The following is a 63,895-nucleotide window of genomic DNA, read 5'->3' as shown; positions in this document are numbered from 1 at the left end:
GTCGAACCCCTCGGAGTAGTGCGCCGCCGACCATGCTCGAGCCATGGTAATGCCAACACGGCGAGGAGGAGCGGCGAAGCCGGTCAACGACGGCCGGGATGTTGGACACGGCCACGAAGACGGACGGCGTGTCCCGCGGAATAACCTCCCGCGGACTCGAGTACCGGAGCGCAGCCGATATCTCCCCGCGCGAGCAATGATGCGCGCGGTCGCGGTCGACGAGGCATTCCCGCGGAGTCGCCGTCTCCGTGAAGTCGCTCGTACCTACAACCAACAACACAAGGAAGAGAAATAAGAACTCGCCATCGACTCGCCATGCTCGGGGACTCACCCCCGAAGTCGACTCACCAGGCTTGGGGACTGGCCCCCAACGCCGACTCGCCATACTCGGGGACTGACCCCCGAAGCCGCCTCGCCATGCTCGGGGCCGGCCCCGAAGTCGACTCGCCAGGCTTGGGGACTAGCCCCTAACGCCGACTCGCCATACTCGGGGACTGACCCTCGAAGCCGCCTCGCCATGCTCGGGGACTGGCCCCCGAAGTCGACTCGCCAGGATTGGGGACTGGCCCCTAACGCCGACTCGCCACGCCCGGGGACTCGAAGCCTCGGCAATCAAACAGCAAGGGAGAAGGCAAGAACTTACCGAGAAGCTGCCGCGACATCTCACGGACGAAAGCCTCGAAGTTGGTCTTCTCGGCCTCGCACCGCCGGGACGATGCCTTCGGACGCCTCCTTTTCCGCAGCCAACTCCTTGGCGTGCCTGCTCGCTTCAAGGCCGCAACCTCTTCCCGCGAGCCGCGGCGGCCCCACGCGCGGAATCCCGCGCATCGCTTGCGGCCTCCGGCTTCACCTTGTACTCGGCGATGACATCTTCCGGCTTCCGGCCCTATACGCTCCAAGACCTTCGTCAATTCCGCCACCTCCGCTTTCGCCCTTTTCCGGGCCTCTTCGGCTCGTCTGCGCCCGGAACTCGGCTCGCGGTAGAAGGATTCCTTGACAAACCCTTCCCGCGCCTCGGCAAGAGCCTTCGCTCGCGCCTCCGCTACAAAAAAAGAGGGCGGTGAGAACGAAGTACAATCAAGGCCAGCGCGACTGAGTGAGGAAGGCGAGCGGGCATGACTTACTGCCCAGAGCAATAAGCCTCCGGTTCTTTTGCGCCGCCTCCTCCACGAGCGCGGTCAATCGCTTAACCTCCGCCTGCACAAAGTCAAAAACAATGCCAAGGTCGATAAAAGCAGTCCAGATAGGCAAAGGAGACTCGACTCGCCCTTTCAGGCCAAGTCGACCCTCGGGGACTGGGGGTGACTGGACTGCGAGTACAGAAATACTCACCACGTGTGCTTCACCAAGCGCCGTGTGGAGCTCAGTGAAAGTCAAGGTAGAGGGCGGTGGATGGCGCGACTCGGCCACCTCCCCCGCCTGCATCACCGCTTCAGTCGACGGCACCTCGCCTGTCCGCGTATAGGCGTCGCTAGGTGGGGCTCGGTCCCTAGCAGCCTTGGACCGGCGCTCCTTCAGCGGCTCCGAGAGGCCGCCCTCCTCGACGATGTTTTCTTCGGCTTCAGGCGCCTTCTGGCCCTCGGTCGACCGGACGCCCGCCAACTCCTCCTCCACCACGGGTGGAACGGCGCCCGGTCCCATCGTTGCACTCGCCGTGCCCCCGCGAACCATGCTGGGCAGGGGGAAGACTTCGGCGGTGGGCTCGGCGTGGCTGGCGCCCGTCCTCTCAGCCTGGCTCGCGGTGACAGGCTCCTCCGGAGCCGACCCCGCGCCCCCGAGGTCGGAAGGCGCCGCTTTCTTCTCCGCGGCCTTCTTCTTCGCCTCGGCCGCCCTCGTGGCCCCCGCCCCGGTTGTGGCCGGTCTTGCCAAGATCTTCTTCTTGGACCCGCAGGGGAGCAAGGTGACTCGACGTCCAATCCCGCCATAAAGAGAAAAGGTTTGACGGGGAGCACTTACTTCACCGTGGGGATTGCCTTTACGCCCGGACCGGCCCGAGCTCCCGCGTCGATTGCGTCCTTCAGGGGGCGCTGGAGCTTCATGGAACTGATACGTCTCCGACGTATCGATAATTTCTTATGTTCTATGCCATATTATTGATGATACCTACATGTTTTATGCACACTTTATGTCATATTCGTGCATTTTCTGGAACTAACCTATTAACAAGATGCCGAAGTGCCGGTTCCTGTTTTCGCTGTTTTTGGTTTCGGAAATCCTAGTAACAAAATATTCTCGGAATTGGACGAAACGAAGACCCGGGTTCCTATTTTCACCGGAAGCATCCGGAACACCCGGAAGGACCGGAGGGGGGCACTGGGCCCCCAGACCATAGGCCGGCGCGGCCCAGGCCCTGGCCGCGCCGCCATATGGTGTGGCCACCCCTTCGACCCTCCTGCGCCGCCTCTTCGCCTATATAAAGCCTCCGTCGCGAAAAACCACGATACGGAAAACCTTCCAGAGCCGCCGCCATCGCGAAGCCAAGATCTGGGGGACAGGAGTCTCTGTTCCGGCACCCTGCCGGAGCGGGGAAGTGCCCCCGGAAGGCTTCTCCATCGACACCGCTGCCATCTCCACCGCCATCTTCATCACCGCTGCTGCTCCCATGAGGAGGGAGTAGTTCTCCATCGAGGCTCGGGGCTGTACCGGTAGCTATGTGGTTCATCTCTCTCCTATGTGCTTCAATACAATAATCTCATGAGCTGCCTTACATGATTGAGATTCATATGATGATGCTTGTAATCTAGATGTCATTATGCTAGTCAAGTGAGTTTTACTTATGTGATCTCCGGAGACTCCTTGTCCCACGTGTGTAAAGGTGACGAGTGTGTGCACCGTATGGGTCTCTTAGGCTATATTTCACGTAATACTTATTCACCTGTTGAATGGCATAGTGAGGTGCTTATTTATATCTCTTTATGATTGCAATGTGTTTGTATCACAATTTATCTATGTGCTACTCTAGCAATGTTATTAAAGTAGTTTTATTCCTCCCGCACGTGTGCAAAGGTGACAAGTGTGTGCACCGTGTTAGTACTTGGTTTATGCTATGATCATGATCTCTTGTAGATTGCGAAGTTAACTATTGCTATGATAATATTGATGTGATCTATTCCTCCTACATATGCATGAAGGTGACGAGTGTGCATGCTATGCTAGTACTTGGTTTAGTCTTTTGATCTATCTTACACTAAAGGTTACTAAAATATGAGCATTATTGTGGAGCTTGTTAACTCCGGCATTGAGGGTTCGTTTAATCCTACGCAATGTGTTCATCATCCAACAAAAGTGTAGAGTATGCATTTATCTGTTCTGTTATGTGATCAATGTTGAGAGTGTCCACTAGTGAAAGTGTAATCCCTAGGCCTTGTTCCTAAATATCGCTATCGCTGCTTGTTTACTTGTTTTACTTGCGTTACTACTTCGCTGCGTTACTACTGCTTGTTTATCGTTGCGGGCAAAGCACTTTTCGGGTGCCGTTGCCACTACTTATTCATACCACCTGTATTTCACTATCTCTTCGCCGAACTAGTGCACCTATTAGGTGTGTTGGGGACACAAGAGACTTCTTGCTTTGTGGTTGCGGGGTTGCATGAGAGGGATATCTTTGACCTCTTCCTCCCCGAGATCGATAAACCTTGGGTGATCCACTTAAGGGAAACTTGTTGTCTGTTCTACAAACCTCTCGCTCTTGGAGGCCCAACACCGTCTACAAGAATAGAAGCTCCCGTAGACATCAAGCACTTTTCCGGCGCCGTTGTCGGGAGGAAAGGTAAAAAGGCACTCATACTCCGGTTCCGTGTAACGATACTTTTACGGCGCCATTGTGTTTGTGCTCGAAGCTATTTCCTTTAGATCATGCAATTGCATCTTTTTGTTTCTTGTTTACACTAGTTTGGCATAATGGACAACAATGAGCTTCTTATTCTATTTCCCGATTTAAAACATGGATTGTTTGATGCGAAAATTAAAAAACCTATGAAATCTTATTTGCATCGTCGGTAGTAATATTAGTATGAACGCTTTGAACACCATTGTTGATAATAATATAGAAAGTTCTAAGCTTGGGGAAGCTGGTTTTCATGATCTTTTTAGTCCCCCAAGCATTGAGGAGAAAATTTTCTTTGATGATACTTTGCCTCCTATTTATGATGATTATAATAGTGATCTTTTGGTACAACCTACTATGGAGGATAAAGCTTGTTATGATTATATTATGCCTCCTATATTTGATGATGAGAATAATAATGATGGCTACTTTGTTGAATTTGCTCCCACTACAACTAATAAAATTGATTATGCCTATGTGGAGAGTAATAATTTTATGCATGAGACTCATGATAAGAATGCTTTATGTGATAGTTATATTGTTGAGTTTGCTCATGTTGCTACTGAAAGTTATTATGAGAGAGGAAAATATGGTTGTAGAAATTTTCATGTTACTAAAATGCCTCTCTATGTGCTGAAATTTTTGAAGCTACACTTGTTTTATCTTCCTATGCTTGTCACTTTGTTCTTCGTGAATTCATTTGTGTACAAGATGCCTCTTCATAGGAAGCATGTTAGACTTAAATGTGTTTTGAATTTGCCTCTTGATGCTCTCTTTTGCTTCAAATACTATCTCTTGCGAGTGCATCATTAAAACTGCTGAGCCCATCTTAATGGCTATAAAGAAAAGAACTTCTTGGGAGATAACCCATGTGTTTATTTTTCTACAGTACTTTGTTTTATATTTGTGTCTTGGAAGTTGTTTACTACTGTAGCAACCTCTCCTTATCTTAGTTTTATGTTTTGTTGTGCCAAGTAAAGTCTTTGATAGTAAAGTAAATACTAGATTTGGATTATCTGCGCAGTTCCGCATTTCTTTGTCTGTCACGAATCCGGGTCTAATTCTCTGTAGGTAACTCAGAAAATTATGCCAATTTATGTGAGTGATCCTCGGATATGTACGCAACTTTCATTCAATTTTGGCATTTTCATTTGAGCAAGTCTGGTGCCCTTTTAAAATTCGTCTTTACGGACTGTTCTGTTTTGACAGATTCTGCCTTTTATTTCGCATTGCTTCTTTCGTTGTGTTGGGTGGATTTCTTTGTTCCATTACCTTCCAAGTAGCTTTGAGCAATGTCCGAAGTGTTAAGAATGATTGTGTCACCTCTCGAACATGTGAGTTTTTGATTATGCACTAACCCTCTAATGAGTTTGTTTCGAGTTTGGTGTGGAGGAAGTTTTCAAGGGTCAAGAGAGTAGGATGATATACTATGATCAAGGAGAGTGAAAACTCTAAGCTTGGGGATGCCCCGGTGGTTCACCCCTGCATATTCTAAGAAGACTCAAGCGTCTAAGCTTGGGGATGCCCAAGGCATCCCCTTCTTCATCGACAAATTATTAGGTTCCTTCTCTTGAAACTATATTTTTATTCGGCCACATCTTATGTACTTTACTTGGAGCGTCTGTGTGCTTTTGTTTTTGTTTTTGTTTGAATAAATGCTTGTGTGGGAGAGAGACACGCTCCGCTGGTTCATATGAACACATGTGTTCTTAATTAGCTTTTAATTTTCATGGCGAAGTTTCTTCTTCGTTAATTTGTTATATGGTTGGAATTGGAAAATGATACATGTAGTAAATTGCTATAATGTCTTGGATAATGTGATACTTGGCAATTGTTGTGCTCATGTTTAAGCTCTTGCATCATATACTTTGCACCCATTAATGAAGAAACACTTAGAGCTTGCTAATTTGGTTTGCATATTTGGTTTCTCTAGAGTCTAGATAATATCTAGTATTGAGTTTTGAACAACAAGGAAGACGGTGTAGAGTCTTATAATGTTTACAATATGTCTTTTATGTGAGTTTTGCTGCACCGGTTCATCCTTGTGTTTGTTTCAAATAACCTTGCTAGCCTAAGCCTTGTATCGAGAGGGAATACTTCTCATGCATCCAAAATCCTTGAGCCAACTACTATGCCATTTGTGTCCACCATACCTACCTACTACATGGTATTTCTCCGCCATTCCAAAGTAAATTGCTTGAGTGCTACCTTTAAATAATTCAAAATTTATCACCTCCGATTTGTGTCAACGTTTTATAGCTCATGAGGAAGTATGTGGTGTTTTATCTTTCGATCTTGTCATTTACTTCGACGGACTTTCACAATGGACTAGTGGCACATCCGCTTATCCAATAATTTTGCAAAAAGAGCTGGCAATGGGGTTCCCGACCTCGATTAATTAACTTGCATTAATAATTCTCTTCACATGTTTTGCTCCGATTCATCGGTAAGCAACTTAATTTTGCAAATAGACACTCCTTCATGGTATGTGATTGTTGGAAGGCACCCGAGGATTCGGTTAGCCATGGCTTGTGTAAGCAAAAGGTTGGGAGGAGTGTCATCCATAAATAATGAAACTAAAGTACATGTGTAAACAAAAGAGAAGAGGGATGATCTACCTTGCTGGTAGAGATAACGTCCTTCATGGGAGCCGCTCTTGAAAGTCTGGTTGATGAGGTAGTTAGAGTGCCCACTACCATTCGTTGACAACAACAAACACCTCTCAAATTTTTACTTTTATGCTCTCTATATGTTTTCAAAATAAAAGCTCTAGCACAAATATAGCAATCGATGCTTTCCTCTTTGAAGGACCTTTCTTTTACTTTTATGTTGAGTCAGTTCACCTATCTCTCTCCACCTCAAGAAGCAAACACTTGTGTGAACTGTGCATTGATTCCTACATATTTGCATATTGTACTTGTTATATTACTCTATGTTGACAATTATCCATGAGATATACATGTTACAAGTTGAAAGCAACCGCTGAAACTTAATCTTCCTTTGTGTTGCTTCAATACCTTTACTTTGATTTATTGCTTTATGAGTTAACTCTTATGCAAGACTTATTGATGCTTGTCTTGAAGTACTATTCATGAAAAGTCTTTGCTTTATGATTCACTTGTTTACTCATGTCATTACCATTGTTTTGATCGCTGCATTCATTACATATGTTTACAAATAGTATGATCAAGGTTATGATGGCATATCACTTCAGAAATTATCTTTGTTATCGTTTTACCTCGCTCGGGACGAGCGTAACTAAGCTTGGGGATGCTTGATACGTCTCCGACGTATCGATAATTTCTTATGTTCTATGCCATATTATTGATGATACCTACATGTTTTATGCACACTTTATGTCATATTCGTGCATTTTCTGGAACTAACCTATTAACAAGATGCCGAAGTGCCGGTTCGTTTTCTCGCTGTTTTTGGTTTCGAAATCCTAGTAACGAAATATTCTCGGAATTGGACGAAACGAAGACCCGGGTTCCTATTTTCACCGGAAGCATCCGTAACACCCGGGAAGGACCGGAGGGGGGCACCGGGCCCCCGGACCATAGGCCGGCGCGGCCCAGGCCCCGGCCGCGCCGCCATATGGTGTGGCCACCCCTTCGACCCTCTCGCGCCGCCTCTTCGCCTATATAAAGCCTCCGTCGCGAAAAACCACGATACGGAAAACCTTCCGGAGCCGCCGCCATCGCGAAGCCAAGATCCGGGGGACAGAGTCTACGTTCCGGCACCTCGCCGGAGCGGGGAAGTGCCCCGGAAGGCTTCTCCATCGACACCGCTGCCATCTCCACCGCCATCTTCATCACCGCTGCTTGCTCCCATGAGGAGGGAGTAGTTCTCCATCGAGGCTCGGGGCTGTACCGGTAGCTATGTGGTTCATCTCTCTCCTATGTGCTTCAATACAATAATCTCATGAGCTGCCTTACATGATTGAGATTCATATGATGATGCTTGTAATCTAGATGTCATTATGCTAGTCAAGTGAGTTTTACTTATGTGATCTCCGGAGAATCCTTGTCCCACGTGTGTAAAGGTGACGAGTGTGTGCACCGTGTGGGTCTCTTAGGCTATATTTCACGTAATACTTATTCACTCTGTTGAATGGCATAGTGAGGTGCTTATTTATATCTCTTTATGATTGCAATGTGTTTGTATCACAATTTATCTATGTGCTACTCTAGCAATGTTATTAAAGTAGTTTTATTCCTCCCGCACGTGTGCAAAGGTGACAATGTGTGCACCGTGTTAGTACTTGGTTTATGCTATGATCATGATCTCTTGTAAATTGCGAAGTTAACTATTGCTATGATAATATTGATGTGATCTATTCCTCCTACATATGCATGAAGGTGACGAGTGTGCATGCTATGCTAGTACTTGGTTTAGTCTTTTGATCTATCTTACACTAAAGGTTACTAAAATATGAGCATTATTGTGGAGCTTGTTAACTCCGGCATTGAGGGTTCGTGTAATCCTACGCAATGTGTTCATCATCCAACAAAAGTGTAGAGTATGCATTTATCTATTCTGTTATGTGATCAATGTTGAGAGTGTCCACTAGTGAAAGTGTAATCCCTAGGCCTTGTTCCTAAATATCGCTATCGCTGCTTGTTTACTCGTTTTACTCGCGTTACTACTCGCTGCGTTACTACCGCTTGTTTACTCGTTCCGGGCAAAGCACTTTTCCGGTGCCGTTGCCACTACTTATTCATACCACCCGTATTTCACTATCTCTTCGCCGAACTAGTGCACCTATTAGGTGTGTTGGGGACACAAGAGACTTCTTGCTTTGTGGTTGCAGGGTTGCATGAGAGGGATATCTTTGACCTCTTCCTCCCTGAGATCGATAAACCTTGGGTGATCCACTTAAGGGAAACTTGCTGCTGTTCTACAAACCTCTGCTCTTGGAGGCCCAACACTGTCTACAAGAATAGAAGCTCCCGTAGACATCAGGAACCTTCCAGGATAGTCGGGCGCAGTCGCTTCGACGGCAACTCGGCCCCTTCCTTGGAGGGCTCCGCCTCTCCCTCCGGGTGAGAGGTCGCCTCCTCATCAACTGCGCCCTGAGACGAGGATCCGGTGCCCCTCTTCGACCCGCGCGGGAGTCGGATGAAGTCCCGCGCCTCGGAGTCCGACTCGGTGCGCTCCTCCTCGTCGTCGACCTCTTCTTCTTCGCCTTCGGTCATTTCCGGAGGCTCCTTCCCGGCGAGGGGGGGGAGATGGTCAGCAATTTTCCGCCACCGCTACGTTCGAATCAAGGAAACAAGTCAGAAAAGAGAGACATTGCCAAGGCGTTTGGAGTCACTGCACGAGGCGTTACCTGAGGCGCCGGGGTATCTTCGGAGTAGGGCTGCAGGCCGTCCTCGAAGGAGGAAAAGGTGGCCGTGGTGATCTTGGCGAGTGCCTTCCGATACTCGCCCTCGTCCCACTCGGTCGCCGTCGACCGGGTGCAGTCGTTTTGCCCCGGTACTCCCACATGGGATGAGCTCGGCACCGCAGGGGGATCAGCCGGCGGCCAAGCCAGCGAGTTGTACATGTTGGCCGCCGTCGGGCCATTGTCCTTTAGCGCCCGGATCGCCCGGCGCATCTCCTTCACCACTTCCTCTTGCTCGCGCGGCAGCCGACCGGACATTGAGACGTCGCGGGACGCTGGGCTCGGGGTTGAACTGGGGAATGCAAACCTCGCCGGGGGGAGTGTACTCCTTGGCGTAGAACCAGAAGCGGCGCCACTGCGATTGCGCCTTCTTGGGGAGCGCCATGTCGATGAAGCTCTCCCCGGACTTCACCTGGAAGGTGATTCCGCCGTTCGGGATAAGCGCCTCGCTGCTCTTGTTAGCCCGAGTCGCCCGCCCGTGGAAGATTGATACCCACAGTGGGAAGTATGGCGGGCAACCCAGGTAGCACTCGCACAGTGCTACGAACAGGGAGATCTGCTGTACACTGTGCGGATGAAGTCGGAGGACGGGAGCGCGAATCCGCGATCCAGGAAGCTGAGGAAAATCACGAATTCGCCCGGCCTCGGGAGCGGCTCTACCTCGTTCGCCGGCGGAACTCGCCAGCGCTCCTGTTTGAACTCGGGGATGACCCCGGAGGCGACGTACGGAAGGAGGGACTCGCGCGTGACCTTGGACTTGCCCCAGGCTCTCGCCGCCATGGTTGCGCTCGGGAGCTCTTGGCGAAAAGAGAAGAGAATGAAGGAAGAATGTGGCGGAGTGATAAGCCCTAACCCCCGGGTTCGGCCTTTTATATCGTTGCACTCGCCCCAGATAAGCACCAAATCCACCCGTTGATTCGCCGCGAGATCGCCGCCCCGTGATTAACGGTCAGGATCGGCGGCGGGATCAGCGGAACGGGCGTTAAGACTAGCTGTTAACGGTCACATCAGGCCCAACGGTCAACTCCATGCAAACGGCCTGCACCTCGGTCAACGTGAAATCTAGCCGTTGCCTCTTCCACGTGTCCACGCACGAGACTTACGCCGACTGACCTGCGGCGACTGGCATGCGCCGACTGCCATACGACGACTGGCACAACGCCGACTGTCCTGCGTCGAATGGCTCATCAAGTTCAGGCGAGTGAAGACTAGCGATCCGCTGGAGTTTACTTCGGGAGCCCGGCGGCGATTCACCTCAATCCGCCTTCGTGCCTCTCCGCGACCCGTGCCGGATCTACACTTCGTCACCACCGCGCTCGGGGACTACTGATGGGGGTATGCCCATAGGGGGTGGGTCGCCAGTCCCACTCGCCATGAGGATGAAGGCCCAGGGAGGACCACCAGTCGCCCAACCGATTGGGCCCGAAGGCGACTGGGCCGAAGTCCTAAGGAGAAGATCTGCTCGGTTCAAGATAGAGATTACTTGAAGAAGGGTGCGGTATCCCGGATTTGTAGTAACTGATACGATTCGGTGTTATCCCTTTGTAACCCTAGGCCGGGGGTGGAAATATAAACCCCCGGGATAAACCCTAGAAGGGACATGATCTGAGATCCAATCTCCTCATTGTAAGCTCTTGGCTTCTCGCCGACTGAGCCCCCCCATTGTAATTCTCCACTGAGCAATAAAGATCTAGCAGGACGTAGGCCTTTTACTCTCCGGAGGGGCTGAACCTGGGTAAAACCCTTGCGTCTCTTGCACCTCGACCCGTAGATGGCGATGTTCCCTTACCCTCGCATCAATGAAGTGCTACCCCTGTAGCATCTGCCGTGGTCACATCCACGACAATGTTTCTGAGCAATATGACAGGGCAACTGATTTTGAGCTTCAACAAATGTGGGGGCAGTCCATTAGGGGTCAATGTGTTAAGAAAATCAGGTGGGTAGTAGTTATGAGGGTCGTCCACCGCACAATCAAAGCTACGGTACACCATCTCTTTTCCCTGGAATTGATTGATCATCTTCAAATTAATCCTATCCACGCAATCATTTCGGGTCGACAGTATTGCTCTGGAGGTGATGTAGTTTGGGTCAGACATGTTAGCACCAAGACTGGGAAATATATTGTCTATTAGTGTATCAAGGTCGGCATCCTTCTTCCTAGTACACGGGACACAAACTAGAAGTCCGATCACCTCGAATCGACGGAAGCAAGGTCCAACGGTGCCCCACAAACGGATTGCAGACCGCATCCCGCGGACATGTCCTTCTAGGTGCATTCCTGGCCGAAAATTAGGGTGGGTTTGCGATGGCTTGGATGGGCCATGCATCCTCCCATGGCCCGCAAGTCAGTGAAATAAATGCCATTGCATTAATATTTTGGGTGGCTACATGCTTCCATTATATTTGAACATAACTAAATTAAAATAAATACATTTTGGCCTATCCAGCATCGGCGTAGCTGGCCTACACCTCGATCCCTTAGCGCTCTCTAGCCACCACGCCTCCGGCCTCGTCCCCGGAGCTTTCTTAGCCCTTATCGCCCCTTGACTACCACGTGTGCATGGCTTCGTTGGCCTGGCGCATCCTCTTGCCGGCGGCCAACCTCTGCATGGCCTGGGTGTAAGTCACGGCGTGCCGTTGCTACGCCACCCTCGTGAGCGGCTGTGATCGCTGTCGCTTCCGCATCGGCGAATGCCCCAATTTTGGCAGCCATGGCCCCTTGCTATTGCATCCTCTCGGAGCCGCTCTGATGCCACATGCATGACAATGAAGGTAGCATGCCTAGGGGCCGCCTCTTCCGCCTCCAGCCAGGCATGGAGGGAGGCATGCTGGCATGTGGCATCTGTCGCCACCTGCTCGGTGATATCTTCAATCACTTGGTTGGAGTCCAGCTCCGGCTAGGTGTGGCGCTTTGGCGGTGATATCTTCAATCACTTGGTTGGAGTCCAGCTCCGGCTAGGTGTGGCGCTTTGGCGCCATGAACTGGTGGTGCGCTCCTCCAAGGTCGCCGTCTAGAGGGACAACTCGACTATGTTGAGTCGTCCAAGGCTTCAATGGATCGTTTTCGCGCTCTTTAGAAGGACCCAAGGAGGACACGCTACTCCGCGAGGTGGTCAGCGTGTGCATGTCGTCCATGCAGACGGCGGTGTGGCAACAATCCTCCTCAGTGCTCATCGTGGGGCTAGGAGGATACCTTTCCAGCGTGGTCTCGCTAATTTGGGCTCAAATAGTGTGCATGTGTGTGGGGGTGGTGGGGTGGGGAGCTATGGTGGCTTGCGCAGAAAAATGTGCGGCGGGGCGAGAGAACACGGCGGGAAACGGCGCGAGGGGGTAATTAATGGGGCGCACAATGGAAAATGACGGCTGGGGGAACAATGGTACCGCCATTAATGTCCAGTTAGCAGCAGTGGCTTCCATTACCCACTATTTTATACTGCAACGCGGACATCTGACTCCACCATTGCAGGATGTTGTTGGAGCCTCTGCGGCCGGCAAACAAACATGGGCCGCTGTTATATCTGTGAACCGACGTAAACGAATATAAGTGCTTATAAAATAGGGTGACCCACTAAATAAGGCCTCAGCATGTTTTGTTTTGCTCGTTCCGTTGTGTGTTGCGTGGCATTGCAACCACATCTCCACAACAAACCCAAAGAAGGAAGAAGCAGAGCGTGTCCCCACTCCCCAGCAAGGGTACAAGCCTGCAAAGCTACTCGCTGGGTGCAACACGCATGCATGTGGCGGAATGCGTTCGCGGTGGAGATCGCAGATGGATGCACAAAGAAACAAACAAACCAACAGCCAGGTAGGTAGGTCCAGTACAAGTACAAATGTACAGTCATCATCAGTTCCTTCGCTGCTGCCACGCCGCTCCTCTGACAGCTGGTCCCACGGACGCCCCTGCCCTCGGACTCGGAGCTCGCCGTTTCCGTTTTACCGCAGGTGCTTTTTCCAGAACCAACGGAGTAACAACGACACCGACAGGTGGGCCCGCGTAGGGTAGGGCCAAGGCGTCAGCGAGCACGCAACCTGCGTCTGGGGCTCTGGGTGTGTTGCCGTAGCTGGAGACCGGACGGGCAAACGGCTGGCCAGCCAACCCCAACCCGTGCGCAGCCGGCTGTTTCCTTTCCTTGGTGCTCCGCGCGGGTCGCGGCAAGGCCAACCCAGCACGCCAAGGCCGTCCGTCCGTCCGTTCGTGTGCCACGCCTCTCTCCCTCGTGCCGCCGCCGCCGTCGTCGTCGTCCCCGCCACCACCCCTCGTGCTCATTTCATCGGCCCAGCCCCGTACTTTACCCACACACAAACCACTCCACTCCACTCCACTCCGCTGCTGCATTTTACTCCACTGCCACCGCGTCCCCGTCTGCTGCGCTCTGGGGCGGACCAACATACCACCCGCGCGCATCGTACCCCGATCCAGGCCCGGGCCGCCATGTCGTCGGCGGTCTCGTCCCCGGCCTCCTTCCTCGCGCTCGCGTCCGCGTCCCCGGGCAGACGCAGGCGGGCGAGGGTGGGCGCCCCGCCGCCGCTCCACGCCAACCGGTGGCTGGCGCTGCACTGGCCGCCGTCGACGCGGGATGGAGCGGTGGCGGTGCGCGCCGAGGCCGGGAAGAAGGGCGCCAGGGGCGACGACGCCGCGGGGGCGCCCCGCGCGAGACGCGCCGGCGCCGCGGGCAAGGTTAGTTACGATTTACGAACGAGTCGCACACCTCGAGATCCTCGCCTTTCCGCAGCTTACGCTATTGTTAACTTTTACAAATCACAACCGCGCGCGCGTGCGTGTGCCGTGCAGGTCGCCAAACGGAGGGATCCGGCCGTCCTCACGGTCGATCGCTACGGCGCCGGCGACGCCGCCAAAGGTGGCGCCGACTCCCCACCCGCGCCGACTACTCAGAACGCCGTGCTGCCCAACGGTGAAAACGTGCCTGTCCGCGGGCTGTCCCCGCCAGCACCGAGGCAGGAGGCGCCACGTCTCCCAACCCAGAACGCCGTGCCGGTGAACGGCGAGAACAAATCTACCGTCGCCGCGCCGCTGCCGAGCGCAGCGAAGGTCGTGCTTCCGGGTTCCGTGCCGATCCTCCCCGCCAGGAACAAGGCGCCGATCCTCCCAGCCGAGAAGACGCCGCCCTCGTCCCGGCCAAATCTAGTGTCTGCTCCTCCAAGTCCCAGCACCGTCGGCGATGTGGCATCCGCAGAGAAGATGATCGCGGACATCGTGGAAAAGGCTTCCAAGCCAAAGACCCTCTCACCCGCTGCACCCGCCGTACAGGAGCTGTGGGACTTCAAGAAATACATTGGGTTCGAGGAGCCGGTGGAGGCCAAGGATGATGGCCGGGCTGCCGCGGACGCTGCAGGCTCCTTTGAGAACCACCAGAATCACGATTCCGGGCCTTTGGCCGGGGAGAATGTCATGAACGTGATCCTCGTTTCTGCTGAATGTTCTCCCTGGTGCAAAACAGGCATCTGCGTTATAACTCTTCAGTCTCTCCACTTTGTTCATACAAGCTTTCTTGAATTATTATTTACTCATAAAAATATCCATTGTGTTGCATAGGTGGTCTTGGAGATGTTGCTGGTGCTTTGCCAAAGGCTTTGGCAAGGAGAGGACATCGTGTTATGGTAAAACACGGCTTTATGACGAGTCCATATGTTCCCATACAAATATTTGGGTGAAATGCAAGATAGAGGATTTTTTGTGTGTATAAACGTGATGGTCTCACTGAACAGAGCCCTACTTAATATTATTAGGTGCAACAGAAATTAAAGTGCTTTCCGCTACAGACTAATCCAATTTGAGTTATATGAACCTCCTCGAAATAGGCTTTCGCACCGCTTTATAAATAAAGCCACAGTTATATGAGCCTCCACCATTCTCCTCTTGCCTTATACTAAATCTAATAGATAGAAATGCAGGTACTCTTATGGCGAAGAAATACTGTAGCACTAGTTAGCAATTCCATTTCTTAACCCTACATAGTATTTGAGAGTTTGTATCATGTCAAATTCTCAAGTGCTAATCTCATTCGGATTAAGTTAATTCTTACCACTATAACTGTATTTGGACCGGCATGAGGGATCATTTTCATTCGTTTTCTGACTGATGTAGGATTTATTTTTGTTATTGATATGGACATTTCTTCTCTCAAAATTAAGGTGCTGTCTTGAATCATACATGTCGTTTATATCGGTATAATAAGAGCTTATATGATGCAAAGAAACATCATCTCATAATGTGAAATGCTTATGATTGAAAGAGAGACATTTCATTTTTGCCATATTAACGGTTAAAAGATGAACATTTCCTATCTGCCATAGTATTGGAAATATTTGCATGTCATGAATCTGGCTCCGAATAGAGAATTACCAAAGCCAAGATGTTATATGAGATGTTTGCCACTCTGTGGTGATCGTGCGCAATCAGTTTTGCATGTCGCTTTTGTCCACTGTATTAGCAGATGTTTAGCTTCTACGGGATCTTTGTTCGTCTCTTTTGACTCAAAGAAGGGTAGTCAACCAATTGTTCTCTAGAAATTAATAGAGAAATTATGATAAAAATCACACATACCACATATTATTCAAAATCTAGGATCAGGGGCTCTTGGTTATAGACTTCGATGACCTAACTTTTGTTACTTGATGATAATTGACAAATGGTCCTTTCTATGTTAGGTTGTCGTGCCAAGGTATGGGGACTATGAAGAAGCCTACGATCTTGGAATCCGAAAATACTATAAGGCTGCTGGACAGGTACGCATAAAAAATCAGAAGGGAGCTAAGATTTGAATGCTTGATAATGTCATACTAATTCTATTTTAAGTGATTTTTGTCTTGCTCTGCAGGATTTGGAAGTGAATTATTTCCATGCATATATCGATGGAGTCGATTTTGTGTTTATTGACGCTCCTCTCTTCCGACACCGTCAGCATGACATTTATGGGGGCAGCAGACAGGTGATTCTTCTACATGTTTAGTTTTGATTGCAATGATAAACTAAGAACAGGGTATGGCTTACTGACAGACATATCCCTTGCCTATATTCTTTCAGGAAATTATGAAGCGCATGATTTTGTTCTGCAAGGTTGCTGTTGAGGTATTTATATATCCAATTACATTGACAACCAAATATTACTATACATTCACGTGCATGGTATTTCACACAGATTCATAATATCTTGTAAATTGCATACTAATAAAATCTGGACACGCTAAATGCACATTTGGTCAGAGTTTGTGCTTTAACTTTTGAGCTAATCCTTTAACAATGTTGATTAAAAATGTTGATAATCCTGGTTACTCTACTACATGCTTCTTTAGAAGGTCCTTTTTCACATTGATAATGTTCTGTTAAATATGTTACTATTCACTCTTCTATGATACTGGAAATAGCATTTCCACCTACCATAGACGGAAATACCTGGTCATTTACTCCTAAGTTTACCCAATGTATAATTTTCGCATTTGGCATATCATACATTGGATAAACTTACGAGTGAATGACCAAATATTCCCTATATATGCAACCATAAATTACAGGTTCCTTGGCATGTTCCATGCGGCGGTGCCCCTTATGGTGATGGGAATCTGGTGTTCATTGCAAATGATTGGCACACGGCACTCCTGCCCGTCTATCTGAAAGCATATTACAGAGACCATGGCTTGATGCAGTATGCTCGCTCGGTTCTGGTGATACATAACATCGCTCACCAGGTTCTTTTTTCCTCCTCTTGATTTTTCTCTACTACTACATTGTTCGAGAAACTGTAATTACATATGGTTCTCATTTTCAATGAAGTTGCAACGAAATTTCAGAGAAATGAGTCATTTCACTAGATACTGGAATAATCACCCTTGGGTCAAAATGTTTCAGCCATTATAGTCCTCTAGTACACACAAATCGAAACAGATTTAAAACAAAATTATCATGATGCTGATTTCATTAATGAAACTGGGACCATGCTCCTTTCATTGAGAAACATAAAGTTGTCAAAAATTTGAATGTTTTTGCTGGATTTCTACCGAATTTATGTGAATATTTTGTCCTTTGGCTGAAAATAAAACCAAAATCACTGCATAAAATTGTCATGCAGCTGGTTTTATTAGTGAAGCTGAGACTATGCGCCTTTCATCGAAAAAAAAAGTTGTAAAAAATATCAAAATATTTGGTTAGATTTCTATCGTATTCAGATGAAAATTTTGTTAGTTTTGCTGAAACAAAACCAAAATCACTGAAATTAAAATTAATTGAAATTCAGTGAATTTATCTATGACCGAAATACTTCTAAAACAAAAATTCAAAACCATATACAATGGCTTACAAAGGTTTTGTAGCATTGACCTGCTAAATTACGTATTAGTTTTCACTTTCCTTCATAATTCCTATTCTAGGCTAATTTTTGTTTCTTGATGCTGTATGTAGGGCCGTGGCCCTGTATCCGAATTCCCCTACACCGATTTGCTTGAGCACTACCTGGAACACTGCAAAATGTTTCAGCCATTATAGTAATACACACAACTGAAACATATTTTGACAAAATTCGATGCTGGTTTCATTAATAAAACTGGGACTATGTTCCTTTCATCGAAAAAAATAAAATTGTCAAAATTTTGAATATTTGGCTAGATTTTTCACAAATTCAAGTAAACATTGCTGTCCTCTGGCTGAAAGGAACACGAAAATCACTGATATTAAAACAAGTAAAATTCAGTGATTTAGCTATGGCCGAAGTACTTCTGAAACTAAAATTCAAAACCATACACGATGCTTATGAACGTTATGTAGTAGTGGCATGCTAAATTCTTTACTCCCGTTAATTTTGGGTTTCCTTCATTGCATTTCATAACTCTGGGCTAACTTTCGTTTCTTGATGTTGTATGTAGGGCCGTGGCCCTGTAGCTGAATTCCCGTACACTGACTTGCCTGAGCACTACCTGGAACACTTCAAACTGTACGACCCAGTGGGTGGTGAACACGCCAACTACTTCGCCGCCGGTGTGAAGATGGCAGACCAGGTTGTCGCAGTCAGCCGTGGATACCTGTGGGAGCTGAAGACGGTGGAGGGCGGCTGGGGGCTTCACGACATCATACGGCAGAATGACTCGAAGATACACGGCATCGTGAACGGCATCGACAACGAGGAATGGAACCCCGAAGTGGACATGCACCTGCAGTCGAACGGCTACACCAACTACACCCTGAGGACTCTGGATGCTGGCAAGCGGCAGTGCAAGGAGGCCCTGCAGCGCGAGTTGGGCCTAGAGGTCCGCGGCGACGTGCCGCTGATCGGCTTCATCGGGCGGCTGGACGGGCAGAAGGGCGTGGAGATCATCGCGGACGCGATGCCGTGGATCGTGAGCCAGGACGTGCAGCTGGTGATGCTGGGCACCGGGCGCGATGACCTGGAGCGCATGCTGCGGCACTTCGAGTGGCAGCACAATGACAAGGTGCGCGGGTGGGTCGGGTTCTCCGTGCCATTGGCGCACCGGATCACAGCAGGCGCGGATGTGCTCGTCATGCCCTCCAGGTTCGAGCCGTGCGGGCTGAACCAGCTGTACGCCATGGCCTACGGCACCATCCCCGTCGTGCACGCCGTCGGCGGCCTGCGGGACACGGTGTCGCCGTTCGACCCCTTCGGTGACTCGGGGCTTGGGTGGACGTTCGACCGCGCCGAGGCGCAGAAGCTGATTGAGGCGCTCGGGCACTGCCTGAACACGTACCGGAACTACAGGGAGAGCTGGAGGGGGATCCAGGAGCGCGGCATGTCGCAGAACTTCAGCTGGGAACACGCCGCGAAGCTCTACGAGGATGTCCTTGTCAAGGCCAAGTACCAGTGGTGAACTCTGCTAGCTGATCGGACCCTGCCTGCGCGCATGAGAGCATGGGAATGCGCATCGCGCACTTGACAGGCTTTGGCGCAGGGACTTGCCGATCTCCTGCCATCTTTGACGATTGAAGCGCAGCCATCCGCGAGGTGTAGGTGACCTGAGGTGTGTGGTTGATACTCTGTCCCGATTTGGTTCGTAGCTGAGTAGGGTGGAGGTAGAGAAAGCGTTTCACTGATGCAGGTGTATGGGATGTCAACTTGATATTGTAATTTGCTATGTTGTGTTCTGTTACAATGTTGTTCTTATTAAGAGGCTGAGACCGAGAGCCAGTACTTGCATTTGAGATCAGTGGGCAACTGTGAAAAACTTGGTAGTAGATGCAATTCATTTGCAAGATGAACAAGATAGAGTGGAATGGAAGATTGGTTCCTGAGGTTTTACTGTCAAAGGCTTGTACTTGCACTTGAGATCTAATAGTGCTTTGCCATATAGACTTTGGAAAATCAAAATTATCTTATAATTCAGAAATTTTGTGTGTTTGATGCTCAGAAATAACATCCTTCAAAAGAGAATTTGATTAGGAATGATCAATGTCACTTCAGTGGTAAGGAGATAGTGGATCATTTTGTTTCAGTGCTCTTTGGCAAGTGGTCATCTAAGACTGGTCAGGCCTCCCGAGAATGCAGATGATTTGGCTGGAGCTTTGGTAGATTCCTTCCCGTGATCCCAAAGGATGCTTCATGCTTGTGCTTAGTTGTGGCACAGCTGTGTGGTTGGACGATCTGAAAGACTAGAAGTAACGCATGTTTTGAAAGAAAGTTTCTTGCTAATCCATCCGTGTGATTTTTAGGGTTTGTACCTCTGTTTAAAATAGCCGGCTATAGCCGGTTATAGCCCGGCTATAGCCTTTCGCGAGGCCTGCGGCTATAGCTAGAGACTTTAGAGGCTAAAATAGAAATAGCCGCTAATAGCCCGGCTAAGGCTATTTAGCATTAATTTAGCCTCATAGCCGCTAACTTCTCGCTCAATGGGCCTAAAATTTTGGACCAAAAATTTCAGTCGACCGGCCCATTTGCTTGGCGAAATAGCCACCAAACTCTAGTAATGTAATTATGGGCATAACTATGTCCTAAACTACGTAATGATGTTGTAATATTTGGACAAAACTGTGTATTTAACTATGTGTGAACTATTATGTGTATCTCCTATGTGAAGATGTTATTATGTTATTGTGAATTATTGATATATATATGACTATATGATGCCCAATTTTTTTCAATATCTAGCGAATCCGCTATATAGCTATAGCCCGCTATAGCCCGGCTATAGCCTTTCATAGCTTCAAAAAATTCGTGGCTATCGGCTATAGCCGCTAACAAAGACACAATAATAACCTTGTGAAAATCACAATTTCACTGGAAATCTATTTGCTACGGGTTAGGCTAGAGAACCTTAGGCTGGAAAAGGCCATGCCCTAGTATGGATAAACCAGACGGGAGAGAGAGCTTTGTTTTTGTGGCACAAGGAGAGAGCGAGCATTGCTTGTCCAATAGCGCAACACGAGCAACACGACGGGATGCATCCAACTGGGAGCACCAAAAGCTCTCGTCGTGCTTGTGCGGGCGCAACCACCCCGTCCGTGCTTGGCCGCCTGTACTGGTGGCCGGTGCCGGCGGCCACCACCGTCCACCAGCCACAACGGCGAAACAACCAAGAAATTAAACGCCGACCTCGACGTCCACGCCCACCTCGTTTTGTCATCTTTCCCTCGGCTACGAGTGCGACCTCCATACTGGCGCGCGGCGATCCGAGTACAAAGTTTGCTGCTGCGGACATCTCTCACTGACTAACGGACCGAGAGAGCCAAGACCCCACATGTCATAGTGATAGACTGGGACGTCGTACGTAACCGTACCCTCCTCTGCTCGGGAACTCCGCACAAAAGCGCCGGTTCCGAGCCGACGCGCGCAAAAGGGAGCCTCGAAAAGCCAAAAAGGAGGCGTCGCAGCACAGGAAAAGCCGAGGCGCCAGTGGGCATGGCCGGCGAGGGGCCCGCCTCTGCAGCGGCGGGGGAGCTGCTCGACCGGTCTCTGCTTCTGCTGCTGCGGCGGTGGACCGCGTCGGCCGGCGCTCTTACCGAGCTGCTGGGCGCGTGGGACGCGGTGCGCGCCGGGATCGTGGCGCCAGCGCTCGCGGCGGCATCGGGGGCGTGCCTCGCCATGTCAGCCATGCTGCTCGCCGAGGCCCTGTTCATGGCCGCCGCCAGCCTCGCGCGGCGCCGGCCCGAGCGCCGGTACCGGGCGGAACCGCTCGGCGCCAAGGACGGCGAGGACGAGGAGAGCGGCCTCCTCGGCTACCCCATGGTGCTCGTCCAAATCCCCATGTACAACGAGAGGGAGGTACGACGAGCGCATTTTGCGCATGTTATTTTCAGTAATTCCCATGTAATTATTAAACTGCATGTTTATGTCTGTATACTGTATGTACGTGTGCGTATATTCGTTACATCTTGATTTTTCATAGCTTGACGCATCCCTCGATTTGCCTCCGTTGAGGTGCAGGTGTACAAGCTCTCGATTGGGGCAGCGTGCGGGCTGTCCTGGCCGTCGGATAGGATCATCGTACAGGTTCTGGACGATTCCACGGATCCAACGGTCAAGGTAACTATTAAATGAGCGCTGCTATACACACGACGTTTTACGTCCGATATGCGTACGATCTGGGCGACCATGTGTGTCTACTCGAAAATACAGGCCAGGACAAATCGAAACCTCATAGCCCAAGACAAAATCCATCTTCCTCATCTGCATTTTTCCTTCGTTTGACTCCGAGGGCATCTCCAGCAGTTCAACGTATTTCAGATGCATCTCCACCGGTGGTTTCTAAATAGGCGCCGGAAGGGGCGCCGACACTGCTGTATGGAGGCGCCAGCAGAGTACACTCTATTTGGAGGTGCTGCTCCCACACCGGTGCCCCCAAATCGGCGGTCCCGATAGATTTAGAAAGTTAAATTAAATTCTGAACACGATATTCATACTAAGTTCGAACGAAATTTATACAAATTTAACGCGAATTTAAACTTAAAAACTAAAAAAACATCTAGCGGCGTTGGGAGTTGAAGGCGCTAAAGTCCAGGTCGTCGCCGTCGTCGTTGGATGCCCCGCAGGACCAGCTGTCGTCCTCGTCGGCCTTCTCCTCCTTTGGCGTCGGCAGCTCGGAAGGCCCGTCGAGATCGACGAAGTTGTGCGCCATCGTTGGTGGGTGCGTGGGAGGTTTGCGCAGCGATTGGACGGTGGCGGCTAGGGTTGGAAGGCGGGGAACAGAGAGAAGTGCGCGTCGGTGTGGTTTTAAGGGAGGCGGCGTACGCGCATTGAAGGCGCGTGGGTAAGGAAGGTGGACGCCGCGTGGCCAGTCGCCGCCCTCGTCGCCGCTTGGGTTTCGCGCGGGAGGCCATTAACGCGGACAACCAACCTCCCCGCGTCATTTTCGATGCGAACCGCCGCGTCCTCTCGCTGACAAGGCGCCCCCACCCGCGAAAACCGCCGTGTCGCGAGGTGCCGGCGTGCCCGATTCGCGCCCTTCACCAAGGAGCCATCACGGGGTTGTCGACGCTTCTGTTGGGCTCGAAAACTAGCCGACGCCTTTTATGGCGCACCGGTGTGAGTCCATTTTCGCTCAAAACGCTATCGGGGCCGCTATGGGGCGCGTCGGCGGAGATGCTTTAAAAATGACCACGCGTGTCCGTTTGCATTCGATAGTATACGCGGAAATAGTCTCCGCCGCCACAGCCGCAACCCTGGGCGCCTCCTCCACCGCCGCCACAACCATACCCCTGGGCGCCTCCGCCGCCGCCACAGCCGCAACTCTGGGCGCCTCCACCGCCGCAGCCCTGGGCGCCTCCTCCACCTCCAGCACCGCCGGCGCGCCCGGCGTACGCTCCCCCGGATGGCAACTGGGCGTGGGTGATACCGGAGCTCATCGTGCTCGACAGTAACAAAGAGCAGCAGTATTAGGTTTTTTTTCATGTTTTAACTATGTAAATTATGTTTCATGTATTAAAAAAATGATCCGGCCCAAAAAAATGCGTCGTGCCGCTGGGCCACCCCGATGCAAACGGACGCGCGGTCGATTTCGACCATTTCGACTGACGCAAACTGACGCGCGCGGACGCTAAAATGTGTCGCGCTGCTGGAGATACCCTTATCAGCCTTGATAGATCTATTGATGCTGAAGAAGGTGGTGGTGGACCCAATGAAAAATTAGCACTGTGAAAAACCATTGTCGGACAAAGATCGTACGTGCATTGTCGTGTGTGGAGCAATTCCGCTATTAAATTGCCCATCTCGCTTAGCACTCAAGTTACATGACAATACTTTTGGCATTACCATATCACAACGTTGCGTGTTGTCAAAAAAAAAAGGTTGCAGCATTTATTTAGCTGTTTTCTCTCCCTGATATTCAGTAGACTAGTGCAAAATCAGTCTGATAAAGTGCCGGAAATGTTCAGTATTTGCTCAAGTTGTTCAGGGGTGTCATCTGTAACTTCTGAAAAGATTTAAGCGTTTGGCAACTAGTAGAGTAGAATTGATCGAATAGTGTGTTGTCAGTTTAGATAGTGCTATTCCTGGGCAAAAATGAAACTAAACAACGGTGGCATCAGTAACTTAAGTTACATCATGGCCGGAACCGAAAGTGAACAAGATAATGACAAGAGGGGGCTTACATAAGGGTTGATGTCGCGGGTTTTTTTGGGTCCTGGTTTAGTGTAATAATTGTTCAGAGTTCAGACCTAGTATTGAGTTAAGCCGTTGAGAATCATTTATGTGCTATGCTTTGACTAGGATCTCGTGGAGCTGGAATGCGAGCTTTGGACTAAGAAAGGCAAGAATGTAAAGTATGAGGTGAGAAACAATCGCAAAGGATACAAGGCTGGTGCATTGAAAGAGGGGATGCTGCATGCTTATGTCCAACAATGTGATTTCCTCGCTGTATTTGATGCCGATTTCCAACCAGAAGCCGACTTCCTCATCAGAACCATCCCATATCTTGCGCGCAATCCACAAATTGCTCTTGTTCAAGCACGCTGGGAATTCGGTAAGCCTAAAAAGCAGTTAGGTTTACATGGTTATGAATTCATTTTGTTAGTTTACTATTCTCTGATATGCTAACCTACTAGCATGTATTTATTCTGAACTGTGTAGCTACTTGAGGCGCTGAGCTGTTGGTCTAAGTTCAGTGTCATGGTACCCCTCCTGTGGGTGGTAGTTTCCAGTTAAAAACTCTAGTTGATGCTCTTTGTTTTTACTTGGATGATCTGAACTCTGTGGTTTCGTTTATTCTATAAATGGAACCGGGGAGATGTCAACCTGTGAATCTAAAGATCAGGGGACCCCACTTGCTTAATAAAAACTAGCAAATTAGTCAGCTACTTAAGTGCCTACTTGTAGCAATTGAGATAGCATCAATCTTATCTGATTAAAGAAAAATTAGAGCAAAGGAGTGAACACCACGACCTAATGAGCATGTTATGTAAGACCAACAACGAGAACCGCCGAACTGGAGGACAACAGATAGCGTTATATATCTTCTCTTTTCTTGGAAGGGAACTGTAAAAACTAGTTCAATTAAGCATGTTCATGGTGCGCAAAAAGTTTACCACCGCTCAACTTAGTAGGCTTTATCGGTCTGATGCATCTGTTGTTCGAATTGACAGGAACTTGCTGACTGGCATTTCGGGACGGTTTTGCAGTTAATCCTAATGAATGCCTGATGACAAGGATACAAAAGATGACACTAGATTATCACTTTAAAGTAGAGCAGGAAGCAGGCTCATCGACCTTTGCCTTCTTTGGTTTTAATGGTATGACAGACACATCTCTCTTTGAGAGTCAACCCATTCATAGCCCTGAATTAACCTATTTAACTTCAGGAACTGCTGGTGTCTGGAGAATTTCTGCCATCAAGGAAGCTGGGGGCTGGGATGATCGAACCACAGTTGAAGACATGGATTTGGCAGTCAGAGCAGGCCTGAAAGGATGGAAATTTGTCTATGTTGGCGATGTTAAGGTAGGATGGATATGGCACCAATGTACTCATATGGATTGAGTTATTTTGTTACAACTACATTGTTTTTGAGTTTCTACATTAAGGAAGTACTTAACAATTTATACGAACAATTTGTAACCGTAAGAGGAGAATGGTGGTTTCCTTACTGGGATTCAAATTGTCAAAAATGATACCTCCTTTTTTTAGCAGTTGAAAATCTATTTTTTTCCGTCAACCAGCCTCATTGACAATCTTATTTTTGCAAGTGATGTAACCCGCAAGGAAATTATTACTGGACAGGTAAAAAGTGAACTACCAAGCAGTCTTAAGGCATATCGTCGCCAACAACACCGTTGGACATGTGGGGCATCAAATTTGTTCCGCAAGACGGGAAAAGAAATATTGCTTACTAAGGTAACTCTGCTATTACAGTCTAGTAGTCTTTGCATGAATGAGAAAGGTAGTAATGATATGCGTTTGATGGTAGGTAATATTTTTTGCTCTCATATGCATTTTTGGACAATTAAAGTTTTTCATTACCCCTGGTCTCTGCATCATCGATGCATACAGCCATAATCTTATTACAAGCTCACCTCGCATATGCATGAGCATTAGTTGTATTTCTTCAAATGATTCATGCACTGGTTTGTGTGCATAATATGATCATATGCTTCATTACTGTTTGTTTCTTGTGTGATGTTTATCTGACAACCTCTAAATCCTGGAGCAGGAAGTGTCATTTTGGAGGAAGCTTTATTTGCTATACAGCTTCTTCTTTGTGAGGAAGGTTGTTGCTCATGTGGTACCTTTCATGCTGTACTGTGTAGTGATCCCACTATCGGTGCTAATTCCTGAGGTCACAATTCCTGCATGGGGGGTGGTCTATATTCCAACAACAATAACCCTTCTATACGCCATTAGAAATCCAAGGTATTCATTAATTAGTACAACAAATTAGTGGCAGATATGATATGCTGGTTCCTAACTACTGCTGTCCTTGCAGTTCTATCCACTTCATACCATTCTGGATCCTCTATGAGAATGTCATGTCATTTCACCGAACAAAGGCGACATTTATTGGTTTGCTGGAGCTCAGAAGCGTAAATGAATGGGTGGTCACGGAGAAGCTTGGCAATTCAAGCAAAACAGAGCCTGTACCTCAGATACTCGAAAGGCCTTGCTACAGGTTTTGGGGCAGGTAAAAGATGACTGAACCTATGAATCTCCCTAGGGTCTTGGATGTCGAAAATGTTATGTTGAACTGAACCTAGAAGTTCTGGAATCTGAACTATTTTCATGCTCTTGCAGATGGACCATGTCGGAAGTTCTGTTCGCCATGTTTCTTTTCACTTGTGCAACCTACAACTTGGTGCACGGACCTGACCTATATTTCATCTACATATATCTACAGGCTATAACATTTCTCATTGTTGGCACTGGTTTCTGTGGAACATCCAACTCATAGCAGCCATAGTAACTGATCCAAGAAAAGGAACTATTCACTACACACATGATGTGACAACCTCATTCATCAGGGATACTTTTTGATGTAATAACCTTATTTCATTGCCGTGAATACTGTCAAGGATAGGGTGCCTGTCTTTTTAGAAACAGGTTCCCCTGCTATTGTAATTTCCACTTATCTACAATGTAATTCCCATGTAACCACGTTCCACTGTTGTATTATTCTTCATACATTAACTATGATTGTGCTGTCTACACCATTTTGGATTATGAATATTTTCCTTACCTTTTTCCTAGTTCCTCCTGAATTTCTCGTGAACTGTGGATCTCCCCGGTATTGATGCTATTCTTGTCCCTTAACTCAACTCTATATATGATGATCCTACCAAGCTAAGTAATTTATTTGCATGACTTGGGAAATAAATGTAACGATTTGGGTGCAATTTAACATCTACACTTTTGTAATATGACGATTGGATCTTATAATTATTTTTTTAGATGGTGAAGAGAAAAGCTCTCCCCTGTTTCTTTACAAAGGAAGATGCAGAGGTGAGTCAAATTGCAACTATCATCAGCAATGTTGATCTATACTATACTGCTCACTTAACTGCCTGAATTCTATGCATACTAACACAAATAGAAGGAATTTAGAACATATGACAGGTTGAAGAATCAATTTGCATGAGCAGTTTAACAGGATAGCATAGGGTGGAGCAGGTGCGCTCTGCGCACCTGCACATTTTTCAACTTTGTCTTTTTTGTATCTTCCAAATTGTGTAATATTTCGATTTGATTTTTTTGCAGGTCACTCAAAAATAACAAATAGAATGGAGGAAAAATAGTTCGGAATTTTTTTGTGCAAATTTAAAGTTTAAATTATTTAAAATTCAAAATAAATTTTTAAAATACATATATAGATAATGACATAAAAAATCCAAAATATTTATCCCACATTCCAATTATTATGTTTAAGTGATCTGCAAATTTTTGAGTTCAAACAATATGTGGTGTGAGAGATACAAAAATAAGAAATCGTTTGAAAGGGGAACAAAAAGAATTTGCACGGATCTTGATGCAGTATACACGGGGTAGATACGGGTGCTCACCAAGCACCTGCTCTCAAAGTCCATTGGCATCGGCACTTTAATGAACTGCAACTTGCTTATAGTAAAACACTCCCTGTGGTCGAAAATACATTGGAGAACCTGCTCATACTCCCACCCCAAATCTCACCCTCCCTTTGTCATCTTGGTCCGTTTGTTCTTAGTACTCCCAAGACATTTAATGTATTGTTTTTCATCTCTAAGTTGTATTCACATACATCTTCATTCACTCCAGAAAATGGGGGACCCACAATGTGACGTCGCCGGTAGCCACGATGCCTCCAGATGCGAACTTGCCAGCAACATGAACTGTTCATCTTCTCTATCCACAAATCCCCTCCTTCACAACCTCTCCCCATTCAAGCAAATACGAGGAGTGATGCCAGCGGGTATATGGTCTACGTCTACTCCAACCAGTACTGTTCAGCTTCACCAAATTTCCTCAATTCTTGTCCTCGCATCGTGTTTTTCTTTCCCACTCATTTCCATCATGTCCCAGTCCAAGGAGGGACAATCTATATCAGTCATCACATCTGCTCATGTGGCTCAAGAAAACATCATTATGTAAAGCTGGCTCTGAATCTAGAATGGTACTAGGATTTGACATTTTATCCACAAGAATTCAGATGCCATTTTACAGATAAAAACAGATATGCGTATAAATTTCACCCGTTTTGTTTTGTATCCTATTGATATCCTGTATTTAGCTCGGGATTGTTTTGTACTGTATCCTATTGATATCTTGAATTTAGCTCGGGATTTGTCACGCATATTCCAAGCTATTCAGTGATGAACTGATGATGGAAAGTTAGTGGTTGTCTTCACAGGCCTAGAGGTTGAAGACGATGCTACAGTCATCTTTCCCCTCGAATTATTTAACCACAGCGCAGACGCATTCAATCGCCTTCTGCAAAATCACCGGCAGCCACAGCTGTGTTCATGTCCCGATCTGTTCCGCTGACGATGACTTTGGCCCAATAAATGCGTATTACTTCTGTATTCTGTAGTAAATGCCCATGTATCCCTTAAATGAATATTTAAGAAAAATAAATGTTACCTTATCCACGGATCACAAAGCAGCTAATGGACGTGTAGATATGGGGGAGAAGCGTGGCTGTGAGCCAAAAGTCCGGGTCATCCTTTGATCATTGTTTGAGTTGCTTATCGTGCAGTGCCGCACAATCAGCCACCGTCTCACCATGGTGTGCTCAATCAAGAGCACAAGTCCGGGTCATCCCTGTGGTTAACTATAAAGAGAGGATACCAAGCGTCCAGGCCTATGTCCTCTTATTTGAATTATATACAGCCATAGCTGCTTGAGTTAATGGAATTCAGTTTGTTGATATTTATTCTTACATTAGGTGGTCTATTTATCATTTACATGTTACTTGCGATATTTGAGTTTTTCCTTGCTGCAATAAGTGACAAAGCACCAAACACAGGGAAAAAAAATTATTTACATGGCATCGTATGAGAACTCTAACATGACAATTTCTTTTTAAACCTGGAAACTCATCCCTGTACTTGACATGTGTATGGAACCAACACGAGAAAAACAACTTTAACTGAACCAGCCCATCATGTAGGAAGAAGAGAGTGTAATATCATGGCTCGCTGAGGGGCATTAAGCATGTACCTAGGGACGGAGCTGCCTTACGTGCATTGGGGGTCAGCTGACCCGAATGAAAAACAGTAAATCCTTCACTAATTAGAGCTAACTAAGATTTATTTATAGAGTATGACAGCAGTGCAATAGAGAGAATATAAAGCTGACCCCAAAGACATTTTCTTATAGCTTACTGAAACTGGTTGATTGTTAGTGTTTACAACATTTTGTGCCATCTAAACCTCGGTCAGATGGACCTGCCACCTGGGGTCCCCCTGGCGCCAGGTGGTACAATCACAAGGTAAGTCGAGATGACCCTACCAGTGCACTGTTGGAGATATGCCCAAGAGGCAATAATAAAGTGGTTATTATATATCTTTGTGTTTATGATAAATGTTTATATATCATGCTATAATTGTATTAACCGAAACGGGAATGGTGTTTTGGCACATGTGAGCATATGCTCCCTTTATTTTGAAATGCATGTTACATACATTTTGAAATTTTAAAAAATTGAAACGAAAAATTTGAACGTACATCTTCACGTGCTACGCGCTCACAAAGTTGTTTCATAAAAATCCGACTTGTCGTGTGACGTGTGTAAAAAAGACAAAATTTAATGCTGAAAATAAGGCTTTCCAGGAGATAAATTTTCTCTTTTTTACACATACCACAAAACATATTGGTTCCTCGCGAAACTTGACGAACGTATGTATATTGTGGAGATGTACATGTAGAATTTTTTGTCAAAATTTTTCGACATTTCGAAATATAACTTTTTGATAGAGGGAGCATATGCACCCGGGAGCCGAATTGAATTTCCGGAAACATTGATACATGTGTGTTATGTAAACAACAAGGAGTCCCTAGTAAGCCTCTTGTATAACAAGCTTGTTGATTAGTAGATGATCATAGTTTCATGATCATGAACATTGGATGTTATTAATAACAAGGTTATGTCATTATGTGAATGATGTAATGGACACACCCAATTAAGCGTAGCATAAGATCACGTTATTAAGTTATTTGCTATAAGCTTTCGATACATAGTTACCTAGTCCTTCGACCATGAGATCATGTAAATCACTTATACCGGAAAGGTACTTTGATTACATCAAACGCCATCTGCGTAAATGGGTGGTTATAAAGGTGGGATTAAGTATTCGGAAAGTATGAGTTGAGGCATATGGATCAACGATGGGATTTGTCCATCCCGATGACGGATAGATATACTCTGGGCCCTCTCGGTGGAATGTCGTCTAATTAGCTTGCAAGCATATGAATGGTTCATAAGAGACCACATACCACGGTACGAGTAAAGAGTACTTGTCAGGAGACGAGGTTGAACAAGGTATTGAGATACCGATGATCAAACCTCGGACAAGTAAAATATCGCGTGACAAAGGGAATCGGTATCGTATGTGAATGGTTCATTCGACCACTAAGTCATCGTTGAATATGTGGGAGCCATTATGGATCTCCAGATCCCGCTATTGGTTATTGGTTGGAGAGAGGTCTCAAACCATGTCTACATACTTCGCGAACCGTAGGGTGACACACTTAAGGTTTGATGTCGTTTAAGTAGATATGGAATATGGAATGGAGTTCGAAGTTTTGTTCGGAGTCTCGGATGGGATCCAGGACATCACGAGGAGTTCTGGAATGGTCCGGAGAATAAGATTCATATATAGGAAGTCATTTTATAAGTTTGAAAATGATCCGGTGCATTTATGGAAGGTTCTAGAAGGTTCTAGAAAAGTCCGGAAGAAATCACTATGGCCGGCCAACCCTAAGGGGGAGGAGTCCCAGGTGGACTCCCCCATGGTGGCCGGCCACCCCCTTCCAAGGGAAGGTGGGAATCCCACCTTGAGTGGGAGTCCCTCCTTGGGTAGGTTTCCCACCATATGGAAGTTTTTGGGTTGGGGTCTTATTCGAAGACTTGTAGTCCAACACTTGGGGGTTCCACCTATATAATGAGGAGCAAGGGGAGGGGGCTGGCCACACCAAAGCCTTGGCCACCCCCTATAGTGGCCGGCGCCCCCCTCTCCCCAAACCCTAGCCGCCTCTCCTCCTCCACCTCTCCCGCATACGCTTTGGCGAAGCCCTGCCGGAGATCTCCACCACCACCGCCACCACGCCGTCGTCTTCGCCGGGATTCCGAGGAGGATCTACTACTTCTACTGCCCGCTGGAACGGGGAGAAGGACGTCTTCATCAACACCGAACGTGTGACCGAGTACGGAGGTGCTGCCCGATTGTGGCACCGTCAAGATCTTCTACGCGCTTTTGAAAGCGGCAAGTAATCATCTTCTGTAACAACGAGATCTAATCTCGTAGGCTTTGGAAATCTTCAAGGGTTAGTCTCGTTATCCCCTCGTTGCTACCGTCTACTAGATTGCATCTTGGCTTGGATTTCGTTCTCGCGGTAGGAAATTTTTTGTTTTCTATGCTACGAATCCCATCAGTGGTATCAGAGCCGTGTCTATGCATAGATTGGTTGCACGAGTAGAACACAATTGTTTTGTGGGCATTGATGCTTTGTTGTCTTTAGTTTGAGTACTTTGCATTTTTGTGGCATGGTGGGATGAAGCGGCTCGGGCTAACTTTACATGACCGCGTTCATGAGATTTGCTCCACGCTCGACATGCAACTTGTATTGCATAAGTGGCTTTGCGGGTGTCTGTCTCTCCTACTATAGTGAAGATTCAATTTACTCTTCTATTGACAACACTAGTATCACCGTTGTGGTTCATGTTCGTAGGTAGATTGGATCTTAATCGAAAACCCTAAACCACGTAAAATATGCAAACCAAATTAGAGACGTCTAACTTGTTTTTGCAGGGTTTGGTGATGTGATATGGCCATAATGTGATGATGAATATGAATGAGATGATCATTATTGTATTGTGGCAATCGACAGGAGCCTTATGGTTGTCTTTAAATTTCATGTTGAGTAGTATTTCAAAGAAGTTGTAATAGTTGCTACATGGGAGAACAATCATGAAGACGGCGCCATTGACCTTGACGATACGCCGACGATGATGGAGATCATGTCCGTGCTTTGGAGATGAAGATCAAAGGCGCAAAGACAAAGGGGCCATATCATATCACATATGAATTGCATGTGATGTTAATCCTTTTATGCATCTTATTTTGCTTAGATCGCAACGGTAGCATTATAAGATGATCCCTTTCACTAAAATATCAAGATAATAAAGTGTTCATCCTTAGTAGCACCGTTGCCAAGACTTGTCGTTTCGAAGCATCTCGTGATGATCGGGTGTGATAGATTCAACATGTGCATACAACGGGTGCAAGCCAGATTTGCACACGCGGATACTAAGGTTGCCTTGACGAGACTAGCATGTACAGACATGGTCTCGGAACACGGGATACCGAAAGGTAGAGCATGAATCATATGATTTATATGATGAACACTTTGAGTGTTCGCCATTGGAGTTACATCTTGTCTCGTGATGATCGGGCTTGGTGTAGTGGATTTGGTTCGTGTGATCACTAAGACAATGCGAGGGATATTGTTTTGAGTGGGAGTTCACCTAGTTTTTAATTTTTTTGAATTAAAATTTGAACTCAATTTGTCATAAACTTAGTCTAAACTATTGCAAATATATGTTGTAGATCATGGCGTCCCCATCAATAAATTTTAACCAGTTCCTAGAGAAAGAAAAGCTTAAGAGCAACGGTAGAAACTTCACCGACTGGTTCTGTCATGTGAGGATTTTCCTCGCTGGTGGAAACCTGCAATATGTGCTCGATGCACTGCTAGGTGACCCACCTGCAGAAACTGAAACCGATGAAGTAAAGAATGTTTACGAGACTCGGAAAACTCGGTACTTGATACGTCTCCGACGTATCGATAATTTCTTATGTTCCATGCCACATTATTGATGATATCTACATGTTTTATGCACATTATATGACATTATTATGCGTTTTCCGGAACTAACCTATTGACGAGATGCCGAAGGGCTAGTTCCTGTTTTCTGCTGTTTTTGGTTCCAGAAATCCTAGTAAGGAAATATTCTCGGAATCGGACGAAATCAAGGCCCAGCATCCTATTTTTCCACGAAGCTTCCAGAACACCCGAGAGTCACCAGAGGGGGGCCACTGGGCCCCCAGACGATAGCCCGGCGCGGCCTAGGGGGGGGCGCGCCACCCTAGCGTGTCACCGCCTCGTTGACCTTCTGACGCCGCCTCTTCGCCTATTTAAGCCCCCTCGACCTAAAACCTCGAGACGGAAAAGCCACGGTACGAGAAACCTTCCAGAGCCGCCGCCATCGCGAAGCCAAGATCTGGGGGACAGGAGTCTCTGTTCCGGCACGCCGCCGGGATGGGGAAGTGCCCCCGGAAGGCTCCTCCATCGACACCACCGCCATCTCCATCAACGCTGCTGTCTCCCATGAGGAGGGAGTAGTTCTCCATCGAGGCTCGGGGCTGTACCGGTAGCTATGTGGTTAATCTCTCTCCTATGTGCTTCAATACAATAATCTCATGAGCTGCCCTACATGATTGAGATTCATATGATGATGCTTGTAATCTAGATGTCATTATGCTAGTCAAGTGGGTTTTACTTATGTGATCTCCGGAGACTCCTTGTCCCACGTGTGTAAAGGTGACAGTGTGTGCACCGTGTGGGTCTCTTAGGCTATATTTCACGGAATACTTATTCACCGTTATGAATGGCATAGTGAAGTGCTTATTTATATCCCTTTATGATTGCAATGTGTTTTGTATCACAATTTATCCATGTGCTACTCTAGTGATGTTATTAAAGTAGTTTATTCCTCCCGCACGGTGTAATGGTGACAGTGTGTGCATCGTGTAGTACTTGGCGTAGGCTATGATTGTGATCTCTTGTAGATTATGAAGTTAACTATTGCTATGATGGTATTGATGTGATCTATGCCTCCTTTCGTAGTGTGAAGGTGACGAGTGTGCATGCTATGTTAGTACTTGGTTTGGTTATGTTGATCTGTCATGCACTCTAAGGTTATTTAAATATGAACATTGAATATTGTGGAGCTTGTTAACTCCGGCATTGAGGGTTCGTGTAATCCTACACAGTTAGTGGTGTTCATCATCCAACAAGAGAGTGTAGAGTATGCATTTATCTATTCTGTTATGTGATCAAAGTTGAGAGTGTCCACTAGTGAAAGTCTAATCCCTAGGCCTTGTTCCTAAATACTGCTATCGCTGCTTGTTTACTGGTTTTTATCTGCGTTACTACTGCTGCGTTACTACGCTTGTTTCTTGTCCTGGGCAAAGCACTTTTCCGGTGCCGTTGCCACTGCTCATACTTATTCATACCACCTGTATTTCACTATCTCTTCGCCGAACTAGTGCACCTATTAGGTGTGTTGGGGACACAAGAGACTTCTTGCTTTGTGGTTGCGGGGTTGCATGAGAGGGATATCTTTGATCTCTTCCTCCCCGAGTTCGATAAACCTTGGGTGATCCACTTAAGGGAAACTTGCCGCTGTTCTACAAACCTCTCGCTCTTGGAGGCCCAACACTGTCTACAAGAATAGAAGCACCCGTAGACATCAAGCTATTTTCTGGCGCCGTTGCCGGGGAGGAAAGGTAAAAGGCACTCATACTCCGGTCCCAGGTAAAGTACTTTTATGTTGCCGTTGTGTGTGTGCTCGAAGCTATTTCCTTTAGATCCTGCAATTGCATCTTTTTGTTTCTTGTTTACACTAGTTAGGCATAATGGACAACAATGAGCTTCTTATTCTATTTCCTGATTTAAGACATGGATGGTTTGATGCGAAAATTAAAAAACCTATGGAACATATTAGTATGAACGCTTTGAACACCATTGTTGCTAATGATATGGAAAATTCTAAGCTTGGGGAAGCTGGCTTTGATGAGCATGATATTTTTAGTCCCCCAAGCATTGAAGAGAAAATTTACTTTGACGATACTTTGCCTCCTATTTATGATGATTATAATGATATTGGTCTTTTAGTACCGTCTGTTATGGAGGATAAATTTGATTATGATTACAATATGCCTCCTATATTTGATGATAGCTACTTTGTTGAATTTGCTCCCACTATTACTAATAAAATTGAGAATACTTATGTGGAGAGTAATTATTTTATGCATGAGACTCATGATAAGAATGCTTTATGTGATACTTATATTGTTGAGTTTGCTCATGATGCTACTGGACATTATTATGAGAGAGGAAAATATGGTTGTAGAAATTTTCATGTTACTAAAATGCCTCTCTATGTGCTGAAATTTTTGAAGCTACACTTGTTCTATCTTCCTATGCTTGTTACTTTGCTCTTGATGAACTTGTTTATTTACAAGATTCCTATGCATAGGAAGCATGTTAGGCTTAAATGTGTTTTGAATTTGCCTCTTGATGCTCTCTTTTGCTTCAAATACTATCTCTTGTGAGTGCATCATTAAAACTGCTGAGCCCATCTTAATGGCTATAAAGAAAGAACTTCTTGGGAGATAACCCATGTGTTTATTTTGCTACAGTACTTTTATTTTGTATTTGTGTCTTGGAAGTTGTTACTACTGTAGCAACCTCTACTTATCTTAATTTTGTTGCATTGTTGTGCCAAGTAAAGTCTTTGATAGTAAGGTTCATACTTGTGGTGACCCGGCATACCACTGCATGGTGTAGTATGCAAGTCTGATATAACACCAATGAAACACCGTTCCACTAGTATTATATCGCTCAGAGTGGTACAACAGAAACATATGCGGGTCCAAGGTATGTCTATAGAATTACAACATCGACTCTGTTACATAAGATCATCACAGCCTCCTACTTTACAATGAGGTAAAACCGCAAATAAACTCCAGAAGAACGACTCGTAGTCTAATCTTATCACGAACTCTATTTGTAGAGTATTACACTAACTACAGAGGCTAAGAATAGACTCTAGCTAAATAGGAGTTAGGTTGAGGAAGCTAGTTCCCTTCTATGGCTGAACTAGGTTTTCCCCTTGTTGGATGTGGTATCTAACTCCTCCGACGAGGGTCCTGTCTCGTGAAGTAGTTGTTGACTCCTCGGCCTTTGAGTTGCACTTGTAGATCCTCCTTTGATGCCTCCATACCTAAGCGGGGATTTAAGAGTGGGATGAGTACGAGCGTACTCAACAAGTTCATTATAGGAAAGAGGTGTTTAATGCACTAGCTACGGCATTAGACCGGAAAGTCTAATACCAATGCAGGTTTTCATAACCATTTCTTCAAAAGGTTGCATTTATTCGGAAGAACTATGTCCGTCGGCCTTCACCGGTTTACTAGAACTTCATGGAGCTCCTTTCCGGCCGCGTTCGCAGTTCCATATCCCGGAACAGGGAGTGACAAGTCACGGTTCTTTACACTCTGCAGAGGTGTGTTGCTTTACCCATAAGAGATCTTAACCTTGGTGCCAACCGAGCCGCGAGCTCGTCCACACTTCCTATGGTGTGAGGCCAGGAGTAAGGTCATAGCCAATCATATTCCTCCGCTACCTCGCACACCCACCCGTTGTTGCATGCCCCGACCCTGGGTCCACGCCGGTCCCATTATTCCCGTAATTTCAGGGTGGACCCCGACCACGACGACAGTGCTGGGCTCTACCATACACTCCTACGCCGGTAGCTGCAACCCATCATAGACCGCATTACCGTGGGGAATTAGAGTGGGATCCCCACCCTCCGGTTGTTCCGCAAGACACAAGCCGCTACGGCAAGCAATGCTTTACCGTGGGGAATTAGAGTGGGATCCCCACCCTCCAGGTTGTTCCGCCGGATACAAGCTGCTACGGTAAGCGCATCCGTTGATGTACAAGAGGTGGAAATACGATTGACTAGTCCGTCCCATTCCAGATCTTATGGTTAACACGGGTATTACGGCACAAGAATCACTGGCGACATTTGTTGTTTAATCCTAGATGGATATAAACCCTTGCAATGGAACCTCCACCATATCAACACAATCCATGGTTCCATTGCCCACCACATAGTCATATTCATAGTTATGAAAGTAGTGGTTTTGGTTTTTATGCAATAGTGATAACCATAGTACTTTGCAAGTAATTTGATAGAAATACTCAAATGACATGAGCAAGTGATGAACTTGCCTTTCTTGACTGCAAGATTATGCAGGCAAGGTCTTCGATACGCAATAACTCCAAATTCTGAATAGCATCATCGTTCGGTAAGGACGATGTTTAAAAGATTGGCAAGGATGCAACAATGCATAAGTATGAGATGCAATCGCTCTAAGCGTGACCTAACCCCGATGATTTAGGATTAGTGAGTTGTAAGGATTTGTTTAGGGTGTGTTGCACTTTTAGAGATGGTTCGCAAGCAAGGTTCTTATTAAGGTTTGATTACTTGATATCATGTACAAGTTATATAATAAAGCATAGTAATCAATTGAGCACACAAGGAATGATAATTAGCATAATGTTAATATGTAAAGAACAGTTGTCATTTTTAGTACTATATGGCATGGTTAATGATTACTTGTTATATTCTTCAAAAGAATAACTTTTGAAGAACATGTCCTTTAATAAAGAACAAGTATGATAATTGGGTTTGTGGGGTTCGATGGTTTTCTATGGTTCCAATTAGTTTCTGGAGTAAGTATTAGATGGATCACAAAGTAAATTCCTACATATGGTTATTACTATGGTTAACCATATGATATTATATCAAAGCATGGTGATCAAGGTGGTGTCATGAGTTAATCATTAGAGTTCACTATTATTTATTGGCATTTGATTACCAAGAGTTTAGAAAGAGATGAAATGTCAACTCCATTTGTAGGTGGAACTTGTACTACTCTAGTAGAACAGGTGTATGCATTTATTTGTTGCATATATGTATCTATAAGTAAGGTTAAGTTCATATCATTAAGTTTTATAAGCTCCTAAGGTTTTAGAGTTGAAAGCAAACTAAGCTACATTTGAAATTATGGAATTAGGGTTTAATACATGGTGGAATTAGGTTTGATGACATGAAATTAAAGAGTTAAGGTTTATTCTTAAATGATCATATAAGGCTAACTTAACATGAGTGCATGAAATGACTACCTTATTGGCAACAAAGGAACTTGTATAATTCTAATAAGTCATGGACAAGCATTTCATTTGCTTGGCAGGGTTTATAAGTAGAATATGATCATGATTTTGATTTGTTTATTAAGGATGATAGAATTACTTGTTTAGGATAATGCAATCACTATCAATATCCTTTTAGGTTTAAGTAAAGGAAATAGTTTAAGATTTTTCTTAGGTTTATAAATCTTAAAATATTATGAACATATATTTAATTATTTATTAAAAATCATGGAACATTTGGAAAAATATTATCAACGTAGTTAACATCTTTATATGTTTTTAGGTCTTATATTAAGTAGATAATTCATGAAATCACAAATTTAACAAGATTAGGAACAGTAATAGAAATGTGATTCATACATATTAGTTAGAAGTTAGGAATTAAGTTCCTAGTTTAGCACTTAGTTGTACTTGATTTTATGTATTAAATTAATTGAGGAAAAATACATTTTAGAATTTAAGCCGTAATAATTTAGGACTTAAGAAATTTTATATATACATATATATATATATATAATAAATTAAACTTCCTATACGTATATATATATATGTTTGGAACTAGTAAATATTTTAGTTTTCTATTTTTAGGAGTTTCTTATTATCAAGTAGAAATGGTGTGATGGGATTATTTTATCCTTTTAATTTATCAAATCTATATTAGTATTTTTTAAAAAAAATAAATAAAAATAGGCAAAATGATTTCTTGGGCTGGTCTAAGTGGACCAAACCGATCCAGATTTGGCTGTGGTCAAATTCCCACCGTGACCCATCTCTCTCACTCTCTCGTCTCTCTCCTTTTCTCCTGTCTTCTCCCGTACGCGAGCACCCGAGCGCCCCCAATTGCTGCTGACGCGGGCGCCACTTCGGCCGGACGCTGTTTGTTTCCGGCACCGCCGCCCGGCACCGAGGCTTCGCCACCCTCTCCCCTTTCTACTCCTCCACTCTCCCTCGACGCGACGCCCCTGTCGCCCGCGCTCCCGACCTCCGCGACGCTGCTGCTTCACCGCCTGCTCTCGGTCGCTACCGGCCGACTCCGACGCCGGCGAGGTGGGATTTTTGCTCACCTCGACGTGATCTACAATCTCCCCCTGTTTGATTTGATTTTCGTGGTTCCTCACTGTCGCCCCCAACCTGGAACCCTAGCGGTCGCTGGTCAGTTTAGTCGTCGCCGGCTAACTCCAGCGCCGCCGCAGGTCGGCTGATCTTTGGCACGTCCTCCTCCGCCAGCCTCCTGCTGCTGTGATGCTCTACAGCCCCGCATCGACCCCCTATTCCCCCCTTTGATTTGTCATCACCGCTCATGGCGTTGGTCGATGTGGACCGCTCCTGGTACCTTCGCCCATCTCCGGTGTCGGCTCGAGCTTCTTGTCTATCTCGACTACCTCCTCGAGCCCTTGGTCGTCCTTGTTGGAAGTCCTGACCACCCCTGCTAATTGCGCTATGCAACTATGGCTGTGTACTGGTGGTGATATGGTGTTGGTTGCTGCGATGGCGTTCTGGTGGTGGTGTGGTGATGTTGTTGGTGGTGGCATGGTGTTGTGATGCTGGTGATGGTGTTGTAATGCGGTGACTACTTCATCCTCGACGCCGGCTGGACGGTGCCGCGGACACAACCCCGGTGTCACCTACCTCGCTACTTCTCTCTACTGCACTCATTGTGAGCTACTTCTTCTCCCCTCTTTATTCTGAATAATGTTCTATGTTAATGTGTGAGGCACTATTTAATCTTGTTGATTACCGAACCGCATGGACTTGGTTCGTTTACTTAAGCTATAGAAATAATTCCTAGCCACCAATTGTGTAATCTGGGTAATAATATGTTTCCCTGTGCTGGTTGGCAACTGCACAACAACATATTTAGTAGTGAAGGTACTTGGTATTACTTGGTTGGTCTGAAAGTGGTTACTCGATTCTAAGTAATTTCATATAGCTTGTTAACTAAATAATTTTGTTTTAGTCTGTTTGTATATGCACAAGTGCTGGCTTCCGTGGGAAAGCAATGATCCAGTTGATCCATGCCTTGTGCTTGATCCAATGCCTTAACTTGGATGAGTTAATCATCCCTGACTTAAATGTCTTGTAGTGATAATATGGTGTGATGTGTTGTTAAAGAAATAGACAAACTCTTCTACATTTAGTAAATGACTAGTGTTTATTATAAGGCCTCCATTTGGATGATTATTCATCTCTGGCATATATGGCTGGTGGTATTGTTATTATTGATGCAACTGGAGTTTGACAATTTTAGTTAACTGTAGGTATTCAGTTATGTTTGTGCTTAATTCTTATTGGGTTTACATGTTATACAAGAAGAATGTGTTGTGGCACTCAAATACGAAATTTATTTGATGGCTTGTTGGTGAATTTAAACATGCATGATCAAGTTGTATAAAATATCAACTAGTTAACATGTTGGTCATGCCAAGTTTAGTGTAGGCCTAAGCTTTTATCCAGAGCTTGCTGAAATAGAGTGGTACTCTGACAGTGATGATTTCCTATGGTTGAGTGGTTCAGTTCTTAATAGAAACCTCCATTAAATACCTTGAGTACTTGGTGGTGACTAACTTGACAGTTTTAGCTCAGCTCAGTGGCTAAGCACGTCATGCGTGCCACGGCTGTGATCTAGTCTTGTAGATTGATCTAGCGGTTGTGCTTGTATTGATTTTCCAGATGCAAATATGAGCTGGAATAGATCCTTGTGATCTATTCAGGTGATATGAACTATATGCTATGTTGCACATGGAAAATAGATGCTGGTGATCTATGATTGTTTGATGTTATACCTTGCTCCATCTAGCCTCCCATAACCAGTTCTTCTGCTTCGATTGCTTTTGGTTCTTGGTTGGGATCTACTGGAATTTTTACTAGGTTGGTTTCAAGGATCTCCAAAACACAGCAGAGTGGTGTTCTTGCGGTGCTTTGCTTGGTTGAGGTGCCGAGATGAATGAGAGTTGCTTAGGCAGTGCTTGGTCGGCAAGAAGCTACTTTTATATGGTCGCCTGGTGTTGCCCTTTGGTCGACAGCACGACCATGCATTCTGTGAGTAAGCTGCTAGCATGTATGGCTGCTGGTTGTGATCTAGTACGTCTCCCCTTGAGGATCAGTACGACCACAAATATCTCATTTTATTCTTTGTTTAACCTTGACACATGGCGTTACCATTTCCTTTTCTGTTTGTGTTTGTTTTGCAGGTGCTTGAAGATAATCAAGAAATGCCGAAGATAGCAATCTTCAAGATTTAGTTTAGGATTTGATTCTCTTTTATAATTTTCTATTTCTTTTCTAACTTGTAATTTATTGAATAATGCTATTTGTAATAAAGTTTGAATTATTTATTCAATTGGAATTATTAAATGTGTTTACTATTACATATTATGTTTATATACTTGTTTAGATTTAAAGTTCCAATTCAAATTCTTATTTGAATTTCTACCTTTCATATTTAAATTTGAATTCAAATTGTTCCCCTAAAACACATGAATTTACAAAGGTCATCTCGATGTTTATCGCACTCACGTCGATTACTAACTCAATTCCATCGATGTAAGAGAAACCTCGATCACTTTGATGGGTTTAAGCAAAAGCGCGAAAATTCCTCGGATTTTCTATGCATGAATGCAATGCACACATCTGTTTCCTCTATTTTTGTAACCCCAGATACTGGGATATTACAATACTAGATTTGGATTACTGCGCAGAAACAGATTTCTTGCTGTCACGAATCTGGGACTAATTCTCTGTAGGTAACTCAAACAATTATGCCAATTTACGTGAGTGATCCTCAGATATGTACGCAACTTTCATTCAATTTGAGAATTTTCATTTGAGCAAGTCTGGTGCCTCAATAAAATTCGTCTTTACGGACTCGTTCGTTTTGACAGATTCTGCCTTTTATTTCGCATTGCTTCTTTTGCTATGTTGGATGGATTTATTTGTTCGATTAACTTCCAGTAGCTTTGTGCAATGTCCAGAAGTGTTAAGAATGATTGTGTCACCTCTGAATATGTGAATTTTTGATTATGCACTAACCCTCTAATGAGTTGTTTCGAGTTTGGTGTGGAGGAAGTTTTCAAGGGTCAAGAGAGGAGGATGATATACTATGATCAAGAAGAGTGAAGAGTCTAAGCTTGGGGATGCCCCCATGGTTCATCCCTGCATATTTAAAGAAGACTCAAGCATCTAAGCTTGGGGATGCCCAAGGCATCCCCTTCTTCATCGACAACATTATCAGGTTCCTCCCCTGAAACTATATTTTTATTCGGTCACATCATATGTACTTTACTTGGAGCATCTGTTTGTTTTTGTTTTTTGTTTTTGTTTGAATAAATGCTTGTGTGGGAGAGATACACGCTCCGCTGGTTCATATGAACACATGTGTTCTTAGCTTTTAATGTTCATGGCGAAGGTTGAAACTGCTTCGTTAATTGTTATATGGTTGGAAACGGGAAATGCTACATGTAGTAATTGATAAAATGTCTTGAATAATTTGATACTTGGAAATTGTTGTGCTCATGTTTAAGCTCTTGCATCATATACTTTGCACCTATTAATGAAGAAATACATAGAGCTTGCTAAAATTTGGTTTGCATAATTGGTCTCTCTAAAGTCTAGATAATTTCTAGTATTGAGTTTGAACAACAAGCAAGACGGTGTAGAGTCTTATAATGTTTACAATATGTCTTTTATGTGAGTTTTGCTGCACCGGTTCATCCTTGTGTTTGTTTCAAATAACCTTGCTAGCCTAAGCCTTGTATCGAGAGGGAATACTTCTCATGCATCCAAAATCCTTGAGCCGACCACTATGCCATTTGTGTCCACCATACCTACCTACTACATGGTATTTCTCCGCCATTCCAAAGTAAATTGCTTGAGTGCTACCTTTAAATAATTCAAAATTTATCACCTCTGATTTGTGTCAATGTTTTATAGCTCATGAGGAAGTATGTGGTGTTTATCTTTCATTCTTGTTGGGCAACTTTCACCAATGGACTAGTGGCTTCATCCGCTTATCCAATAATTTTGCAAAAAGAGCTGGCAATGGGATTCCCGAGTCCCAAACTAATTAACCTAAATAGACACTCCTCCATGGTATGTGATTGTTGGACGGCACCCGAAGGATTCGGTTAGCCATGGCTTGAGAAAGCAAAGGTGGGGAGGAGTGTCATCATAATAAAACTAAAATAAAAAGGCACTCCTTCATGGTATGAGATTGTTGGCGGGCACCGAGGATTCGGTTAGCCATGGTTTGTGAAAGAAATGTTGGAAGGAGTGCCACCCAAAAATAAAAATAATTCATGGGAGCCGCTCTTTGAAGGTTTGTCTGGCAAGGGGGTTAGAGTGCCCACTACCATTCGTTGACAACAACAAACACCTCTCAAAATTTTACTTTTATGCTCTCTTTATGTTTTCAAAATAAAAGCTCTAGCACAAATATAGCAATCGATGCTTTCCTCTTTGAAGGACCATTCTTCTACTTTTATGTTGAGTCAGTTCACCTATTTCTCTCCATCTCAAGAAGCAAACACTTGTGTGAAGCTCGTGCATTGATTCCTACATACTTGCATATTGCACTTATTATATTACTTTACATTGACAATATCCATGAGATATACATGTTACAAGTTGAAAGCAACCGCTGAAACTTAATCTTCCTTTGTGTTGCTTCAATACCTTTACTTTGATTTATTGCTTTATGAGTTAACTCTTATGCAAGACTTATTGATGCTTGTCTTGAAGTGCTATTCATGAAAAGTCTTTGCTTTATGATTCATTTGTTTACTCATGTCATTACCATTGTTTTGATCGCTGCATTCATTACATATGCTTACAATAGTATGATCAAGTTTATGATGGCATGTCACTCCGAAATTATCTTTGTTATCGTTTACCTGCCGGGACGAGCGAGAACTAAGCTTGGGGATGCTTGATACGTCTCCGACGTATCGATAATTTCTTATGTTCCATGCCACATTATTGATGATATCTACATGTTTTATGCACATTATATGACATTATTATGCGTTTTCCGGAACTAACCTATTGACGAGATGCCGAAGGGCCAGTTCTGTTTTACTGCTGTTTTTGGTTCCAGAAATCCTAGTAAGGAAATATTCTCGGAATCGGACGAAATCAAGGCCCGAGCATCCTATTTTTCCACGAAGCTTCCAGAACACCCGAGAGTCGCCAGAGGGGGGCCACTGGGCCCCCAGACGATAGCCCGGCGCGGCCTAGGGGGGGGCGCCACCCTAGCATGTCACCGCCTCGTTGACCTTCTGACGCCGCCTCTTCGCCTATTTAAGCCCCCTCGACCTAAAACCTCGAGACGGAAAAGCCACGGTACGAGAAACCTTCCAGAGCCGCCGCCATCGCGAAGCCAAGATCCGGGGGACAGGAGTCTCTCGTTCCGGCACGCCGCCGGGACCGGGAAGTTCCCCCGGAAGGCTCCTCCATCGACACCACCGCCATCTCCATCAACGCTGCTGTCTCCCATGAGGAGGGAGTAGTTCTCCATCGAGGCTCGTGGGCTGTACCGGTAGCTATGTGGTTAATCTCTCTCCTATGTGCTTCAATACAATAATCTCATGAGCTGCCCTACATGATTGAGATTCATATGATGATGCTTGTAATCTAGATGTCATTATGCTAGTCAAGTGGGTTTTACTTATGTGATCTCCGGAGACTCCTTGTCCCACGTGTGTAAAGGTGACAAGTGTGTGCACCGTGTGGGTCTCTTAGGCTATATTTCACAGAATACTTATTCACGGTTATGAATGGCATAGTTAAGTGCTTATTTATATCCCTTTATGATTGCAATGTGTTTTGTATCACAATTTATCCATGTGCTACTCTAGTGATGTTATTAAAGTAGTTTATTCCTCCTGCACGGTGTAATGGTGACAGTGTGTGCATCCGTGTTAGTACTTGGCGTAGGCTATGATTATGATCTCTTGTAGATTATGAAGTTAACTATTGATATGATGGTATTGATGTGATCTATTCCTCCTACATAGTGTGAAGGTGACAGTGTGCATGCTATGTTAGTACTTGGTTTAGTTGTGTTGATCTGTCATGCACTCTAAGGTTATTTAAATATGAACATTGAATATTGTGGAGCTTGTTAACTCCGGCATTGAGGGTTCGTGTAATCCTACGCAATTAGTGGTGTTCATCATCCAACAAGAGAGTGTAGAGTATGCATTTATCTATTCTCGTTATGTGATCAAAGTTGAGAGTGTCCACTAGTGAAAGTCTAATCCCTAGGCCTTGTTCCTAAATACTGCTATCGCTGCTTGTTTACTGTTTTACTGCATTACTACTGCTGCGTTACTACTGCTTGTTTACTGTCCTGGGCAAAGCACTTTTCTGGTGCCGTTGCCACTGCTCATACTTATTCATACCACCTGTATTTCACTATCTCTTCGCCGAACTAGTGCACCTATTAGGTGTGTTGGGGACACAAGAGACTTCTTGCTTTGTGGTTGCAGGGTTGCATGAGAGGGATATCTTTGACCTCTTCCTCCCTGAGTTCGATAAACCTTGGGTGATCCACTTAAGGGAAACTTGCTGCTGTTCTACAAACCTCTGCTCTTGGAGGTCCAACACTGTCTACAAGAATAGAAGCACCCGTAGACATCAGTACTCTCAAGTTTAGTGTGCCATCCTATGCAGTCTGGAAGCCGATCGTCAAAAACGTTTTGAGCACCACGATCCACATGAGTTGGTCAATGAGCTGACAGCTATTTTTGAAACTCATGCGGCCGTGGAATGCTATGAAGCATTGAAACACTTCTTCAGTTGCATGATGGAGGAGGGCAGCTTCGTTAGTGAGCACATGCTCGCCATGACCGGGCATGCGAAGAAACTCAGTGACTTGGGAATAGTGATTCCTAACAGACTGGGGATTAATCGTGTCCTTCAATCACTGCCACCTAGTTACAAGAACTTTTGATGAACTACAATATGCAGAACATGAACAAAGAGTTACCTGAACTCTTCACCATGCTGAAATCTGCTGAGATTGAGATAAAGAAAGAGCACCAAGTGTTGATGGTCAACAAGACCACCAGTTTCAAGAAACAGAGCAAGTCTAAAGGCAACTTCAAGAAGGGCGGCAAGAAAGCTGTCGCGCCTCCTGTGAAGCCTAAGGCTGGCCCTAAGCCTGATGCTGAGTGTTATTACTGCAAGGAGAAGGGGCACTGGAAGCGCAATTGCTCCAAGTACTTGGCTGATCTGAAGAGCGGCCTTGTCAAGAAGAAGAAAGGTATATCTGATATACATGTTATAGATGTTTATCTTACTGGTTCTCGTTCTAGTGCCTGGGTATTTGATACTGGTTCGGTTGCTCACATTTGTAACTCGAAACAGGAACTACGGAATAAATGAAGCCTATCGAGGGATGAAGTGACGATGCGCGTTGGAAATGGATCCAAGGTCGATGTGATCGCTGTCGGCACGCTCCCTCTACATCTACCTTCGGGATTAGTTTTAAAGCTCAATAATTGTTATTTAGTGCCTGCGTTGAGCATGAACATTATATCTGGATCTTGTTTAATGCAAGACGGTTATTCATTCAAGTCTCAGAATAATGGTTTTTCTATTTTTATGAATAATATCTTTTATGGTCACGCGCCTGAGAAGAATGGTTTATTTCTATTAAGTCTCGATAGTAGTGATACACATGTTCATAACATTGATGCTAAGCGAATTAAATTGAATGATAATTCTACTTATATGTGGCACTGTCGTCTTGGTCATATTGGAGTGAAACGCATGAAGAAACTCCATTCCGATGGATTACTTGAGTCACTTGACTTTGAGTCACTTGATAGATGCGAAGCATGTCTAATGGGAAAAATGACTAAGACTCCATTCTCTGGTATTATGGAGCGAGCTACAGACTTATTGGAAATCATACATACCGATGTGTGCGGACCAATGAGTGTAGCCTCGCGCGGTGGTTATCGTTATGTTCTAACCTTCACGAGATGATCTGAGTAGATATGGGTATATCTATTTCATGAAACATAAATCCGAAACTTTCGAGAAGTTTAAGGAATTCCAAAGTGAAGTAGAAAATCAACGTAACAAGAAGATTAAATTTCTGCGATCTGATCGCGGAGGTGAATATCTGAGTTATGAGTTTAGCATGCATTTAAAGAAATGCGGAATACTTTCACAGTTGTCACCGCCGGGAACACCACAACGAAATGGTGTGTCCGAACGTCGTAATCGAACTCTCTTAGATATGGTTCGTTCTATGATATCTCTTACTGATTTGCCGTTATCGTTTTGGGGTTATGCATTAGAGACAGCTGCATTCACTTTAAATAGGGCACCATCTAAATCCGTTGAAACGATACCGTACGAATTATGGTTTAATAAGAAACCTAAGCTGTCGTTCCTTAAAGTTTGGGATTGCGAAGCCTATGTAAAAAAGTTACAACCGGACAAGCTAGAACCCAAAGCGGAGAAATGCGTCTTCATAGGATACCCTAAGGAAACTATAGGGTATACTTTCTATCAAAGATCCGAAGGCAAAATCTTTGTTGCTAAGAACGGAACCTTTCTTGAGAAAGAATTTCTCACTAAAGAAGTGACTGGAAGAAAAGTAGAACTCGACGAGGTTACTGAACCTTCTCTCGTTGATCAGAGTAGCGCAGTACCGGAAGATGTTCCTGTGCCGCCTGCACCAGTAACAGAGGAAGCTAATGATAATGATCATGAAACTTCGAGCGAGATAGTTACTGAACCTCGCAGATCGACAAGGGAACGTGCCACTCCTGACTGGTATGATCCTTGTCTAAATGCCATGATTGTGGACAACAATGATGAAGACCCTGCGACGTATGAAGAAGCGATGGTGAGCCCAGATTCCAACAAATGGCAAGAAGCCATGAAATCCGAAATGGGATCCATGTATGATAACAAAGTGTGGACTTTGGTAGACTTACCTGATAGCCGCAAGGCTGTCGAGAATAAATGGATCTTCAAGAGAAAAACAGATGCTGATGGTAATGTTATTGTCTATAAAGCTCGACTTGACGCAAAGGGTTTCCGACAAATTCAAGGTGTTGACTACGATGAGACTTTCTCACCTGTAGCGAAGCTAAAGTCTGTGAGGATTTTGTTAGCAATAGCTGCATTTTTCGATTATGAAATTTGGCAGATGGATGTCAAAACGGCGTTCCTTAATGGAGACATTGAGGAAGAGTTGTATATGGTGCAACCCAAAGGTTTTGTCGATCCTAAAACTGCTGACAAGGTGTGCAAACTTCAGTGTTCAATTTATGGACTGAAGCAAGCATCCAGGAGTTGGAACCGACGTTTTTATAAGGTGATCAAAGACTTCGGGTTTATACAGTGCCATGGAGAGGCCTGTATTTACAAGAAAGTGAGTGGGAGCTCTGTAGCATTCCTGGTATTATATGTAGATGACATATTATTAATTGGGAATGATATATATTAAGCAGTGTAAAAGGTTATTTGAATAAATGTTTTTCAATGAAGGACCTTGGTGAAGCAGCTTACATATTATGCATCAAGATTTATAGAGATAGATCAAAACGCCTATTAGCGCTTTCACAGAGTACATACCTGGACAAGATTCTAAAGAAGTTTAGAATGGATGAAAGTAAGAAAGGATTCTTACCGATGTTGCCAGGTAAGGTCTTGAGTAAGAATCAAGGTCCGGCTACGGCACAAGAAAGAGAGAGGATGAATCAGATCCCCTATGCCTCGGCAGTAGGTTCTATCCTGTATACCATGCTTTGTACCTGATGTCTACGGGTGCTTCTATTCTTGTAGACAGTGTTGGGCCTCCAAGAGCAGATGTTTGTAGAACAGCAGCAAGTTTCCCTTAAGTGGATCACCCAAGGTTTATCGAACTCAGGGAGGAAGAGGTCAAAGATATCCCTCTCATGCAACCACCGCAACCACAAAGCAAGAAGTCTCTTGTGTCCCCAACACACCTAATAGGTGCACTAGTTCGGCGAAGAGATAGTGAAATACAAGTGGTATGAATGAATATGAGCAGTAGTAACGGCGCCAGAAAAGTGCTTGCTGGCGTGTGGTTGATGGTGGTGATATTGCAGGAAGTACAGATGCAGTAAAACAGTAAACAAGCAGCGGTAGCAGTATTTAGGAACAAGGCCTAGGGATCATACTTTCACTAGTGGACACTCTCAACATTGATCACATAACAGAATAAATAAATAGATGCTAGACTCTACACTCTCTTGTTGGATGATGAACACCACTAACTGTGTAGGATTACACGAACCCTCAATGCCGGAGTTAACAAGCTCCACAATATTCAATGTTCATATTAAAATAACCTTAGAGTGCAAGACAGATCAACATAACCAAACCAAGTACTAACATAGCATGCACACTGTCACCTTCACACTACGAAAGGAGGCATAGAACACATCAATACCATCATAGCAATAGTTAACTTCATAATCTACAAGAGATCACAATCATAGCCTACGCCAAGTACTACACGATGCACACACTTGAAGGAGATATGCCCTAGAGGCGATAATAAAGTGGTTATTATTTATATCTTTATGTTTATGCTAAATGTTTATATATAATGCTAAAATTGTATTAACCGAAACATTAGTACATGTGTGATATGTAGACAAACAAAGAGTCCCTAGTATGCCTCTTAACTAGCTTGTTGATTAATGGATGATTAGTTTCATAATCATGAACATTGGATGTTATTAATAACAAGGTTATATCATTGTATGAATGATGTAATGGACACACCGAATTAAGCGTAGCATAAGATCTCGTCATTAAGTTATTTGCTATAAGCTTTCGATACATAGTTACCTAGTCCTTATGACCATGAGATCATGTAAATCATTTATACCGGAAAGGTACTTTGATTACATCAAACGCCATCTGCGTAAATGGGTGGTTATAAAGGTGGGATTAAGTATCCGGAAAGTATGAGTTGAGGCATATGGATCAACGAGTGGGATTTGTCCATCCCGATGACGGATAGATATACTCCGGGCCCTCTCGGTGGAATGTCGTCTAATGTCTTGCAAGCATATGAATAAGTTCATAAGAGACCACATACCACGGTATGAGTAAAGAGTACTTGTCGGGAGACGAGGTTGAACAAGGTATAGAGTGATACCGAAGATCAAACCTCGGACAAGTAAAATATCGCGTGACAAAGGGAATTGGTATCGTATGTGAATGGTTCATTCGATCACTAAAGTCATCGTTGAATATGTGGGAGCCATTATGGATCTCCAGATCCCGCTATTGGTTATTGGTCGGAGTGAGTACTCAATCATGTCCGCATAGTTCACGAACCGTAGGGTGACACACTTAAAGTTGGATGTTGAAATGGTAGAACTTGAATATGGAATGGAGTTCGAATATTTGTTCGGAGTCCCGGATGAGATCCCGGACATCACGAGGAGTTCCGGAATGGTCCGGAGAATAAGATTCATATATAGGAAGTCATATTCCAAGTTTGGAAATGATCCGGTGCATTTATGGCAGGTTCTAGAAGGTTCTAGAAAAGTCCGGAAGAAATCACCATGGAAAGTAGAGTCCCGGAGGGACTCCACCTTGCATACCCTAAAGGGGAGGAGTCCAAGGTGGACTCCCCTAGGGTGGCCGGCCAACCCACCTCAAGGAAAGGTGGGAGTCCCACCTTGGGTAGGACTCCCTCCTTGAGTAGGTTTCCCACATATGGGAGGTTTTAGTGTTGGGGTCTTATTCGAAGACTTGGACTAGAACTCTAGGTGCTTCCACCTATATAATGAGGGGCATAGGAGAGGGGGCTGACCACTTCAAGCCTCAGCCTTGGCCGCACCCCTTAGAGGGCCGGCGCCCAACCCCCCTCTCTCCCCAAACCCTAGCGGTCTCTCTCCTCCACCACATCCCACACGCTTAAGCGAAGCTCCGCCGGATTTCTCCACCACCACCGACACCACGCCGTCGTGCTCGTCGGATCCAAGAGGAGCTACTACTTCCGCTGCCCGCCGGAACGGGGAGGTGGACGTCGTCTTCATCAACAACCGAACGTGTGACCGAGTACGGAGGTGCTGCCCGTTCGTGGCGCCGGAACCGATCGTGATCAAGATCTTCTACGCGCTTTTGCAAGCGGCAAGTGAACGTCTACCGCAGCAACAAGAGCCTCATCTTGTAGGCTTTGGAATCTCTTCAAGGGTGAGACTCGATACCCCCTCGTTGCTACCGTCTTCTAGATTGCATCTTGGCTTGGATTGCGTGTTCGCGGTAGGAAATTTTTTGTTTTCTATGCAGCGTTATCCTACAGTGGTATCAGAGCCGTGTCTATGCATAGATGGTTGCACGAGTAGAACACAATGGTTTTGTGGGCGTTGATGCTCTTGTTGTCTTTAGTTTGAGTACTTTGCATCTTTGTGGCATAGTGGGATGAAGCGGCTCGGGCTAACTTTACATGACCGCGTTCATGAGACTTGCTCCTCGTTCGACATGCAACTTGTATTGCATAAGAGGCTTTGCGGGTGTTTGTCTCTCCTACTATAGTGAAGATTCAATTTACTCTTCTATTGACAACACTAGTATCACCGTTGTGGTTCATGTTCGTAGGTAGATTAGATCTTACTCGAAAACCCTAAACCACGTAAAATATGCAAACCAAATTAGAGACGTCTAACTTGTTTTTGCAGGGTTTGGTGATGTGATATGGCCATAATGTGATGATGAATATGTATGAGATGATCATTATTGTATTGTGGCAACCGGCAGGAGCCTTATGGTTGTCTTTAAATTTCATGTTGAGTAGTATTTCAAAGTAGTTGTAATAGTTGCTACATGAGGTGAACAACCATGAAGACGGCGCCATGAACCTTGACGCTACGCCGACGATAATGGAGATCATGCCCGTTGATGATGGAGATCATGTCCGTTCTTTAGAGATGAAGATCGAAGGCGCAAAGACAAAAGGGCCATATCATATCACATATGAACTGCATGTGATGTTAATCCTTTTATGCATCTTATTTTGCTTTGATCGCGATGGTAGCATTATAAGATGATCCCTCACATTAATATCAAGATAATAAAGTGTTCTCCCCTAAGTATGCACCGTTGTACAGTTCGTCGTTTCGAAGCATCTCGTGATGATCGGATGTGATAGACTCAACGTTCACATACAACGGGTGTAAGCCATGTTGCACACGCGGAATACTTGGGTTTGCTTGACGAGCCTAGCATGTACAGACATGGCCTCGGGACAACGGAAACCGAAAGGTTGAACACGAGTCATATGGATGATATGATCAACATTTTGATGTTCACTATTGAAGCTACATCATCTCACGTGATGATCAGTTTTGGTGTAGTGGATTTGGATCGTGTACCACTTAACAACTATGGGGGATGTTGTATTAAGTGGGAGTTCATTAGTAATTAGATTAAAACATGAACTAATTATCATAAACATAGTCTGAGTAGTATTTTGATTTAATTTTGTAGTATTGGCATCCGTTTTCTACCATGCGCTAGTCTTGTAATTGAGATAGAAATACCGTTAAAATCTGACAAGAAACTTTACGGATTGGTACCGTATTGTTAAAGAATCAAGAATTGATTAAGTCCTATTGCAAACTTTTAGTAAACCTCACATTGTTGATTCAAAGAGCTATGGTTTCAATTAGTACCTAAAGTTATCTTGTCTCCGTGAAACTTGAAGTTCAAATCTGTTTGAAAAGTAAGGAGCTGAAAATTTAGTTTTCAGAAATAATCAAGGTATGAGATATATGTGATATCTAAGATCTTATTGCAAGATGATAGAATATAATTTGGTGAGACTACATGAACTCATAAGTTTTATGGGAATGTACGAAGGTTGAAGACGCAAGGCGTCACAATCCTCCAACTATTGGGGCACTAACGATATTCGCATATCCATGAAGTGACCATCCTTAATATGCACCGTTGCTAAGACTCGTCGTTTCGAAGCATCACGTGATGATCGGGTGTGATAGATTCTACGTGTGCATACAACGGGTGCAAGCTAGATTTGCACATGCAAATACCAAGGTTTAAACTTTATGAGCCTAGCATGTACGGACATGGTCTCGGAAAGTTGTCATGAATTAATGGATAAAATTATGAGTGAAATTGTTCATCGTATTACAAAGTTACTAATAGTGAAATCTGGAACACTTGTCATATGATGATTAACTTCAAAATAAGAACCTCAAGGTTATTGGTATTAGACCAACAAACCTAGAAGTTATTGATGTTGAAGTGTTTTTCCGAATAATGAGGAAAGCTAAAAGAGAAACAGCAAAAGATATTTTGGCAAAAAGAAAAGAAAAGACTAGAAAGTCTAGCTCAGGTGTATATAAATGATATACATGTTATGGTTGTATTCCTAGTTAAGTCACACTAAGAAATTCTTGGGTATTAGTACTATATTGGTTGGTATGAAGTGTCATGCAAAACAACGCAATACAAGAATACAATGGCCTAAGTGACTGACAAGGAATATGATAGGAATGCACGCCTGGAACAAAAATAAAGTGTTATTATGTTCATCGTTGGCATTCTATCTAACCCTTAGAATTTATAATAAAGAACTTAATAATTGTTATTTTGCTCTGGTCAAATGAAAACAATGAGTTGTTTAAATTATGACATTACTCCATGTACGATGGATAAGTTATTATAAATCTTAATGGTGAAACACACATACATAACACTGACGATAAAATGCTATAAGGCAAATGATTTGAATTCCACTTATTTGTGGAACCGCCATTTAGGTCATGTTGGAAAGGAACGCATGAAGAAACTCCATGCAAATGGATTTTTGGAGTCATTTGATTTTTTGAATCGTTTGGCGCTTGCAAATCTTTTTCTGAAAGAGAATGACTAAAATACCGTTCATAGGCCAAGTTTTGAACGGGCAACTAACTTAGTGGAAACATACATGATGATGTATATGGATCACTCGGGCATAGTTGTGTGCGGAAGATTCTTATACTTCATGAAAACTTCAAACAATGAATTGAGTATATATATGTGGATATATTCGATAAGGAAGAAGTTTGAAACATTTGAATGGATTCAAATAAATTTCAGCATGAAGTAGAAATCATCGTAATAGAAAAGTCAAATATCTATGATTGGATCATAGTGGAAATATTTGAATTTCTAGTTTAGCGAACATCTAAGAGAGTTATGAAATTGTTCTACAACTCACATTTCTTGGAGTATCATAGTGATGATGAAGTATCCGAGAGATGTATCCAAACCTAGTTGGGTCAATGATGAGATAAAATATTAATGCCATTATATTTTTCTGAATTATGCTTTAGAGACTACCGCTTTACACTGAATAGAGCATCATCATGATCCGTTGAAATGACATCATACGAGTTATGACATGGGTATAAAGCCTAATAGTCTTTTCTTAAATTTTGGTATGCATAGCATAAGTAAATAAGTTTACAACCAAAATCGGATGAATGTCTTTGTTGGTTATCCCAGAGAATTGATTGGGAATTCTTCCCACAATGGAGACAAAGACAAAAGTGTTTGTCAATGTTTCTTATTTCCAAGAAATTGTTTCTAGCGAAGTTTTTGAGTGGGAGGACAATAGAACTTGATAAGGTTTATGAACCCGAGCATAATGATCGAGTAGCGCAGCATCGGAATTGGTTCCGGAAGCGGCCACGACGATCATGGCTCCTATGACTACAAAGTGTTTTAGCCATGGAGATCAAAGTACATATTGAACCTTGTAGGTATGGTTTACTTTGTGATCAAATAAATGATTTGTGGACAAAGGATTGATTTTGAACAATGATAAACCAACTACAAGCAAAGAAGTTATGATGGGCCCTGACTCCGTTAAAATGGTCATGCACCATGAAATCCATAATAGATGAATACTTTTTGAAAGTAAATGGATCTATAGACTTAGATGAAATATCTTTGAAGAAGCTCGACTTGTTGAAAAATTGTTTACGACAAAGTTCAAAGAGTTGACTACGATAAGATTAGATCTTCCGTAGCAATGCTTATAGTCTATGTGGATTATTCTAGTAATCACTACATATTTATTTTATGAGATATGCTAGTAGGATGGCAAAATACATTACTTATGGAAGTATGTATTAAAGGTGTATACAAGATACAACCAAGAGTTTTGCTGGTCCGTGGAATACTAGATAGGTATACGAACTTCAATTGGATGAAGTAAGTATTGCGGAGTTGGAATCTTCACCCGGATGAAATAGTCAAAGAGTTTTTGATTTCATCAGAGACGATGAAGAGGCTTGCATTTGCAAGAAATTAAGTGGGAGCGCTAAGACACATTTATAATACTTTATGTAGGTGACATATAGTTGGTTATAAATGATGTAATTATATAATTGATTAAAAAGGTTTCATTGAGAATTAACTTCAATGAAAGGATATGGACTGAAACAAATTTAGTGTCAAGATCTATGAAGATAGATTCAAACACATAAATAAGTTTAAGTCAAAGTACATATGATGGATATTGAAGTAGTTCAATATAGAAATATTAAGAAAATGTTCTTGTCATGTGAAGGTTTAACAAGACTTGAGTGTATCTGACACTCAATGAGTAAAAACACATGAGTGATTATAGATCACGAATAATATGTACACAATCAGATATCATGTGCTATAAAGTGTTATGAGCATATACCAGAATGATTCATATGATGATCATTGGACGAAAGTAAGAATATCCTTGAGTACTTTAGAAGAACTAAGGATATATATATATTTTTGTATGAAGAAATGACAAACAAATCGCTGTAAGGTGTTACACCGATATTGGTTTTGTCACATATAAAATATAATTTCAATCTCAAATTAGACTAAGTGTTGTTTAAAAGGTAGCACAATGAGCTAGAAGTTGTCTATGCTAGATTTAGAAGAGTTCTAAATATTGTGACGGATTCTACAAAAGAAGGCAGAGTATATCATTATTTTGACAATGACAAAGGATGTTAAGTCAAGAGGTTCTTTGAGAACTTGGTGCAGTTCCGACGAGTCGAACTTTGAAGCTATATTGTGTGTGACAATATTAGTGACATATTTCGGACAGTGGAATTAAGGTTCCACCGGAAGATCAAACATATTTAATGCCGACTCATTTGGAATGAGTGATGCGTTGAGACGCAAATGAATTACAAAATACATACGTTTACGAGCGTGTCGAATCCGTTGACTAAAAACCTCTCCCGTGAGCAATACATGATAAAGCACCATAAGGCCAAGGTGTTATATCTTTACAAATGTAAACTAGATTATTGACTCTAGTGCAAGTGGGAGACTGAAGGAGATATGCCCTAGAGGCGATAATAAAGTGGTTATTATTTATATCTTTATGTTTATGATAAATGTTTATATATCATGCTAAAATTGTATTAACCGAAACATTAGTACATGTGTGATATGTAGACAAACAAAGAGTCCCTAGTATGCCTCTTAACCAGCTTGTTGATTAATGGATGATTAGTTTCATAATCATGAACATTGGATGTTATTAATAACAAGGTTATATCATTGTATGAATGATGTAATGGACACACCCAATTAAGCGTAGCATAAGATCTCGTCATTAAGTTATTTGCTATAAGCTTTCGATACATAGTTACCTAGTCCTTATGACCATGAGATCATGTAAATCATTTATACCGGAAAGGTACTTTGATTACATCAAACGCCACTGCGTAAATGGGTGGTTATAAAGGTGGGATTAAGTATCCGGAAAGTATGAGTTGAGGCATATGGATCAACAGTGGGATTTGTCCATCCCGATGACGGATAGATATACTCCGGGCCCTCTCGGTGGAATGTCGTCTAATGTCTTGCAAGCATATGAATAAGTTCATAAGAGAACACATACCACGGTACGAGTAAAGAGTACTTGTCGGAGACGAGGTTGAACAAGGTATAGAGTGATACCGAAGATCAAACCTCGGACAAGTAAAATATCGCGTGACAAAGGGAATTGGTATCGTATGTGAATGGTTCATTCAATCACTAAAGTCATCGTTGAATATGTGGGAGCCATTATGGATCTCCCGGATCCCGCTATTGGTTATTGGTCGGAGTGAGTACTCAATCATGTCCGCATAGTTCACGAACCGTAGGGTGACACACTTAAAGTTGGATGTTGAAATGGTAGAACTTGAATATGGAATGGAGTTCGAATATTTGTTCGGAGTCCCGGATGAGATCCCGGACATCACGAGGAGTTCGGAATGGTCCGGAGAATAAGATTCATATATAGGAAGTCATATTCCAAGTTTGGAAATGATCCGGTGCATTTATGGCGGGTTCTAGAAGGTTCTAGAAAAGTCCGGAAGAAATCACCATGGAAAGTAGAGTCCCGGAGGGACTCCACCTTGCATACCCTAAAGGGGAGGAGTCCAAGGTGGACTCCCCTAGGGTGGCCGGCCAACCCACCTCAAGGAAAGGTGGGAGTCCCACCTTGGGTAGGACTCCCTCCTTGAGTAGGTTTCCCACATATGGGAGGTTTTAGTGTTGGGGTCTTATTCGAAGACTTGGACTAGAACTCTTGGTGCTTCCACCTATATAATGAGGGGCATAGGAGAGGGGCTGACCACTTCAAGCCTCAGCCTTGGCCGCACCCCTTAGAGGGCCGGCGCCCAACCCCCCTCTCTCCCCAAACCCTAGCGGTCTCTCTCCTCCACCACATCCCGCACGCTTAGCGAAGCTCCACCGGATTTCTCCACCACCACCGACACCACGCCGTCGTCTTCGTCGGATCCAAGAGGAGCTACTACTTCCGCTGCCCGCTGGAACGGGGAGGTGGACGTCGTCTTCATCAACAACCGAACGTGTGACCGAGTACGGAGGTGCTGCCCGTTCGTGGCGCCGGAACCGATCGTGATCAAGATCTTCTACGCGCTTTTGCAAGCGGCAAGTGAACGTCTACCGCAGCAACAAGAGCCTCATCTTGTAGGCTTTGGAATCTCTTCAAGGGTGAGACTCGATACCCCCTCGTTGCTACCGTCTTCTAGATTGCATCTTGGCTTGGATTGCGTGTTCGCGGTAGGAATTTTTTTGTTTTCTATGCAGCGTTATCCTACAACACTGTCACCATTACACCGTGCAGGAGGAATAAACTACTTTAATAACATCACTAGAGTAGCACACAGATAAATTGTGATACAAAACACATTGCAATCATAAAGGGATATAAATAAGCACTTCACTATGCCATTCATAACAGTGAATAAGTATTCTGTGAAATATAGCCTAAGAGACCCACACGGTGCACACACTTGTCACCTTTACACACGTGGGACAAGGAGTCTCCGGAGATCACATAAGTAAAACCCAGTTGACTAGCATAATGACATCTAGATTACAAGCATCATCATATGAATCTCAATCATGTAAGGCAGCTCATGAGATTATTGTATTGAAGTACATAGGAGAGAGATTAACCACATAGCTACCGGTACAGCCCCGAGCCTCGATGGAGAACTACTCCCTCCTCATGGGAGACAACGGCGTTGATGAAGATGGCGGTGGTGTCGATGGAGGAGCCTTCCGGGGCACTTCCCGTCCCGGCGGCGTGCCGGAACGGAGACTCCTGTCCCCCGGATCTTGGCTTCGCGATGGCGGCGGCTCTGGAAGGTTTTCTCTGGTTTCGTCGAACGTGGTAGGGTTTTCGCGACGGAGACCTTAAGTAGGCGGAAGGGCAGCCTCGGAGGGGGTCTAGTGGGCCCACACACTAGGGGGGCGCGGCCCCCCTCTGGCCGCGCCAGGGTGGCGTGTGGGGCCCCCAGGGCTTCCCTCTGGCAGCTCTTGGGTGTTCTGGAAGCTTCGTCCAATTATAAGACTCTGGGCATTGATTTCGTCCAATTCCAAGAATATTTCCTTACTAGGATTTCTGAAACCAAAAACAGCAGAAAACAGGAACTGGCACTTCGGCATCTCGTCAATAGGTTAGTTCCGGAAAACGCATAATAATGACATAAAGTATGCATAAAACATGTAGATATCATCAATAATGTGGCATGGAACATAAGAAATTATCGATACGTCGGAGACGTGTCGGCATCCCCAAGCTTAGTTCTCGCTCGTCCCGAGCGAGTAAACGATAACAAAGATAATTTACGGAGTGACATGCCATCATAACCTTGATCATACTATTGTAAGCATATGTAATGAATGCAGCGATCAAAGCAATGGTAATGACATGAGTAAACAAATGAATCATAAAGCAAAGACTTTTCATGAATAGTACTTTCAAGACAAGCATCAATAAGTCTTGCATAAGAGTTAACTCATAAAGCAATAAATCAAAGTAAAGGTATTGAAGCAACACAAAGGAAGATTAAGTTCAGCGGTTGCTTTCAACTTATAACATGTATATCTCATGGATAATTGTCAACATAGAGTAATATAACAAATGCAATATGCAAGTATGTAGGAATCAATGCACAGTTCACACAAGTGTTTGCTTCTTGAGGTGGAGAGAGATAGGTGAACTGACTCAATCAAAAAAGTAAAAGAAAGGTCCTTCGTAGAGGGAAGCATTGATTGCTATATTTGTGCTAGAGCTTTGGTTTTGAAAACATAAAGAGAGCATAAAAGTAAAATTTTGAGAGGTGTTTGTTGTTGTCAACGAATGGTAGTGGGCACTCTAACCCCCTTGCCGGACAAACCTTCAAAGAGCGGCTCCCATGAAGGACGTTATCTCTACCAGCAAGGTAGATCATCCCTCTTCTCTTTTGTTTACACATGTATTTTAGTTTTATTTATGGATGACACTCCTCCCAACCTTTTGCTTACACAAGCCATGGCTAACCGAATCCTCGGGTGCCTTCCAACATTCACATACCATGAAGGAGTGTCTATTTGCAAAATTAAGTTGCTTACTGATGAATCGAGCAAAACATGTGAAGAGAATTATTAATGAAGGTTGATTAATTGGGGGCTGGGAACCCCGCGCTGACTCTTTTTGCAAAATTATTGGATAAGCGGATGAAGCCACTAGTCCATTGGTGAAAGTTGCCCAACAAGAATGAAAGATAAACACCACATACTTCCTCATGAGCTATAAAACATTGACACAAATCAGAGGTGATAAATTTTGAATTATTTAAAGGTAGCACTCAAGCAATTTACTTTGGAATGGCGGAGAAATACCATGTAGTAGGTAGGTATGGTGGACACAAATGGCATAGTGGTTGGCTCAAGGATTTTGGATGCATGAGAAGTATTCCCTCTCGATACAAGGTTTAGGCTAGCAAGGTTATTTGAAACAAACACAAGGATGAACCGTTGCAGCAAAACTCACATAAAAGACATATTGTAAACATTATAAGACTCTACACCGTCTTCCTTGTTGTTCAAACTCAATACTAGAAATTATCTAGACTTTAGAGAGACCAATTATGCAAACCAAATTTAGCAAGCTCTATGTATTTCTTCATTAATAGGTGCAAAGTATATGATGCAAGAGCTTAAACATGATCTATATGAGCACAACAATTGCCAAGTATCACATTATTCAAGACATTATACCATTTAGCACATGCGGCATTTTCCGTTTCCAACCATATAACAATGAATGAAGCAGTTTCAACCTTAGCCATGAACACTAAAGATAAAGCGAAGAACACAAGTGTTCATATGCAACAGCGGAGCGTGTCTCTCTCCCACACAATCATGAATTTATTCAAACACAAAACGAAAATAAAAGCACACAGACGCTCCAAGTAAAGTACATAAGATGTGACTGAATAAAAATATAGTTTCAAGAGAAGGAACCTGATAAGTTGTCGATGAAGAAAGGGATGCCTTGGGCATCCCCAAGCTTAGATGCTTGAGTCTTCTTGAAATATGCAGGGATGAACCACGGGAGCATCCCCAAGCTTAGACTCTTCACTCTTCTTGATCATAGTATATCATCCTCCTCTCTTGACCCTTGAAAACTTCCTCCACACCAAACTCGAAACAAACTCATTAGAGGGTTAGTGCATAATCAAAAATTCACATGTTCAGAGGTGACACAATCATTTTTAACACTTCTGGACATTGCCCAAAGCCACTGGAAGTTAATGGAACAAAGAAATCCATCCAACATAGCAAAAGAAGCAATGCGAAATAAAAGGCAGAATCTGTCAAAACAGAACAGTCCGTAAAGACGAATTTTATTGAGCCAACAGACTTGCTCAAATGAAAATGCCCAAATTGAATGAAAGTTGCGTACATATCTGAGGATCAAGCACGTAAATTGGCAGATTTTTCTGAGTTACCTACAAAGAGGCAGATCGAAATTTGTGACAGCAAGAAATCTGTTTCTGCGCAGTAATCCAAATCTAGTATGAACCTTACTATCAAAGACTTTACTTGGCACAACAATGCAACAAAACTAAGATAAGGAGAGGTTGCTACAGTAGTAACAACTTCCAAGACACAAATATAAAATAGAGGTACTGTAGCAAAATAAACACATGGGTTATCTCCCAAGAAGTTCTTTCTTTATAGCCATTAAGATGGGCTCAGCAGTTTTAATGATGCTCACATGAAAAATAGAGTATGAAGCAAAAGAGAGCATCAAGAAGCAAATTCAAAACAAATTTAAGCCTAACATGCTTCCTATGCATAGGAATCTTGTAAATAAACAAATTCATGAAGAGCAAAGTAACAAGCATAGGAAGATAGAACAAGTGTAGCTTCAAAAATTTCAGCATGTAGAGAGGCATTTTAGTAACATGAAAATTTCTACAACCATATTTTCCTCTCTCATAATAACTTTCAGTAGCAACATGAGCAAACTCAACAATATAACTATCACATAAAGCATTCTTATCATGAGTCTCATGCATAAAATTATTACTCTCCACATAGGCATAATCAATTTTATTAGTTGTAGTGGAAGCAAATTCAACAAAGTAGCTATCATTATTATTCTCATCATCAAATATAGGAGGCATATTGTAATCATAATCAAATTTATCCTCCATAACAGGCGGTACTAAAAGACCAATATCATCATAAATAGGAGGCAAAGTATCGTCAAAGTAATTTTTCTCCTCAATGCTTGGGGGACTAAAAATATCATGCTCATCAAAGCCAGCTTCCCCAAGCTTAGAATTTTCCATATCATTAGCAACAATGGTGTTCAAAGCGTTCATACTAATATGTTCCATAGGTTTTTTAATTTTCGCATCAAACCATCCATGTCTTAAATCGGGAAATAGAATAAGAAGCTCATTGTTGTCCATTATGCCTAACTAGTGTAAACAAGAAACAAAAAGATGCAATTGCAGGATCTAAAGGAAATAGCTTCGAGCACTCACACACCGGCAACAAGACTAGGAAATAGCTTAGTAGTCGGAGGATTTGAATACCTTTTACCTTACCTCCTGGCAACGGCGCCAGAAAAGTGCTTGATGTCTACGGGTGCTTCTATTCTTGTAGACAATGTTGGGCCTCCAAGAGCGAGAGGTTTGTAGAACAGCGGAAAGTTTCCCTTAAGTGGATCACCCAAGGTTTATCGAACTCGGGGAGGAAGAGGTCAAAGATATCCCTCTCATGCAACCCCTGCAACCACAAAGCAAGAAGTCTCTTGTGTCCCCAACACACCTAATAGGTGCACTAGTTCGGCGAAGAGATAGTGAAATACAAGTGGTATGAATGAATATGAGCGAGTAGTAACGGCGCCGAGAAAAGTGCTTGCTGGCGTGTGGTTGATGGTGGTGATATTGCGGGAAGTACGGATGCGATAAAACGAGTAAACAAACAGCGGTAGCAGTATTTAGGAATAAGGCCTAGGGATCATACTTTCACTAGTGGACACTCTCAACATTGATCACATAACAGAATAAATAAATAGATGCTAGACTCTACACTCTCTTGTTGGATGATGAACACCACTAAGCGTGTAGGATTACACGAACCCTCAATGCCGGAGTTAACAAGCTCCACAATATTCAATGTTCATATTTAAATAACCTTAGAGTGCATGACAGATCAACATAACCAAACCAAGTACTAACATAGCATGCACACCTGTCACCTTCACACTACGAAAGGAGGCATAGATCACATCAATACCATCATAGCAATAGTTAACTTCATAATCTACAAGAGATCACAATCATAGCCTACGCCAAGTACTACACGATGCACACACTGTCACCATTACACCGTGCGGGAGGAATAAACTACTTTAATAACATCACTAGAGTAGCACACGGATAAATTGTGATACAAAACACATTGCAATCATAAAGGGATATAAATAAGCACTTCACTATGCCATTCATAACGGTGAATAAGTATTACGTGAAATATAGCCTAAGAGACCCACACGGTGCACACCCTGTCACCTTTACACACGTGGGACAAGGAGTCTCCGGAGATCACATAAGTAAAACCCACTTGACTAGCATAATGACATCTAGATTGCAAGCATCATCATATGAATCTCAATCATGTAAGGCAGCTCATGAGATTATTGTATTGAAGTACATAGGAGAGAGATTAACCACATA

The 63,895-nt window shown here is 44.2% G+C and overlaps 2 protein-coding genes across 2 annotated transcripts; both read left to right on the top strand.

The window, feature by feature from the left end:
* Nucleotides 1-13,644: 13,644 nt before the first annotated feature.
* Nucleotides 13,645-19,278, top strand: LOC124674370 (soluble starch synthase 2-3, chloroplastic/amyloplastic-like). The gene is made up of 8 exons (XM_047210416.1): nucleotides 13,645-13,890; nucleotides 14,005-14,671; nucleotides 14,767-14,831; nucleotides 15,882-15,959; nucleotides 16,052-16,162; nucleotides 16,258-16,302; nucleotides 16,746-16,919; nucleotides 18,090-19,278. The coding sequence occupies exons 1-8, from the start codon at nucleotides 13,645-13,647 to the stop codon at nucleotides 19,044-19,046; spliced, it is 2,343 nt and encodes a 780-aa protein (XP_047066372.1). The 3' UTR covers nucleotides 19,047-19,278.
* Nucleotides 19,279-21,070: 1,792 nt separating this feature from the next.
* LOC124708880 (probable glucomannan 4-beta-mannosyltransferase 3) lies at nucleotides 21,071-26,803 on the top strand. Its single transcript, XM_047240520.1, has 9 exons — nucleotides 21,071-21,433; nucleotides 21,596-21,694; nucleotides 23,876-24,128; nucleotides 24,784-24,894; nucleotides 24,964-25,100; nucleotides 25,380-25,493; nucleotides 25,810-26,009; nucleotides 26,083-26,277; nucleotides 26,388-26,803. Exons 1-9 carry the CDS (start codon nucleotides 21,071-21,073, stop codon nucleotides 26,542-26,544), a joined length of 1,629 nt encoding a protein of 542 aa, XP_047096476.1. The 3' UTR covers nucleotides 26,545-26,803.
* Nucleotides 26,804-63,895: the final 37,092 nt, after the last annotated feature.

Source organism: Lolium rigidum, chromosome 1, assembly GCF_022539505.1.
Source record: "Lolium rigidum isolate FL_2022 chromosome 1, APGP_CSIRO_Lrig_0.1, whole genome shotgun sequence".
Classification (NCBI taxonomy): domain Eukaryota; kingdom Viridiplantae; phylum Streptophyta; class Magnoliopsida; order Poales; family Poaceae; genus Lolium; species Lolium rigidum.
Note: the sequence above shows the minus strand (reverse complement) of the source record. Positions and strands in the feature narration are given on the sequence as shown.

Excerpts from the sequence above, each read along its gene's own strand:
- LOC124708880 (XM_047240520.1), top strand. The coding sequence starts at position 21,071 with ATGGCCGGCGAGGGGCCCGCCTCTGCAGCGGCGGGGGAGCTGCTCGAC. Across the intron at positions 21,434-21,595 it reads CCATGTACAACGAGAGGGAG|GTGTACAAGCTCTCGATTGG; the intron begins GTACGACGAGCG and ends GTTGAGGTGCAG. Across the intron at positions 21,695-23,875 it reads CCACGGATCCAACGGTCAAG|GATCTCGTGGAGCTGGAATG; the intron begins GTAACTATTAAA and ends TGCTTTGACTAG.
- LOC124674370 (XM_047210416.1), top strand. The coding sequence starts at position 13,645 with ATGTCGTCGGCGGTCTCGTCCCCGGCCTCCTTCCTCGCGCTCGCGTCC. Across the intron at positions 13,891-14,004 it reads GCGCCGGCGCCGCGGGCAAG|GTCGCCAAACGGAGGGATCC; the intron begins GTTAGTTACGAT and ends TGTGCCGTGCAG. Across the intron at positions 15,960-16,051 it reads ACTATAAGGCTGCTGGACAG|GATTTGGAAGTGAATTATTT; the intron begins GTACGCATAAAA and ends CTTGCTCTGCAG.